Genomic DNA, 55,886 nt, shown 5'->3' with positions numbered 1-55,886 from the left:
TTGATCATCTTGGGGAGGGGGCCACTTCTGCCTCAAAGAATGCTGTATACAAAAAGCCCCGAACAAGTTGTGTTTGTCCACGGCCTCTGCCCAGTGTCGTCACTATTAAAAGACCAACCCTCTTATCAGGAGAAACAAGCTTTAATGGTATTATACAAAAAAAAACTGTTGTACAGACATGAAAAATTAGTTCTTAAAATTAAAAGTTTGTTAAAGGAAAGACATCTTTGAGTAGTAGTTTGAGACCAGAAAATTAGTTCGTAAAGACGGGATTATTAAATTGAAGGTTCATAAAACCAAGTATATCATCTGCATTTGGCCTCAAAAGAGACCATGAAAAAAATTGTGTTTTTTTTTCATGGTCGGTTTTACTGTATTATGTTAATATCTAAAAACAAATGTGTCCACAATTCCAGTTATTATTTGAAGCATTAAACAGCTGTATGTATTTGCATTTATAATATTAAACCATCAAATAAAGGCAATGCATACAGATAAAATTTTCAACGAAACCAAAAAAGAAAAAAAAATTCAAACTGTAAACTAAAAGACTGATTTGACTTGGAACAAAAACTTTTGTTGTAGATGGAACCAGGGATTCCCAAACTTTTTAATATTTACAGCAACTCCAAGGAAAATGTGAGATCAGAAATTTAAATATATCTCACCATCTTTGCTCGATTTCAAGGTACTTTTATGACATTACCCCTAAGTTTCGCAACAGTGGAAAATCATCCTTTCCATCTAATAATGCTCCTGATATAATTTTATCCCAAAAATATTTCGCAGTGCCAAATATTCATGGCACATAGTTTGGGAATCGCTGATCTAGAACAGGACCTCAGGAACATTTTCACTCTGCGCGCCAGATATGCGAGATAGGTACTGCTCACGTCATTGATTGATGACAATGTACTTATGTTGCCTGGATTGACTTTTTTAAGGAACACTTTTTGTAGGCTGGAGTTTGTGCACTCTCTGGTCTAGCATATTTATAATTAACATGTTTGTTTCTATTTTAACGAAGTGCAATACACACAACTTAATTTGTTGTATTTTTCTAGATGTTGATAGTCCATTATTTTCGAACCTGTAATTCAATCATATCGCTTTTGAAGAGAGGTTTATATAAAGAAATGAGTGTTTTATATATCTCTAATTTTAGTCCGTCCAAACATGAAATATCTTATATCCATACATTGCACTTGCTGTTATGAATTGAAATATTTATGTGTAAATATTTATATAAATGTTTGCATTTGTTATCTGTCAAAGATATCAATATATAAATATTCTAGTGAGAAAATGTATTCCATTGATGTTCCGTGAATTAAAATTCATTTACTAATTATATTCTTTCCCTATATTTGTTTCATGGATTGTTTTGTCTCTCAAATTGTCAACAACACAAAAAGGATCCCTCTTTTTCTGTCTGAACACCCAGTACAGATAAATTTGTGTGTGCTACCACCTATGGCATATATATGCAAGATGTTTCTTGAGACATTTGCGTTATTCGTTGGTGTTGTCCTAATGTTCTTGGGCAAAGTTGGTCAACTCTTTCAAGATGTTTCTTGTCACACTAATGTGTTTCACAATATCTTTTTAGATTTTCTATGGTGGTGGTGGTTCTCAAAGTGTGCATTGCAACTCGGGCGTCACAGCAAGCTGGCGATTTGGATGTGTAGCTGTTTGATCTTTGAAACAGTTGTGTTAGGCCGGGATTACACTATAAAAGTTATTCTTCCAATAAGCACATCGGTTACATTTGAGCAAATTTCTTCAATAAGATCCTTCACAAAACAAAGAAAAAAAACACCAATAAATGTATCGGTTACATTTATTGATTTTTTTTTTCTTCGTTTTGTGTGTGTGAAGGATCTTTAAATAAAACTTTTATATTGTGTGTAGTCCTGGCCTTAGACTATTCTAGAGCAGCGGGAAGACAAAATGTTGAGAACTGTTCTATGGTCTTTGTGAGCCCCTCCTCAATACTTGTTGAAATGCATTATACCAGGCCCATAACTAGACAGGGCTCAGAATTGAATGGGAGGCCCCACAAATATGCACACTGATTTTGGAGAATAATAACCCTTTCAAGGGGGCCTCGATAAGGCACACTACGGTCCTGCTGTATACTTATCGAAATATGAGAGGGAAAGAGTTGAGATACAATATTTTTCTGTTCATTTGAACATACCAACTGAATAGACCATGGCGACTGAAAAACTGGTACTTGTATCTATAATTATCTACATGTACTTACTAACATAGGCATGATGCTTGGCTCCTAAAACATCTGGTTGGTGCCTAGATTTTTTTTTTTCGATTTTTCAAGCGCTGTTGTAGGCCAATTCTAAATGGAAATGCTTATTATCCTGCGAGCATTTGTGCTAACCCCCAAAACCAAATATATGCCAAAATCTGTGACGTACATCCCAGAACAATTTTAAGAAAAATGTAGAAAATACAATTATGGGAACTGCAGAACATTTCCAGTAAGCCGAGGGCTCATTGCAGGGCAATGTAAAAAATTCTGCTTTAGGGGTGCTAACATGTTTAACACCGGCACTTATGCCAGGCTCATTCAACTTTTCTTCAGCTATATACAGATTATAGGTAGCAGCCCACAGAGATAACGAACAGCTTATATAGGTTAACAAAGATTCTTGATTTTTCCAACTTTGGCTAACAAAGATTTTAGTTAATACTAGCTATAATACCCGGCGTTGCCCGGGTTTTCTTCAATGAGGATTTTTTGGATCACGTGATATCTCCCTTTCTTTGAGGGACATGCTAACCGTGTCTAAGTTCACCAATATAGTGACTTCCTGCGCGACTCATGAAAGAAACAAATCTAGATTTAAAGAAACGTAAAAAGAGAAGAAAAAAAAAATTTAGTTTTAAAGGGTGCTAGGTATTTTGATTACCCTCTTTGAACTTCAAGTTATCTATCGCTGCTTCAAAAATGCTTAATTAAAGCTGTGGAATGTACTTTTTATGGGCCCATAATTAATTTTAAAGCAACCTAAACTATATGAGAGAATTTATGAAGTTCAATATTCAAAGACAATATGGAGACATTAATTTTCATGCTTGAGAAGATATAAATAAAAAGTTGAAATCAATGTTATTGTATGGATATCCAACTCGAAAGTAGGTCCGGCTAATTACATCATATCTAATTTTCTGGGCTTCTCGTATATTTCTAAGCGAACTCAATATTTCAAAAATGGAATATTGAATACAATTTTTAAAATTATTGATGTGACAGAAAACCCCACCAAATTTCCGCATTTCTACATTAAAATCGGCAATTTTAGAACTGATTTCTATGAGGATCACCCTTTTCTTGACACTCAAAACAATGATTTTATACAATTTTATGCAAAATGTGAAAGGTTAAGAGAAAATGCATTGAATATTTTCAGTGCATATATGTTCTTTCGGTATGATTCCCAACATCAAACTGAATGGTAAGGTAAAAGCTTATCCTTTTGCTCTACATGTACAAGATACAAATTACAAATGGACGGGAGACACCTACGAACCTGACTAAATCGAATAGGCCTACAGTGTGAAGTAAAAAAGATCTTCAGTATCTCATTTTACAGTAAATTCCTATTTATTCAATTTGTCCCAACCTGTTCATTTTAGCCTTTCGTTAATTTTTCATCCCACCTGCAAGACCAAATTTACACTAGACCAATGCATACTATGATACAATCTGTAATATCGACACAGATTGGTGAAAAAAATCCCCATTAAATTCAGGTTTTCAATCAATGTGTGTCAATGTTGCAGTTGTATTACTTATCGCATCGGTGTGAACCTGGCCTTGGTGTTTTAAAAAACATCTTCGAATTTAGGGCAATACCTGGAAAACAAATTAATTTTTTCATAGAAACCTATAGGAAATGTTTCGGCTAACAAATGTTACTCTTGAACTAATTACCTTCATTAGCCGAAGTATCACTATCTTGGCACAGATAAAACTAAAAAAAAATCCTTACTTCTGGCATGACTTAACGTTGGCTTGAAATTTCAAACACATTTTCTTGATACTTTTTAATGACACTCATAAGATCTTATGCCAGGAAATAAAATCAAAACCTCAAATGAAAAGATCATTGCACTACATACTTACTTGATGATATTGCAAAAGGAAACAATTGGTGACTCAAGTTCCTTATGGCCATGTTTCTCAATATATATCACAGCTCCTACAAGATTCACAAACTTTTTTTCAGGGACGTCGCAATGAGCTGGGATACTGATTTGTGACTATTTATGCTTCTAATATACAGGTTGTACTGTATATTAGAATAATTCCTAATATACAGTAAAACCTTTACAAAATATGGTACCTTCTTGTCAGCAAGTTTCAAATGCCAAAACAGTGATGTGTCATCATCCTCACACCTGGTGTTAAAACATCGATGTTTAGGACGTTCCTAAACATTTCATACCTTCCTGTAATCATATTTAATGATTAATTATATTATTAATCATTAAATATCGTGATACCAGGTCTGGCGAAGAAACAAGTTCCCAAACAACATAAATGGTTATACAGTAAACTCCTTAACTATCATCCACTCTTTAAATTTTTTTGTCCTGCTGGTATCTGAAAAACGGGAGAAGGGGGATTAATACACACATTGGGAATTTACCAAGGAAATGAGAAGCCAAAGAAAGAAAAAAAAAAAAAACAAGGGCAATAAAAAAATTATACTGTACCTTTTCTAACTTTATAAATCTATTGTGAATTTCAACCAGCCCATTATATGAAAAAAAGGCTTTAGATAATTCAGAACTTTTAATAAAAAGTTTAAGAAAAAATAAAATCGCTGAGAGCACACAGAACTGACAGATACACCTGGCCATAGACAAATTTCCAGTAAACAAAAATATTTAATGATATATCTGGCATCAAAAAAGTATGTATAACAATATAATGTGTTCACATATTCCAGCTAGATACAGCAGACAAAAAAAAAAAGCAAAAACAAATGTTACAGCTAAATGGCCTATATATGTGTTTGATTTATATTGTCAACGAAGCCAGTCACAAATGTTTCATTCATGAAATAGTGAGGAAAGAAGAAAAAAAACAGAGAAAGACTAGGCTTACAGAACTTAATGGATCGCAATTAGTCCACATTCTACAAGCTTCTGAATCTTTGCTGCTATATCTGGGTTCTTCAAGTGCTCTTGCAAGGCCCGAGGATCATTTTGCATTTGATCGAGAATCAAACGCATAGCAGGATCCGCAAATATCTTCTGCACTTCAGGATCCGACATGGCTTGCCTTCTTATCTCCTCAGGGTTGTTGCTGTTAGCGAGAAGACACTTCTTGTAGCCATCCAACGCATCTTGGTTATTCGGTTCGAGCTCCATCGCTTTTTGGAAGGCGACGGCTGATTTTGCGTGCTCCTTCAGCGCCATGAGAGCCATGCCCTTTCTGACATGACCCCGAACAAAAGAAGGGTCTATCTTGATGCACATCTCACAATCCTTCAGGGCAAGTTGAAATTCTGCTAGCTTCTGATAACACGCTGCCCTGTTGCTGTACAGGACTGCATCGTCAGGATTTCTCTTGATCGCCTCCGAGTAATGCTTCATGGCACCTGGATAATCACCTTTCTGGAAGCATTCTTTTCCTTTATTTTTTTCCTCTAATGACTTCTCTGGGTCGATATAGGCTTTACGCTCTTGATCTTTGATAGTTTTCTCGATTTCTTGCAGCTTTTTAACAATTTCTTGATTTCGATGTTCTGTCAAAGATTTTTCATAGAAGAATTTTGCCTTCGGCAGGTTGTTCATTTTGTGATACGCTCCAGCCATTCTAGCATATGCCTTGGCTAGCTTTTTAAAATCTGCACGATTCTCTCGACCAACTTCGACCGCCTTTTCACACACCTCAACACACTTTTCAAAATCTTTTGTTTCAAAGTATACAGCCGCCTTGTTTGTAAGCAACATCATTTCTTCAGGGTTAAGTTCAATGGCTTTATTATAATGCGCTAAAGCGGCCTCAAAATTCTTCTTCTTGTACTCTTCGTTCCCCTTATCTTTCTCTTCAATCGCCATCTTCATTTCCTTGGAAAGTTCAATATCCATTGGTTCTTCCTTAGTCGATGATGCTTGAGGCTTTGATTCGGACGACTTTGTTTCGGCATCCATATCCTCACTGAACTGGGATTTCTCAGCATCCAGATCGATACCAAGAAGTACACTAAGAGTAGTCATGAGTTTGGGATCACTTAACTTGAAAGGCAAGCTGCTGGGATTTTGCTGCAAGTCCATCAACGTCGCCAAGTAGCTGGGATCCTTGAGGAACTCGCGCGTGCGAGGATCATTCTGTAACTTTCTCATAACATCAGCGCCAGCGAATGGATTCGGGAGGCTCCTTTCGTGACCCTTCTGGATCCTGGCTTCCATATCAGCTGCACCCTCTTTCAACTGCTGGTTATTCGGATCGAATTTGAGGCCATCCTTGTAGGCTTCCAGGGCATCCGAATGTCTCCCCAGGAACTGGAGCGCCGCACCTTTCCTTGAATATCCTTTGCTCCAATCGCTCTTCAACTGGATTGTTGCCTCAGCGTCATCCAACGCCTCTTTGTACTGTCCAGTCTTGCAGTACGCTGCACTGCGGTTGCTGAACAACACGTGGTTGCTCGGATCACACTTTATCCCTTCCGTATAGAAGCCGATGGCTTCCACGAATTTGCCACCGTTCAACGCCACATTGCCTTTCTCTTTCAACTCATTCGCTTTCATTTTAATATCTGCCATCGCTCACGGGGAAAAAATCCGACGCAGCCTCAATTGACGGAGTACACGAAATTTATGACCGACCTAGTAAACAACTCACGCCACTCTCACAATGTTTCTAGAAAATTCTAGCAAAATCCTATCAAAGTACAAGCTGCGTTGCTTCTCAAACTGAACTTTCAATCGAATCAAAGAATCATCTACGATTTCGCTCGTGAAAATCAGATTCTTGTGGTAAAACACAGGAAAGTTCCGATAAAGTTCGGAAAACTAAGACAAAATAGCAGTGATTGAAGTTTTTTTTCCTCACACCCATTTTGTCATTTACACTTTATTGAACTTTTATTTGGTTTTATATTAGATATAATAATTCTGTCATTTTAAAAAGTTATTTTTAGCGATATCGCTGATATTTATAGTTAAACCTTATTTTCCTAGGAACTGCGCCGCGTAGAATGTGCGTCACCCAGCGTGACACGCCGTCCACTCACCTTGAAGCCGGGTTTTCCTAGGAGCAGGGTTCTACAGCGCGCGCAGCGTGAAAATGCTGATTGGTTAAAAAAAACTTGAATTTCAGGTTTTTAACCAATCAGCATTAAGCCTGGTTTTCCTAGGAATAGGTTTGTTGCGCAGCGTGAACCGAATTAGACTATTTCGCGCCGACAGAAACGAGTTACATAATCACGCTATGCGTTTGTGTTTTCCTAGCGAGGCGCATCAGATCAGACGTGCGTCTACAGCCTGCGGTAGACCTAGAACTCCTTAATACACGTATATGAAGGCGTCTTAGGTAGACCCAAAACCAGCAACCAATCAAAAAGCAGCATTTTACGACGTCAGTAAATAGGGAGTGGAGAAGGTTTTTTCCTCTCATCTTCACTAGAGCTTTATCGCAGGATATGATCTTGGTTATTTGGCACGATTGTTGATTGACGCCAACATACTTGGCGACGTTTAATGATAGATATGCTTAATTTTACAGGTGTTTTATAACCGCAATTAGTACAGTGGTTAGAGCGTAAGGCCGGCGTTACACTATAAAAGTTTGATAAATTTTCTTTTATAAAACTGGGCAAAGATCTTTTATAAATTTTGTATTCAATTTTTTTTTTTTAATTTATTTTATAAAGGAAATGGACCATATTACACTATATAAAAGATTTATATGAAATTGTTTTTGCAAAAGTTTTCGTCCGTTTGTCAGTCTTCGTTAGGCTGGTATTACACTATAAAACTTTGATAAAAATTCTTTCATAAAACTTGAGAAATGTAACCAATAAACACATCTGTTACATTCGAGCGAACTTAACTGATCCCCCTATTGGTTGCATTTTTGAAGTTTTATAAACGAACTTTTATCAAACTTTTATTGTATAATTCCGTTGCTGGTAGTAGTTATGTATGAAGAAATTTTTTTACCATTTGCTATAGGAAATTTATCATTTGCAACCTCTGTAATGGCCTCGGTTTTAAGAAACATGAAACTTACGTGGATGATTGTGTTGGATGGAGTAATTTGCGGAAGAAGCTAATTATTTTGATGCATTACATCTTTAGCTAGGAACGCAACTTAATGAATATGTCAGTTTATGAAGAAGTTGAGGAATGCAACGCTCAGCGACTAAATTGCCCGTGTTTCATCATATTAATATTGCGTCTTATATGTAACGGTAAAATCCCGAAGACTCGGGTTTTATCAAAGCAAGTTGGTGAAAGTCCAAAAAACGCTTGTAAACGTTTTCATTTCGGATTTTTACCAAGTCAAAGTCCGTTTTAAATGAATCAGTTGATCATCACGGACTTATTAGTTCCTGATGATGATTAGTTTATGAATAATAGTTCATTAATTATAAAAAAATAATGAATTAACAAACGAAATAACCACCATGATGAATTTTGGATGCTATTTAAGTAATTGATGCTTATAATTAATTTACTCCTACCAGTAAAAGCCCGTTTTAATTGATTTAACATCATTAACTCAATCGTTCCCTCAACCATCTTGATTAATTAATAATTGTTTAATAATTATAATTACTAGTGTGAACGATACTTATTGATGAATTAATAGTAATAAGTATTTAAGTAAAACTTATTTCGTCATGAGATGGCGCGCGGGGGTGCCGAGCATGGGGGAGATACGGGGGGGGGCATTGCCCCCCAGCATCAAAGATGAAGTGGACTGATCTAATCCATATATGTATAGATGAATTGACACATCATCATCATCGTGCCCCCCAGACTTCCAAGTCTATCTCCGCCTATGATGCCGAGTGCGCCTCCACGCATTGAGCGCATGATGACCTCGCACCCCTCTGGAAATGTCGGGACCCTAACTAATGGCCTTGAATACAAGTGAACCTAAACCTGTATGAAATTAGTAATTTTGTGGGAAGCGAAATAATCTAGTTGCTCTATAGCAAAAGAAATGAAATTTCAAATTTATGGATTCATTATTTTTTATTTCGTGAAGGGTTCGTTTTTCGGATACGGAATTTTGTGAAGGGTCCGGAAAGCGGACCCAAATTTTGGATGAACAGACCCCTAGTAAGTGTAAATTTTTGTGCGCCACATTCGGCTCGGAGCCCTGGGACAGTGCCCCGATTGCCTCAGCCTAGTTATAGATTCTTGCGGGGTTTTTTTTCAACAATAAATATGATAGAAAATAAAAAAGTTTTTTTTTAATCCAAGAAATACACACGAAAAAGAATCTTTTTTTCTCCCCAGAGAAGGGAGTGTCAAGTGAGAGGAGAAGGTAACGTAGCAACAGGGGAGCAGGCGGGTCTGGTGCCCCGGGTGCTGAACCAGAAGGGGGTGCAGAATTCACCCTTTAACTGCTTCTACATTACAAGGGGTGCCAAAATATCTAGTTGCGGCCCTGCGTAGAAATAACAGGTTTTTGAAGAGTTAATACGTCACAGTGCAGGATAGGAAGTGCATCAGCATAACTCTTTTATCAAACATTGATGAGGAGGCAATATTTGATAAAAGAATTCCCACCTGATATTGGTTTACTGTCAACTATCTCAGATGTGTGCTAATGAAATAAATGTATCATCAATATAAACCAACAAATCCAGTGATGTGTCAGTCGAGCCCGGATATAGCGAAGTGGCACGTGAAAAAAATTCGACAGATCCGATATTCGTGAAAACCGATGCAACGTAAATATTCGAGTTTAATGAAGAAAACTGAGTCCTGAAGAAAACTGAATTATTTACTTATGTATCACAAACATTAAAGATGTTCACGTAGCTTTTGAATAAAATATTAATACCCGAGTACTGCAAGTCAGTTGTTCTCAAAGTGTGAGTCGCAGCTTCTATGGGTGAGTCACCAGCCTTTATCAGAGCCAAGCTATCTATATTGATGTGTAACTGTTCAGTGATTTGAAGTAGTACTTCAAGTATTAAGAGAGCCAGGGGCGTAGCCAGAAATTTCGTTCGGGGGGGGGGGACCAAAGTGACAGAACAATAGATTTGGCCATCTTTTTCCCTTTTTTCGGTCATTTTCTCACATTTCGGGGGGGGGGGAACCAGACCCCCAAGTCCCCCCCGGCTACGCCCTTGAAGGGAGCCGTGGGTAAACCGTTGACTGAGACAAGGGAGCCATGAAATCATGGCTGTAAGTGGTCCATTGAATTGTTATCAATATTTCAATGGTTCTAACGTTTACAAAGACTTTCTTTCAAACCTAGCAAAACTCCGGTCTATCGTCATGGGCAAGTTACTACCGAATGAGTTGTGTCGGAAATGTCGGAGTGTACCTAACAGTCTGAGTGCCTATCTAGTGTTGTCTGATTTTCCAGTGCTGCCATCGATATTTTAAATTGTGAGTGAAGCGTAATAATTTAATATTTGTACTGTTGTAGGACTGTTGCTCTCAGTGGCGTGACTTTTTCAGCCTTCAGGGCTGAAAGTTGAAAATCAACCAACGCTGTGGCGCATTGGCTTACGAAGAGTGAGGAACTCTGACACAAATCTGTAGTTATGTCGATCCTTCTTTGAATGGTTATATGGGAATGAACAGAATCAGAGCGTTATCTAAAGCTAGAGATCGCCATCTAGCTATCGCGTTGACAAAACACACCCGACGTCGATTCTCGCAATAGTACGGTAGTGCTTCAGAGACATATTCGGGCTTTTTTCTTGAAATACAACTTTCGATTTTATGGAACTTAATCCATTGAAAAAAAATCGATCCACCAGTGTGGCTCCCCAAAGAAAAACTTGGAAACAACCCCGCCTCCTAAAATTTGCGGACTCGTAGATTGTCACCCACGACATGTAACCTTCATTGACCCATCCAACCCCAATCTTGCTATAACCCATGCCTGTAAAACTTAAGAGCATCATAAGGCTCCGGGCATGACCCCCATATCCTGAAGCAGGGCCCCCTAGGCTGGGATCTTTCACGTTCCCCTTTATGATGAATTTATAGTTGAAAAAACAAAAAAATGATGAAAATCATCCCGGGCCCCAGGGCTGGAGCCTTGTCAGCCCACCCCTTGTGGAGGCCACGGCCCCAGACCGAGTGATGTTATAGGACTCCCACTACCTGATTGCAAGTACCAGAAGTATAGGGCCTAATTTACATAAATACTTTACTTTCGGAAATAATATACCATTTCATATGTACCAACCAAATACCATAACCCAATTTCATATTTTCTTACCCCTGTATTTCTCAAACAATCATCACTCAAACTGCCCCTCCCCCACCACCACCACGAGTGGTGACGTATTACTTGAAGATATGAGACCCCCCTTGTAATTGTATCCCATATGTATAAATATTACCATTCGTTATAACGATATATTCAACATTAATTTAGTATTGCATTGCAGGTTCTTTAGGACGGAATTGAATTCGTTATAACCGATAAGCATCCAACTGTTTGTTTCTGTTTTTGTAGGCTGATGTTCAAATATACGGCATTAAGATATTTGTGGCTCCCACTGACTACCTTACAACTCATTTTCTCATTTCTTTATGAAATCATAAAGTATAGCCTATACGTAAACTTCAGCAATTGAAACTGCAGTGTAGAAAGCATCAGCATTAATCTTTTTTCAAATATAGGACGAGGAGGCTAACTTTGATAAAATAAACTTGATAAAGAGCGACTTTTATCGAAGTTGCCCATTACACTATGAAATTTTTTGTCAAACGTATTTTATAAATGATCTTTGACAAAGAACTTTCATAGCGTAATACCGGCCTAAGACACGCATTGCGAAGGTTGTGGGTTCGAATCCCACTAACTCGACTGAGGTTTTTCGTTTTTCTCATTACTATCTTCGTTTTTTTAATGTATGATTAAATGATTAAACGTGATTCATTCATATCCCCAGTATCCAATCAAAATAAGCATGCTTTTATAAATAAATGTTCTATTTATATTATATCTGACATGATAGAATCAAAACAGGATGAATCTTCCTTGTTTTTTTTAAAATCATATCAAGTTATTGTCAATAGTACACAGCCCAAGAAATTTTAAGGATCAAACCCCTGCTAAAGCAGAAAAAATACAAATAGAAAAAACATAAAACTTAATTGTTTCAATATTTTAATTGCAAAGGTGATTAATAAACTAAAAAAAGTAAGGTTTTTAACGCAGATTTCGCATGAATAGCGAGTATGAAATGACTTATAAAATTTATTTTTTTGTTTCATAGATTTTTTTTAATTATAAAAAAATCCATGTTTATAATTTTTCTGAAAGAAAACTCATTTGTTCTTGATGTATTATATCCTCGTAACAGCAATTTTATGTTAAGTTTACGTAACAGAATGCACGTCTTTCATATGTTCTCTGTAATCACAAAATGTTCTAAACTTTGCAGAACAGTTCTCTTCAAAGCAAGAAATGAAACCTTCACATAAAATTTTGTGCACATTTCTCACGTGTTTCCGTAATAAGGGGATTTACTTTTGGAATAATTTTTTACAGACGTCACAAATTTCTCTCGCCAACATGACTTATAAGTCTTTTATATATTCTAGAAACCTTGATACAAGTCGCCAAGCAGGACAAGTCACCGCTAAGCGAGGAAGGGAGGGGCATCTCCCTTTTTGGTGACGTCAAAATGAAACTTTTTGATTGGTTGCTGGTTTTGGGTCTACCGCAAGCTGCAGACGCACGTTCAGATCAGGGCGGCTATATAAAGTATATGGCTTTGGCACCAGCTACTCTGTCGTCTGCATGCTCCGGTTTGAAGGAAAGGGAAAGAAAACACACAAGAGTGAAAAGAATATCGGCAAAACCGCGGCGCACGACGCATTTGACTCCTCCAGAAGCAGTCTGCCAATCACGCACGATCTATAGTGCTGTCGTCAGGCGTATTGCGCTCTGTAGGAAAACAGTCATGCTACTTTTCTTACTAGTGAGACGGTGTGTCGCGCTGGGCGAATCACGTTGCGCGCGGCACAGGAAACCTGCTCCTAGGAAAACCAGGCAACCAATCAGCGTTTTCACGTTGAACACGGCGCAGAAATTCTACTGCTTTAAACCTGGTTTTCCTAGGAGCAGGTTTCCTGTGCCTCGCGCAACGTGATTCACCAAGCACAACACGCCGTCCACTCACCAATAACAAAAGCAGCATGACTGTTTTCCTACAGAACGCATTACGCCTCACAACAGCGCTTTACGTCGGGCGTGATTGGCCGACTGCTACTGGACGAGTCAATGAGTCGTGCGCCGCGGTTTTGCCGATTTCCTCTTCAGCCGGGTTTTCCTAGGAGTAGAATTTCTGCGTCGTGTGCAGCGCGAAAACGCTGATTGGTTGCAAACCTGAAATTCAGGTTTTTTTTTTTAGGTATTTTGACCAATCACTGTTTTCACGCTGCACGCGCTGTAGAAACCTGCTTCTAAGCCGGGTTTCCCTAAGAAAAGTTTTTCCACGGTGCGGTCAGCGTGAAATCGCTGATTGGTTAAAAACCTGAAATTTACGTTTTTTAATTAATCAGCGTTTTTACGCTGCACACGGTGCAGGTAACCTGCTCCTAGGAAAACCTGGCTGTAGCGTGATGAAATCACACGTTTCTGCTGAGGTGAAATGGCCCTATCCTGTTCATGCGGCGCAAAAAATCTGCTCTCAGTACCACACCACTTCAAGTCGTTGTAGAGGCTGTAAATGTTCGATTGTGCGAGAATTGACGTAACCACCGACCATTGCGTTACGTGCATTACAAAGCGAATTTCTTGTTAGGCGTAAGGTTTTTTTTTCAGTCGGAATAGAGCGAAGACACTTTTATAAAATTCGGTGCGCACGTTGGTACATAAGTCAGTTATGAGCTGCGTTAGGTAAATATCATGTTGTGTAGCATTGAAATGATACCATATATTATTTAAATTTTTCAAGGATATTTCATGCTTTGTAACGCCGATCGCTATATTTCGAATACATAAATTATCGCGTAGTATTTAAAATTCAGTGTTGTGTTTATCATTTATATCCTGAATCTAGGCTGTAAATGAATCGATCATTCTAAATTTAACATTTGTTATTTCTCGTATACTATTTCTATTGCGATTAATCGGTAAAGGTTTGGATTGAATAGAGGTGAAAAGACTTATCCAGCTCAAATAATATTAATATTGTCTTTGATGAATCATACTTTAAATCGGGTTTCCAGTCTGTATACAGAGTGTTACTGTTCCCTCGAGTGCCTTTCCCTTTTTATAGATGGGGTAATCCACTACTACTTCACCAAATGCCAACTCCTGCTGTAACGCTATACTCCAGTTGTCGTTAACAAGGTGCGTTGGAAACGAAAGCGCCACCTGTCGGGGGCTAAGGTCCTCAAGCTCATTAGAGAAAATATCTTGTTATCTAGGCTATATTCTTCCCCTTGGTTCGAACTTGCGATCTCACGGTGATAGACGAGCATCTTAACCACCATGCCACTTGGAGTAATCGGCTGGAATTTGAACACCACTGTGCTGAAATCGTGTAGTCATTAAGCCAAAGTTCACTTGGAGTCAAGAGAGACATTTAGTTACAGATGTTGTTAAGGACTGAACAACACTGGTTGACAAAGCATGTTTCATTCACGCTGTTAAGACCTGTTGGAACAGTTATAATATATAATCTATTTTCGGTGATGTGTTGGGGATTTTTTTCTTTGCTGTGAAAGTGTCCAAAAAAGCATGATAATAAATCACTAAGTGGGAAATTAAGTTGTGCTTTCTGATGTTTTTCTTATGAAAGTAGAAAAATCTTCAACAAAGGAAATGAAAAAATTACAATAATAAACAGAACATTATCAAACTTAATAAATAATCTAAATTAAAAATAAAACGTCCTAGACCAGATACAGGATCAAGATTGAAAAACAAGCAACATATAAAATGAAGTAAACTGGTTATAGATAAAAATATTGTTTTTGGAGTAAAAACTTTGAGTTATATATAAATATTCTCTGGGTTATAAATGAAAACTGGGACTCTTTTTCAAATAATGCATGTCAGGTCAAAAAAAATATCAACCTGACAAGGAAGTATTCCGAAAGAAAACAAAGGATGTACGTGGAATTCCAGTAACGAAGCATTTGCCACAGTAGCAGGAAACTGAAAAAAAATGGGATAAAGAAAGTGTTTTAATGCCGTATCAAATGCGCGCTCAAATGCTGTATTATTACCAGTGACACTTTACGATAACAAAAGAGAGGTCAACAGTATAATGGGAAGCCATATTCTCCCTCACTTTTTATCAATTGTAGCAATTTGGCTAATCAGATGGAAAAGTTACAGCCAAATGAGAGAGAACCTAAGACAAATTGACGTGTCATAAAATGTGAATTCCAAAACAACTGCGCCAAATAACCAATTCGACCTTCAAGAGGCCGAATGGACACTCACGATTTGGCGATCTTTTATTAATTTGCCCAATGAAATATTTTACCACAATTTGGTGCAATGGTGGTCGGCAGTGCGAACCTTGATGGGAAAGAAGTGTGAAATCTACAAGCCGGAGGAGATAGCTAAAACTGGAAAAAAATGCCAATGGAAAAAAAGTACCCAAAGAAAAAAGGTTATACTGTAGCTGTTTCAAAACTGGCCTGTTCTTATTCTACTTGTAAAGTCTACTTAACCACAAATTATGTTAAATCTGTTTAAACAGCCATTAACATCTGAATATTACATTTTAAGTACTTGATGACCTAAAAGTTAACAAATTACTACCCCTCCTGTGTAAACACAGCTATAGGTACAGTGCACACTGAAGAAACTTAGACACCCAGACTACGTTGCAAGAAGCAATGTAAGCTTTTTGGTCTCAGGGGAGGGGAACAGAAGCAATATGACTGCAACATAGACGCAGATTGGTTTAAAACCTGAAATTTCAATATCAGCTTCATGTTTTCAAGATTTCGACCAATCAGTGTCGATATTCTGCTTCAGTGTGCACTGTGCCTTAACCTTACAATGCATGATTTTTTATTTTGAGCTGATAATTTTTCCATATTAATTAAGCCTATAGAAATCCGGGGGGAAAAGTGTTTTAAAAAAATTTATTCCAAATTGTACTCCTTAAACAGGGTCTTAAAGAGAATGTAAAATCGTATAACAAAAATTAATGTATTGAAGTATTATTACTTTCCAAATACGTAACTACCTTCTTTGTGATTCAAATTGTAGAAAGGAAGAAAAATTTGGTCGCAAACTTCAACGTTAAAAAAAAATAAATTGAAATAGATCATTTCGACCCTGCAGTGCATGATTTTTTTTGACAGGTTACAGAAGATTTACAGTTCTTTTTTTAATGTTATGAGTTTTACTGCCATCTATCAATGGCTTATGAATGAAAATGAAAAATGGGAATAATGAATGTCACAAACATGAAGTTGCCAATTGGCAGCAGGAAAAGAAACATTTAAAATTGAAGTTGCCAATCTGCAACAGTATGCAATGTAGGGTTAATGAGCTTTAATATCTCTGTAATTGGAAGTACTCTGTGACATTCTTAACAGAGTACTCTGGTTTCTGGTGGGGGGGGGGGGGAATGGAAGTGAAAATAAATGAACTTTTCTTTTTCATCATTCACAAACTGGTTGCGGCGATCCACTGAAAAAATTCGAAAGATGTTGTGCATGTCTCTTTGATGCCAATCAGATAATCACGATCTCCATGTTTGTTAGCTGCTTGTCTTGTGATGAATTATATCAGGGTTTGACAAATAAAAAAAAAACTAGGTGCGAGTCGAATTTTACAGTTCTCGTGATATTTTTTATTTTTTGAGAGAAAAACAGCTAAACTAATTTTTTTAGACCTTTATGGGACTTGGTGACCTTTCATGTGTTGGAACAACTACATAAATTCTGCAGCGTGTAGACAAGCCTTAAGACAACAAGACCATATACAGGTCTTGAAAAATCCTTTGTCCTCGTGGCTAATAAAGAATTAGTATTGGCACTTAAAATTTTTTAATGTGAGATTATTAATTGCAGTTTAAGAGCAGCTAAATTTGTTAAATTTATCGCAACACAGGGAGGGGTCCAGGAAAAATTCAAAAAATCATTGCATATTTCCTGTTTAATACTTCACTTTTCAAAGAATTTGTCTAGTCCTCAATTTTTATTTTTTTCATTTGTCAAGTTTTGAATTGAAGTATAGCCTGTCCCGTTTAATTGGATATTAACGATTCCAGCACACAAGAACCAATTAAGTGGTGTATCTGATAATGTGGAGAGCAGTTCAATTGCCATTTTGCAATGTTAGTATAGTTTGTAATATTGATAACTGATGAAAAAGATCAATATTAATAAAGCTTCTCAAATAAAGTAAGACATCAAAAATTAAATGAAAATTATATTTAATTATAATGATCACATCACCTAATATGGGAATTTTCCACAAGACTTCGAGATTGCAGAACAAGAAGCGGTTCGACAGACAAACACAGATTTATTTACAGAACAGCAATTTACACGTATTTACAACCAAATCAGAAAGCTAACAGCTTTCTTGCAAAGTTAAATCACAACTGACTTTTCATCCTATTATCTCTCTTCTCGAATCTGCCATCCCTCTTGCGATCGCCTCATATTTATAGCTCCAGTCGAAACTTTCTGTCCAACCCTCCACCAGTTCTTCGCCAATCGCATGCCTTTGTGCTATACCGAAACCAGTATCAGCAGATTTTGATATTTCTGAGAGCCATCGAACAAATCACCAATGGGAAGTCTTGCCACAGAGAGCAACAGACCTTCAAACGGTACAAATGTAATTCAATCGTAACACATCACTCACTTCACTTCTGAAATATAAATAGATGGATGACACTGAAAAATCAAACACAGCACTACATACGCACTCGGACTGTTAGGTCTGAGTGCGCACGCAGTTACATTTCCGGCACAACTCGCTAAGTAGTAAATCTTAGATTTAGGCCTATCACCATAGATGGTGATAGGCCTGAGTTGTGCTCGGTTTGAAAGAAATAAAGAGACGTACAAGCCCCCCTTCCTTGCTACGGCTTTGCTAGCCCCCTCTATTGGCTCAACAGAGAACAAGAAATAATTAAATGTATGCATTCAAGACAACTTACTTAAACACTAAAGAGGTAATAACCACTCTCAAATGTATTTATCTTAATTTAGTAACATCAATTTTCATCAATTCTGAATGTTTCATGAAATAACATTTATGTTTATTAATTATTAACAGTGTTGACGTGTGAAGCGTAATATTCAAAGAAGCAGGGAACTTCAGTATTGTCCCTGTGGGAGAAATTTTTGTGCCGTAAGTATTTTATTCGTTTGAGTGGGGTGTCTTATCCAATTAAGCAGGGTCAACTGTATTTCCTTAAGGCACTTGGTATATTGAAGGCTTGGAATCAATGCTCTAAATCATAGTTTCCCAACCTTTTTTGTCCCATCGTCCCCTTCAGAATTTTTTTTCTCCCATCAAACACAATCTTACCCATAGAATCCTATGCTATACTCGTGGCTTCTACCGTCCCCTGGATGGAACATTCCATCACCCCCCCCCCCAGGGGGCATTAATGATTAATGCCCATGTTGGGAATCACTTGCTCTAAATGCTTATTTCAAGTTTGCTGTCTTGGTAGCTAGTTTGTGTCATGCTATCATACTTGTCTCTTTTTTTCAAATTTCAGTTAAGACGTTGAATTTCAAGAAAATTTTCAGACGGCCAAATTAGATCTAATTTAAAAGAGCTTGGTCATGTTCGTTCGTAGTAAATGAAGTCAACAAAAAGATTTTTGACTACTAAACCATACATGCACTTCTAAACATTCCTCTAGGCATTCCTGAAGCATTGGTGCATGCCAGAAAGTGTTGTGTGTGTGTATATATATATATTTGTGTGTGACCTGAATGTATTTATGATGTCAGAGTTATGCATGTTTTGTGTTTGAGAAGTGCTGCCATTTTCTATATTAGAAGTTCAAGGGGCAAATGCGTTAATTTTTTGGTTGAGATACACTAGATGAATATCAAATTGTAGCCTTCTCTTATTTCATGACAATTTCTTGCTCTTCATGGCATTTCATGACTTTTCCATGTTGGTAAACATTCTTGCACGAATTCAGAAAATTTTATGTGGAGTTCACATTCCAATGCAGCAATCGCTTATGATAAAATTTCCAGCAATATAAAATTACTGAGAAGACCTGATTTTGGATGTTTAGAAGAAGGAAGATTTTGTATTGGATAAATATGCTTATCTTTTAGACTTATAAAAAGGTGGCAACCTTATATAGTACATTGTGGTTTGTTTAGTTTATATTTGTAGACTAAAAACCAGTGGAAATCAATGTTTTCTCTACAAATATGAAGTTAACAAATAACATGATAAAACCCTAGATTAGGGGTCTTCAACGTTTTACGCTCGAGGGCCACGTAAAGTATTCGTTGCGTTCCGTGGCCACTCATTAATACGTAGGGGTGTGTGTGTCCCTTACCCCTCAGATACGGTGATCAAAGACAATCACATACTAAATATATTTCAAAATATTTTCAAAAATTGTAACATTCAATTAATTTTAACAAATATTCATTTTGAATGATTTAAAAAAAAAAGCATTTCAAATTATAGTGTCAAAAAATGTTTTTTTTGCTATATTAATACATTAGTTACTTGAAAATGCTTTTGTAAGTTTGTGAATCTAAATTTTTCTCAGAGATTTCTTGTGCCTCCAATCAATCTCAGTGTATCCCACCCCACCCTTCCAAAGGTTGATCCTACGTACGCTCAGATACGACAAATTAAAATGTGAGGCGTACTACGTATTTTATGGTTCCATTGTGTAGCATTTTCGTTTTAAAAAATTAAATTGAATTGGGGTAAGACCAATTATTTTTAGGTATTTTTTATATTTTATGAAACAGAATGAAAATGGATGATTTTTGTTCATACATGTATATGTTGAATTAATTACGTACCAAATAAAAAAAAAAAAAGAGTCTTTGGTTACTTACATTACGAATGCGAGTGGATATAATTCCTAAATTAATGCGAAACTTGACATTGTTTTTGCTTGACTAAAGCTTCAATGTTAGGTAAAATTTGTGTTGTTGCTATTCGTAAAGTATCTTCCAAATGCCGATTAGTCAGACGTGTTCTAGTTTTTGATTTTGTATTCTTCATTCGACTGTTCACATATGTAAGTGCTGCCAAATATAGAAGACATGAACATTGCATGTTTGCTTATTCCTGGATACTTTTCTTCGGACACATACTTAGAATAAAATCAATTAATGAAGGAATTTCGAAAAAACTTGCATTCAACTGCAGAGTCACATTGCAAATCTGCAAATTCTAATTGTAGCTCTGGTGGAACACTTTCGATATCGACTGAGAATGGTGAGGAAAACATTTTCATAGAAATTTTGTTCTCGCAGAAGTTGGAAAATCTGCTTCTGAATTCCATTCTCAGATATGAAATGCACTGTACATAATTGTCTGGTTTCCAAGTTGTAGATCTATTTACCAATTCCAATAATTTAGGAAAATGTATAATAAATAACATTGCCATGCTCAGCTTCCAAATCCTCTAAGAATTTTTGAAACTGTCTATGGTTAAGTCCTTGGGATCGAATGAAGTTGACCGCTTTCACTACAACAGACATGTTCAAAGTTGGAGAAAAACTTTTTGCACAAGTTTTCCTGGTGTATGATGCAGTGGAAAGCCATCATCTTCTTGAGATTCTCCATCAACGAAGGGCTTTCCATGTTTCACAATTTTTTCTGATATTATATAACTAACACGAACACAATTTTCAGACTGTTCATTTCTTCCAAAGAATAATGACTGCTGACAGTTCATTGACTTTTTCACTTCAAAAATGTCCCTCCAATCTACAATACTTCGCACTATGCTTGGTATCGTAATGTCTCTTAATATTATATTCTTTCATTGTGGCTACGCTCTCATTGCAAATGAGACAAACTGCTTTAGCCTTGTGTTCGACGAAAAAATAAAGGGATGACCACTTTTCTTGAAAAAATATCACTTTTTCCTCAACTTTCCTTTTTTTGCTGTCACGGTTCGCCATCATGCACTCATTTTAAGACTAAAAGGCTTCTGATCAAAGGCTTCAAAGACCAAAAACAGAAGTAAACTAACTGTGCCAATGTTGTACAAATCCCCTTCCAACCATTCAAGATGCATACATCCATCTGTTCCTTTCGCAACCATGCACCCGAGAAATACGATGCCTTGGAAATTCCGTTTATTTCTGCTTTCTCCCACTCAAGGAGGATGGGATGTACTCAAAGTTATTTATGGTGAAAAGTGTACGGTGGCCTTATTAAGAAGCTAAATACTGTACACAGATCAGCCTGTCCTTGTTATAAGTCTATATGAAGCTGGGTGACTTTTTTTTGTCGAAATCTTTGTTTTACCCTATTTTTGAATGATATTTTGTCAATCGATCGAAATGTTTCGGCGGGCCACGGGTTGAAAACCCCTACCCTAGATCCTTTAAAAACGTGAATTCTGTTCTGAAAGCAGGATTCTCAAACTGTACACCTCCCTGGCAAAGGTTTTTCGAACAGATTCTTTGTTAAACTGCTCTGGGGAGTCGTGGACAAGTGCTGATTAGGAAAATGGGGTGTCGCGAGTGTAAAAAGTAAAAACAAGAGAACCCTTGTCTTAAACAAAACGATAAAAACAAATGAAATGGTCTGGAACAGAAAGGACCATAAACGCTGCTGTCTTGACTGATGCCAACAAAAGATTGAAAAGACAGCAAGTGCTTAGTTGATAGTGATATTTCTTTCATTTGCGAAATTTTCTGATAGGTTTATGAATTGATTTCTTGTATTGAAATATGTTCCAATTGTATGGAGAAGGAATCAATTGTTTCAATTTCTCCTATTCAGGGGTGGGAACTTTGTGCCGCACTGCGGCAAAATTAACATCTTGCGCCATTCTGCTCCAATAGGGTATTTTCGTATTTTTCTGCGCCAAATAGTGAATTTTGCCTCAGTATGCCCGGAATTTCAGAAAGGACGTCAAAAAAATTTTGTTTCTGCTTGCTGTGAAATGATTCTTTCCAAAAAGAGCGTTTTTTATTCCACTGTACTTCAACTATCGCCGTATTTAAACTATTGGTCCATCATCAGGCTTTCCATCGCGAAACCCCAATAATATCCGTGATCGTGCAACTGAGGATGGTTTGCAATGGTCTTTCAGCTTTAAAGCGGGAATGCGAGTCAGTTTCCGTTTTCAAAAAAAAAAGTCGCCACTGGAAGCAGCAGAAATTACTGTAGTCAATCGTCATTGCGTCAAATCCTGATATTTCGTGAAAAAAAATATTCCGGGAGTGAAAAGAGCATGTCCGCGGAATTATGATTGCTAATTTAGAAACTGCCAAATAACGAGTGTCAGATTGCCAATTTTGCCAAATAATGAGTGCTGAATCGCCAACCATCGTGTTGATACTTCCGAAATTCTCTCCCATTTTGCAAACAATTTATTTCTGAGTATAAACAAATTGAAAACTTGATATAGAAAATTTATAATATCTATAAAGACTAGAAAATGTTTAGCCCATTTGAAGGTCTGCTGTTCCAGACAGCAAATAGTGCCCTCAGTAAGAAAAATCATCTTATATAGACTGGTGCGAAAAATTTTATGACAACTGCTCTTTCAAACAAGGTGTCAAAAGCCTGAAACACCAAAAACAAAAAACAAGCTGATGAAAAGATGTTTGATAACAAAAGACAGTGCAGTTGTTTTATTTTGAAAAGGGGTGAGGGTTAACGAAAATATTGTTAATTTCGCTGCTCTTGTTTATAAATATCTGCTCCGAATCCTATATTTTGTTGTTCCAAAACTGCTACGAATCCTGAAATTTGCTGCTCCAAAGCTGCTCCGAAATAGACTTTGTCACTTCCCACCCCTGCCTATTTTTAACTAAATGTTTTGTGTATGTTTTAATATAGCTTCTTTTGTAGGAGTCTAAATATGCTTGCGGTTTTACTTTTTGAATGATCCTATCTTTGGAGAAATTAAAAATGCATGGTTTTCTTTCCATCAATGAGACGTGATAGCAGATTTTCCTGATTCTTAACTCTGTTTTCTTTAATCTTTCAAAATCTTTCCCATGGGTTTTTTATCTGATCTATGTATCTTCAGGAACATTCAACTCACGTAATAAAATGAATGACCCCATTTTTTTTTTTTTATATCCTTTGAGAACAGAACTCATAGAGTTTCGAAAGGATCTAGGGCTTATCATATCACTTGGATTTTAATTTCATATTTGTCAAGAAAATGTTGATTTAGTTTTGTGGCAAAGATAGCTGTTCTTGTGAAAATCACTAGACTGATCTCTGCACAGGCTATGCTATAGGAAGAAAAAGAAAATTTTGAGTTTGCATAACTTGATACTTGCAAGAGTATCACACTATGACATACAAGAACTTTCTTGAAGAAAACATCTTTACATACACTGTGATTCCACACCAAAAGCTATGTGAAAATTTCCTGTCCCTAAGGGGGCTTCAAAATTTCTCCCCACTTTTTTAATAAGATGTCCCTAATGTTTCAGTTTTTGATGGGTAGTTAAGACTAGACAACTTAGAACACTTTTAATTTCAGACACCCTGTGCTTCCAATTTAGATCTTTAATATAAGTGACATTCTATTTTGTAAGTTTTTCAGTGGCGTTTGAACATTTTTAATTGATTGTTATAGGTAATATATTGTACTTAGAGCAACTACAGACATGAATTGGTTTGACGGGTCTATTCCTGACGCGATTAACGAGGTGAAAAGTCGGCAAAAAATACTGTTGGTCTTTGTTGTTGGTGAGTTTCCTATATTTTTTAGTTAGTATGTTTCGTTTATTATGTATTTTTGGATTGAAAATTTATTTAGATTTCTTTTTTGATTATAAATGTTTTGAATGCTTTTTAAAACAATTTATGTTTATCCTCTGATTGATAGGCATGATTTATAATGCTTTAACTGATTTATAATGTTTTAACACAACCACAATATAACGATACTCTGTTGACCAAAAAAATGGTAGTTATAGAGAGATTATCGCTATATCAAGAGGCAGTAGTTCAATATTAGAGTAGGCCTATAGATATTTCAAACAATACTTGAAAAAATATCATTGTAAAGGGATTTATCGATATGTCAAGTATTATTGTAGGAAGATTTCACTGCATGTATGAATGTGTGAAGTAGTAATCTTTCTGATGCTTGGCATTTTGATGCCAAGCATCAGAACTTGGCAAACTAAATTTTAAGTTGCCAAGTACGTTACATTGTATGCCGACGATAAGGGCCATTTACACTGCTTTTGTTGGTAAGTGGCAAGTGATTTAGTGAAATAAAAACTGTTCTATTTTTTCCGGTTGAGTAGACGCATGCGCCAGTGGGAGTGGCCTGCCACTCAGAGGGGTCTTTTCGCTCTCTCTTGGGAGTTTATTTTGATTTCAAGCATGAACTTGTGTTTATGCTCCGTAGTCTCCTACCGTGTCGCTAGAATTCCGCGGAAATACAAGATGGTGAAGTGGCCAGAGGGGGACAGCCTTTAAGTTTGTTGAAGAATATCTTTGCCATGAATGTTTGTTGAACTATAGAAATGAAAATTACCTTAACAAACGAACTAAAAATTATTCGATATTGGAAAAAGCTATGGAATATTCTGTCGCCATGATGTCAGGAGTTGAAAAAAAATTGAAGATTCAAAAATATATCGGCTGCTGGTGTGGAGGACTTATTATATATTAAAAACTGGATGAGGGAGGGAGGTTTCAAATATTTCTCTCATCCAGAACGAATTTGTGCCGTCTGTTGTAAAAATACAGAATCAAATATTTAACATAAAGATAGCATCTAGATTAAATTTAAAAAATAATGATTTCAAAAATTTGGAAATAATTTGTTTAATGAATTTTTATTATTTCATTTTTAACTATTAGAATTTCCTACGAATGCCAAGAATCTTCTCCCATATTTTCGGCTTACATAATTCATAATTTATCTCGTCTTTAACTTTGATTAAAATATCATATAATCAATATTTACATCTTTGAGGAGAAATAGAGAAATCTTATATTACACTTCTCGGTGATTTACATAAGTTTATAATATGTTGTGTATTCTTTTTTCCCCCACTCTTGTGTAAATGAAAAAGTGAATAAATTTATATTCTTTTAAAAAAATATCGTATAATGTAGCTCTGATCACAGTATTCGTAAGTTCTACAGGATCATCTTCATCCATTGTTACGAAAGCTATAGGCATTAAAAAAACACCTCTGAATGCCAGATAAATAAAAAATTATTATTATTCTTCCCGCGTTGCGTCTCTCTCCCTCCGTAGATTTGAGTAAACTGAAGCGCACATGTGCTAGTTCCTCTTGGCCTCCATAAAAATTATCCAATGAGCGTCTACTCACTTATTGCGTGTAAACAGGCCTTTAGTCATGTGATCATAGTAGCAAAGGAGGTTGGTTACACATGACTTCCCCCTTTTTGAACCCATTCTGGTTTTTGGGCTTCACATTTTTGCCTATCCACTTCACCAATTGTCCTTTGATGATAATTTCCAAAATTTTCTAGAGAAAGCTTGTCTAATTTACTGGATGATAATTTGAATTGACATGGTTTCTCTATTACCCTTTTTAAATATCAGAACAACAATAGCAAGCTTCCAAATTGGAAGTTCCAATCCCTTGGGACGATACCCTCAGCAACACTACTCCTGTAAATCTGTGCAACTGGCTTCAGCAATTACTCGTATCAATTTGTAACTATCAATATCTTACCAGTGTGTTAAATATATACATATTTTTACCACGTAAAGTTGAGGCTTGAATTTCATTTGTTTTGAACTTATGGCAAGTTATTTTCTTTTAGGTGAGGATGAATTGTCAAAGAATATGGCCGTGACATATGATGACCCATCAGTCGCAGAGAAACTCAAGTCAAAGAATTGTGTTGCACTCAAGTTGGTTGTCAACAGGTCAGTTGAAAATTTTGATTTACGCTGTTCATGTGCTAAAAATTAAATTCAAGTGAAAAAAAATTAGAACCTTTTTTCTTTTATATTTGCAGTGTTTCATATCAGCAGTTCAGCCAGATTTGTATCCTTTTTCAATTATCAATCAGTTTTTTTTAAGCATTTCCAGTTTTGTCAATAGATGTATTTTTTATATGTTCTGTTTGAATAAAAATGATTTCTGTTGGGTAACTTTCATTGAAATAAAAATTTCTAAAAGTAATATATTTTTTATGAAATCATAAAATTTTTATTAATCTCTTCTAGGATGGCATATACATGATACAGTTAAATCTCAATAACATGAATGTGTAGCGGCAGACAAAAAACTTTAAGTTATCGTTAGTTTGACTTATCGAAAATGTCAATTCTGGGAAGTAAAAAAAAAAAGTTTTTTTTAATAATAGTGTCATTTACGAATATCTTAGTAGTAAAAAGTGTCAAAATATTGGACATATATATGAAGATATTAGCAAGGAAGGAGGATTTATTCCAGTGCCTAACTATTGAATGAGAATATGGAAAAAAAACAAAATATATGAACTTTCATGAGCCATTCATTAAAACATTTCATAAGTTATTCATGCTGCTTCAACAGTGTAATCAATGAGTTTCTCCTTATCCTTTCACCTGCTCGACCAAGACCATATATATTCTGTTCAGCAGCCTAGTTCTATGCAAAAATAATTATCCAAAAAATGTTTTAAAGGAAGCCATTGAAATTCATGAGCACTATATTGCTATTAAAGAAAAGAAGGAAAAATAAAAAGGTTTGTGCAAACAAAAATGATGTCCCAGCTCAATGAACAACTCAGGCAGTAACCATTTGGAAAACAGCAGTTATTTGGACTGATTGTGTGAAAGAGCAGTGTATGCCAAATAGGAAAAGATGTGCAAATACAGACTTTGCACTTCATTGAGTGAAGCATAATGGACAACTTGTCTGTCTTAACAGCATGAATAACTTTTATAACATCAAGTTATTTCAAGTACTTTGTTATCTAGTGTATTGAGTAGTAATTTAGTATAAATTTTTATGGCTTTATATCATGTCAGAATGAACAAACAAAAATTAGGTCTTTGAATATCTTTTAAATAACGATATCAAACTTGTCCAGTGGAAGAATTTTTTTTGCACCATACAAGAAAAACTTTAGTCTGCATTGAATAAAGTGGGTTTTAGGATTATTATGGGACGGGAAAGTAGACCAATTTTTTATCAATATTTAGTCATCAAGCTTACTGCCATTTTGATTTTGCTCAAATTTATCATATGTAAATTACATTAACTTCTGAAATTCTGGTTTTATTTAGATCTCATTTTGTGTCCTATTGTATGTTGTTGATTTTTTTCTTTTTATTGTGTTGTTTACCATAATGGGGGAAGGTCCCAAAATGAGAAAAGGGTCATGGAAGTCAAGAAAAAACATGAAATAAGAGAGAAGGCCACAGATGGTTAATGATTTTTGGGTTCCTCTGACAACATCCTGCCCTTGATTTTATCATTTACAATCATGATCCCTTATCAGGTTTCCCATCGCAAAAGCCCTATAGATACCATGTGATTGATCATGCAGTAGTGATCGATCGGCTGAAGAGGGTTTTTTTTTTGTTTTGTGCAAAGACGAGTTGGTTTTCATTTCAAAAAACTATAAAAAAAATCACTACACTGAACACTGAGCAACAGAAGCAACCAGGATCTCTACTGTCGATAGTTTTTGCACTAACAAAATGTTCCATTTTGCGAGTGAAAGAGAGCTATTTTTTTTAAATAATGAGTGCTTAATTGCTGAACATAACATCGAATTTCCCCAACTTTTTCTCCCATTCTGTAATAGTTTTTTTTTGAGCAGCCAAATTTCTATAAAGAACAATTCAGCAGAATCCATACTTACAAAATTGAGGAAAATATTAATCAAATATTCATCCGTCATCACTTTTGATTTGCAACATAAATGGCAGTACTTCCTGAGTGCATAACACTGCTTGATGCATCAAGGAACATTTAAAGGTTTTATGGTTACAAAGGCTGTCTTTCTTAAAATATTTTTGACAATCTTTGTGTGTGCCTAGAACTGTGCGTGTAATTTCTTGCCAGGCTGGTAGCCGTAAAGATCCAAATCTCATTGCTAAATACTTCTAAAGTCACAGAATTTTCCTTTGGGTATGTGGTAGATACTCTGTTTGAAGTCTGATGTTTTTTATAATTCTGCATTTTTTATATTTACATCTCTACTAAATTATGCGTATTTCATCTGGACTAAGTTGTGCATTTTATACAATTTCATGGGACCTTTAAATTTGAATAGAAAATGATGGGAGGTCTTTTTGTTGAGTTACATCAATTCAGCAAGAAGCGATAGGTTAATCTATAATCATTTAAAAAAAAAAAAATTCTTTAACATTTGTTTATAGATCCTGTTGTTGTAATTCCTTCATCTTTTTTTATTGGAAAAAATGGACTGCCCATAGAAATCATCACTGGCCATATGGAGCCTCAAAGTTTTATCGAGAAGATTGAGAAAATATTCCAGGTAACTAGACTTATAATAAGTTATTAAAATAAACCTTAAAATATCAATATTTTTCCACTCTCATACCGGGTGTAAATTAAGCTATAAAGGTGTTGATGTATCATTTTGTTGCAGTTGAATGAGGAGAGTAATGGTCCAAGACCTGCTACAGATTCAAAAGCGTCTTGTTCGAGTCAGAGTGAGTCGGCATCGCAAAATGCTGTTGAACCAATGGATTCTGCAGGACTCGAAAGCAGTTCAATTGAGTCATCGAAAGGAGAGCATTTAGTATCTTCTTCAGAAGCAACTTTGAAAGCAGAGCCAGACTCTTCACAAGTATGTCATCTCCTTTTAATCAGCATTTTAATTTTTACTATTTGGTTTCCACTTAAAATTTAAAAATTATAGTTCAGTTTTGTTATGTTTGCATTTTTTTTTTTAGATTTCATGTTTGAATGCTCAACTACAGGTCTGTATGACATTCTAGGGTTTAATTCATATCTTTGTGTGTGTTTGAGTTTGATTGTTATGATGTCTTGAAAACTTTATGAACAATAATGCGATTAATTAATTTTTTTGAGAAGTTTTGTGCATGGGAAACATGGTGGTTCTTGGATACAGAGACACGTTTCAAACATTTTTCATTCGTGGGGTTTTAAATCCTTTAGAATTTAGGCATGTCAATGGTAAACTTCAATTGATAAAACGTCATCAACGATGCTATATGGTTTTTTTTAATGTGTAGTCTTAAGTCAGAAGATAACAATGTTTTCAGCAGTGTTTTAATTTTTGTATGCATCGTCAACTACTTCAAATTTTCATACAAGTTTTTTGTTCAATAATTTCAGGCTGGCGGCTCAACTGAATCACTTGATGACAAGGTTGAAAGGTATGGGTGAAGTAGTTAGACAGATCTCGTATAGAAAAATCTTCATTTTATTCATTTATTTATTTTATTCATTTTTTGTTCAATGTAAAGACAGTGTTGAAAATTTAAAAAATATAGTGAAAGTCACTTAATAAAATATACAGAGGTTCGTAATTAACATTAGATAGACTAATCATTCTTCCCAAAAGGATCAATGCCGGTCGAAATGACCATAGATTAATTTTTACGACATACTCTCAATGTTCATGTTTCAATATGTTTGAATGTACATTTGAGTGTGTGTGTATTTTTGTATAATATTCTCTTCACAAGATTGAATTTTTACTCATATAGTCAATATCATAAGATGTTAATTGTGGGTATAGACTTTTTTGCTGAGTGATTTGTTAATTTTCTTTCAAATTTTTTGAGGCACACCAGTTAAAAACCCCTGATCTAAGGTGTCTTTCAATATCTACTTTTCTTTCAGTTGAGAAACATCATCTATTTCTCCACCCATATTTCAGCTGCAGCCACTTCTCCCACATTGTAAATGGACATGAATAGTGTGTGATCTTGTTTGTCATGCATTTTTTAATGTATGCAATATTCTAATATAGAAAATTTTGTTCCAGGGCCAAGAGTTTGATCGAGACCAGGCGCCAAAACAAGGCTGTTGAAGAGGAAGAGGTAATTCAGATGTTCTTGGATTATCCTCCTATGTGTGCAAGTCAATGCTATAATTGTTCTTCTTTCAGTTGTTGACGTCTAGGGTTTTTTCTAGAGCACTGTCTGTGTTTCCCCCACAGGATAGTGACTCTTCTGAAAGTAGTTCTCATTCTACGACTGAATCTGGAAGCAAGCGGATGAGACTCGTGGAAGCTGAGGAAGTCGTTGTAATGATCTTTCTTTACGGGAATACATTTTAAAGATATATTGGGAGGGAGAACGGTTTATCAAGTTTTAAATCAGTGGTTTCCAACCTAAGTATTGAACCAACTCTTTTCGGCAGCTGTGTAAACAAATTATTTATAAACTTGTATACATATTTATGATGGCTCAATGTTTGTAGATTTGGTGGCGAAATTGAAGAGGCGGATAAAATAGCATCCAAGATACTACAGCACAAGGTTGGGAACCACTGTTATGAACTGCTTGCGTTATCTTTCAATGTATATTTTTTCTTGCTCTGAAGTTTCTATAAAAGTGTAGGAGTTTCTCAGATTTTCATTCGATATCAAGTAAAGTTTGCTGCCATTCAGATGTATATTCAGGGATGGGGGAATTTTAGTCAGTAACAGTATATATAGAAAAGGAGGTTTTTTGTAGAAATTCGCTAGCATGTTTCTGGTTTTGACAGTTATAACTCTAATTTAATTCTATCTTTCATGCTATATTTCTTTTTAACTATATTAAAAATTTAAGGCTTTTGTTATGTTTATGGTTGATTTTGGTGATATTGCTTGAAAAAAGTATGTTCTTTATATATTTCTAAAAGATTGCATACTTTTCTTCAAAATGTTTGGAATTATTTCTATTAGGGTATTTTAAGTTTGTAAAAAATCTCAGTGGTGGGAAATTTTGTAAATCTTTTCAATATAATGATTGATTCTTTTATCACCTTGGTGATAAAGTTTGTTTTGAGGAAGGGAAATTTATTTAGATACGAGAGCAAATGGCGCAACTTGGCTCTTTGGAAAAATTCACTAAATAGTATGCAGAATCTATCTTATGCTCTGGAATTTTTTCTTTTACTTAATAAAATTAGTCTTGTGCTTGGGTTATGATTTCTGAAATGGGGAAAAAAGACTACAGATTTTGAAAGGAGGTTTTTTTTTACATTTAATTTGGAATTTATCTAATTCTAACATAGATATCAATTCTTGGTTACAGGAATTTTCTAATGAGCATTTGTTGTACAAAGCTGTATGTGGTGATATTGTTTTCTGTATAATGTGTGTTGAACTATACAGTGTAGCTTCAGTTTACGAGCAAAATTTTGAGCAAATTTTGATTTGGTTAACGAGCAATATATCGCATTATGAGCAAAAATTTTGATTCCCTTAACAAGCGATGTTATGAGCAAAAATTATGTGCTTTGTTTATTTAGTTTCACGTTATTACAACTGAGCCAGTGATTTTTGGCTTTTGTCTACACGCGTACTGTAGAATTTCTGGTAATATTTTCCCCTACAATCTCTGGTAAGTTTGCCTCACTCGGAAAATGAACACACCTGTGAGCATGACTGTTTACGATACAAAACTAGATGTAACATTTTAACCACACTTACGTGCACTTGAAGTTTTTTAAAAATTATGCTTGGAAAAAATTGTGGGCTGATTGCATTATTGAATGTGACTTTGAAGGGCTATCTCATGAACAGGACCCTGCCACCAGTTGTGGATGAGATTGTGTCCTTGGGGAAGACCGTGGGACTGGAAGTGAATGAAGACGACATTCAAGAACTAGTGGAGGGGCATGGCTAGGAGTTGATTGCAGACAAACTGATGGATCTTCACTACATGCAACAGCAAGAGTTTATGGATGGTGTTTCGTCTGAGGAAGAGAAGAGAGAAATGAGGAATCCCTCTCTTCAAATGGGTATTACAAAGATGTGTTAAATGTGCAAAGCCAAGCAAAATTTTGTAGGAAAGAACCACCCTGATAAAGTTACAGGATTGTGTGAGCACTGAAGGGCGCGGTAGCCCGGTCGATAAGATGCTCGCCTAAAGTACCAAAGGATGTTTAGAGGTGTCGCGAGTTCGATACCCAGTTCGTCCTTGTCAGAAAACTTTCCTGACACAGGGGTACAACAAAAAACGGCGACTTGACCGCAGCAAAAATTGCTACCGCAGGGAGTCCCCCATCGAGGGGTTAGCGCACCAACCTCTCGATGAGTATGAAAAACAAGCCTGCCGTTCGGAATCGGCAATAAATTGTAGGTCCCGGTCTAATTAGCCCTCGTGTGCAGAAAATGACAGTGGTGCGACAAAAATGATCAAAGTGAGCACTGAATCGGTACAACGACAATGCAATTTCTAATTTCCAAGGAATCGAAAAAAAGGAGGCAAGAGCAAGTGTCATTGGATAAGTTGTTTTTCAAAGTCACACAAAAGAATAAGTTTGCAGACAACAGTGAGTCCGTAAATCATCCTGAATGATAGTGCTCTCTCTATTCATTCAGAGCAAGTTAATTTGTGAACATTATTGTATTATTTTATTATAAGATTATTGTACTATGTGTGTGTCATTATTTATCATATTATGTTGTACTGATTGAAGCTGGTTTTTATTAGTCATTTTTATGTGAATAAATAATTGTGGAACAAATTATTCTAGTTTCAATTATTTCCTATGGGGATGTTTAATTCAAAATACAGGCGATTCACATAACAAGCATGTTCACGGAACAAATTAAGCTCATTAACCAAAGTTCCACTGTACTTTTTTAATAATGTCTGTAGTGTTATGTATGTGAAATTTATATATATATATATATATATATATTTATTTTTTTTTTCCTGTGAGAAGTATGCATTAAATTATAAACATTCACATGTAACTAAGATTATAAATGACTATTTTAGCGAAAATCTTTTATGTTGATTGAGAACTGCATTCAATACAGAGGTTGATTAGCCCTCACGTGAATAAACTTTGAAGGTTGTCATTAAAAGATGCTTGGGAGCCAAGTGGAAGTTTTTGAATGTGTGGAGTGAGGACATTCTTTTTTCAAACTGCTTTTTTTGAATGCGAAGTTATGGCACCTAAAATAAATTCATTTTGGAAACGTTACGTTGTATCACTTTTCCACGCGAAGTTCAGTTTCAGTGCAATCATAAAACAGTGCAAGGATCACAGACTTTCCATAAGTAAAGGTGGAATTAACATCATTCGACGGATAAGTGATTCGGACATTTCATGTAAGAAATCTCCCACAAAAGCTGTTCCAAAGTGAACTGGTCCTAAGGTCACATCAGCCGTAGAACAAGCTGTCAGGCGTTTGGAACTACAGGAAAACTCACCAACACAAAGAACTAGAAGTTCAACTAATAAAACTAGAAACAAGAACTAGAGGTTCAACTAAAATAACGCGAGAAAGGTAAGAGCAAGCCAGGCAACCATATCCCAACTCATTAAAGGCAAATTGCAATTATGGAAGGTGAGGAAAGCTCAGGGACACCTGCTAACCCATAGGCATAAAGAAAAACTGAAAAGGAATGCATGAAAGTTGTATGAAAATTATCTGGCAGGCAACAAGAGTGGAAATTTGTGGCTTCCCTAGATGAAGCTTGGGCCTACATTTCTGACAGCAATAAAATAAAAGCCCTCACGATAATGTAAGGAAGCATTTCTGAAGGGATTCATGGTGATAGCAGGTTACTCGTACAGAGGGAAGCTCATGATCTGGAAAATCAGAAAAAATACAAAAGTTAATGCAGCCTACTTCCAGCAATCGGTAATGACACTAATTTTCACCAAATGCATACCCGTCTTGTATGGAACTGATGTGAACCAGGTTCACATCCACATGGACAAGGCATCCAGTCACACAGCTAAAAGCTCCCATGCTTCTTATGAACAGATGGCAAAATCCACTGGAATCAGTTATCCCATTCGACCATGCCCCCATCAAGTCTCCAGATGCAAGTCCGATGGACTTTTGTGGCTTTTGACTACTTAAAAGGGCACTTGCAAACTGTCGTCCGAGCACAATCAGTGGTCTATGGAAAATATGCAAGGAGGAGTGGGACAGAATTCCCCTGCCACAGCTTCAGAGGTCTCCTTCAATGAAAATTACGATGTCGTGCCGTTGTTCGAGAACAGGGTAGACACAGAGCACCAGCGCGGGTGGAGACATGGATTTTTCGAGGTGAATTTTATTTTCAAAATCATTCACATGGAGACTAATCAACCTCTGTATGCACAGCATGCACACAAAATAAGTAAAATGAATTTCTTGAGAACAATGAATGAATAGAATGAATTGAGATAATTTTACAATCGGGACGAAATATAGTTGGCATACACTGATATATATGAAAGCAGCAGAAAACTTATACTCAGGGATAATACAAATATTTAAAGCACTTTGAATGGTGCGAGATTGCAACCTGAAATTTACATTGGATGAGCATGAATGGCAGCAATGAAGCACATTAATAAGGTTTTTTTATCCTAATGTAGCAGATTTTATTGCTAGTGATGTGTGTTATTTTCTTGATAATTTATTTGCCTTAAGGGGTCTCGTCTCATCCAGTTTCTATTATTGTTGAATCTATTTCAAAGGTTCTTTTTCCAACTGTGGCACCCTTTCCCCCTAATTACCTCTTATACATAGCTCGCCAGAACATTTTAACAAATCTCTTCGAAAAGGGAATCTTCTGATAACATATAATTTGAGAACCTCTGGTCTAGTTTATTACATTGGCAGGCTGATACTTCCTTTCACTGTACACTAACTGCTGATTTTTTTTTTGAAGTGGCATGGTATTTGTTTTGTTTAAAAGTTATATTTTAGGATATGTGACATGTATGCTAAGCTTTATTCTTTGCAAAAGTGTTCCAAATTTTTTAGCAATAAATGCTATGTTTTACTAATTTATGGTATCTGCATGCAACTTACTGTAAAGTAAATAATAAAAAAAAAATTAAGGACTCTTACATTATCAAAAAGAAAGCCTTGACACTAAATTTACTAATTTCAAATTTTATCAGGAAATCTTTCATATGTGTGATGCTTACATGCAATGTGGCATTCCTGATCATTTTTCAAATATTAGGCAATCTTTTGCAAGTACACCATGTACGATGATGTGGGATTTCTTCAAATTATACGGTACTACTAATTGTCTTTGGTCAGAATTTTTTCTCTGTAGAGAAAGTATTACAGGTTAAACTTTAGTGCTGTTGGTACTTATGTGCAGGCACCATGCATATTGCTTACCTCAGGAATAGGAATGCCTTTCAGGCATATCACTTAACAGTGTGGCCTCTAAAACTAGCCCTACTTCTTTGGTCTGTCTTTTCTCCCACTTATTGCAACAGTTATTTTTAACCACATTTGTTTTTTTAAATCTCGTAGAGAAAAAGCTCAGTAATGTCCATTCTAATCCCCTTCTAATTTCAATTTACAGAAAGAAAAAGAGGAAGAGGTAAAGCGCCGAGAGGTAGGAAAGGCAATACAACAAGCAAAGCAGACTCGAGAAGAAGCAGAAATGAAACAGTGGGCTGAAAGCCGTGCTAAAGTAAAGGAGGAGGAAAGGCTTGCAAGGGAGCGAGTGCGAGCTCAGATTGCTCAAGACAGGTTTGTTGAGTATCAAATATTTCTAGATCAGGAGTGGGAGGCACAGTATCCCATACTGATGATTGCTTACTGTATCAAAGGGTGTTTAGGGGGTGTCTTGAGTTTGATACCAGGTTAGTTCATATCCAAATCATTCCTGACATGGAGGTATAACAGAAATAGGGGGCAACAACACATTGGTTATGTAGAAAGTTTCTCCACTGAGGAGTTAACTCACCAACTTCTCAACTACTAAACCAGACATGTACCTCGTCCATATTCCTCTGCGGAACCTCTAACGAATTGGTACATGTTGGAATATGCACCAACTTCTTTGCAAGTCATGTGGAAAAACTTGTGCAGAGCAAATGATAGGGGTGAATAAACTGCTACTTGCATTTGGCTCTGAATTAAAATTGAAAACAAGACTTATGACGAACAAAGCAAAGACTTAATGGAGTTCAAACGTTGTTAGTTTTGGTACTAGAAAGCTCTCAATGATTTTAAAATATGTGGAAATATATAGTTTTTCAGGCTCTTGTCATTAGTTGAAAAAATGTCCATCTTTGTACTTATATATTTATGGTACCAATCATTTTCTAACCTGAATTTCATTAAATGTGAATTCTCGGGAGCAAAATTACTGTTGCCAACTTTGAATCATGTCTTAAATTAAATACTGTTAGTTATAAACCAGACATTCATAAATTTTCTAAAGAAATGTAAGCTCATTGCTTACACTGATTGAAATCAATGAGAAAAATTTTTGTGATTTACTTTTTATTTGATAAAGATATAATTATTATTACAACTTTTTATAATAAAAATATAATTAACAGATTTTAAATTTTCATTATTTGTAAAAATATACTAAATATACTAATTTGTAAAATATACTCAAATTTGCAAGTTTTTGTGATGGACAGGTTAGGGGTTCTTTTAATTTGAAAGTTCACCAACTCTTGGTTTAAACCAGTGTTTCTCGAAATGGGTGGTAGAAGCTATGGATATAATATAGGATTCTACGGGTTGACTTGAGTTAATGGGCGGTGGGGTAAAAATTGAAACTTTTGGGTAACTTTGGCCCTGATAGTTATTTTTTAGGAGAAATTGAACTTTTTTGAGTTTAGAAACCAATCTGAACATTTTGTAGATTTTTTGTCGATATATAACTTTTGATAGGGCATAATATATATTATGTAATTGTCATAAACTTGTATTGGCACCCTCCTCAATACTGTTAGGGTCATTGTAATTTTATGTCACGCCAAGGAATTTTTTCAAGTAATTTCCTTCTCCTTTGAAGATTTATTTTTTTGAGAGTTTTTTTTTTCAGTGTGTGTGTGTGTGTGTGTTTTCTATATATTGACATATGTATATTAAAGGGCGGAAAGAGCAGCAAGATATCAGCAAGTTAAAGCAGAAGAGTCAACTGCACAAAAAGAACAACAAATGGCTCGCCACAAGGAAGAGCAGGAGAAGGCTGCTAAAGAAGCTGCCATGAGAAGGTATCATTTGCCATCATGTGCATTCTTTTTTCTGGGCTCAGTATTGAAATGAATAGTTTGCTTTTCTTGATCATGTCTAAAAATGAAACATTTTGGTACAAATTTAATTTTAAAAACTGTTTCCAGGGGTTTGCTATTTAGGTTTTTTTTTTATTACACAGGAGCCTTAACAGATGATCACTTTCAGTTGAAATGTATATATTTATTCAATTTCGGCTAGCACATGAGTGTTTGTGCTCTACATTATGTACATATCTCACATTATAACTGGCATTGTGTGCTGGTTTTCATTAGCCTGAATTCATTGGTTCTGGAGCAAAATTTTGAAGAAATTCGAAACCAGGATATATCAAATGTAATTCCTGGTTCTCCATGACAATAGTTACAGGATCTTGATAGCTATTGAAGTTTATAGTAGTTGAAATGCAGCTTCTTTTTCTGTAGGCTTTATATGTGTTTCATTTCTTTTACAATAGATTATGTGCTTAGTAAGCTGCTGAATCACTTATTCACAATTCCTGATGCGGGGGGGGGGGGGGATAAATATTTCTGTTTCACAAAGAAAGGTATATTTCTAACTATTCACAGTTTCAAAGGCTTTTCTTTTCTTAATTATTACCATTTTCTCCGGCATGCTGTAAAAATAAGGATACACCAGCTTTTTGATTGTTAGTCTGGTCCTTTCTGAAAGGAAAAAAATACTGCGAGAAGCAAGGTTTAATAAGGTTCTCTTGATACATTCACAAGAGCAATATCAATCTATATTAAATACTGATTAAATATACAAATTAATATAAAATTAGTTTTCACTAGTAAATGTGTTTTGTGCAGGAATTTGATAGCAATGATAAAAATTAAGCATTTATATATTGCTTTCCAATGATTAGCAGCGTAATATGAACTACAGATATTGTGTTTTGCATGTTTGTTTGAAGAAGAGAACAAGAGATTGAAGAAATATGCTGTTGCTTTTGTTATAACAATATATTTTATAGTGCAATTCTTTAATTTTTTGCTCTGCTTATTCCTCTTTCACGTACATGGTCAAGGAATGTAAAAGTATAATTGCAGTTTACTAATTTTTCCCATTTGGCTCATCTTGTCTGTGACAACAAATGTATTGAGTATCCAGCATTTGCAATAAATGAAGATATGAAGAATCAGTAAACAAAGAACGAAGACAATAAATGGAGATTTATTGTAGTAAAGCAAGTGTGAAATTTGGATCTCTGAATTCTATGAACGTAGTTTGTAAAACAAGGATGTTAACATAGATGGACTTCAATCAATTCTTTGAGTTTAGATATTTAAGAATTTTCCTGAATCTGTGACTTGAATTTCCTGACATGCCGGAAAATACGGATATTCCTAGCATGTCTTTTAATGCAGGGGAATATGGTGAAAATAATTTCTTATCTTAGATTTTCTAAATCATTTGTACAGTGATTTTTCAATTTTTCAGATTTCTATAAAAATGAACTCTCTTATATTGTGTTATTGTTTCTTGAAATCTGATGATTGAGTATCAAGTTTAATTGTAAATATTTATTTGAAGCTTTTTTTTGTCGACTGTGAATGGTAATATTTTTCTTTTTTTTATGGCATCACTATTTGATTTTATATATATATATTCTCCATACTAATTATATTATGAATTGTGTATTTATTTGCTTCATATTGTCTTCTTTTTTTTAAAGTACAATGGCTCGTTTGCAGTTCCGTCTTCCAGATGGCTCTTCTTTTACTAACCAGTTTTCTGCAGACTCAAAACTGGAAGAAGCAAGGGACTATGTCATAAATGTAAGTTGTGCTTCATCTTTCATTTTAAATTTACGTCAGAAAAAGTCATTTGTTGATGTTAAAAGTTTCCACATGTTTTTGTTGTTATTCACTGATTAATTTTTGCCCTGTATGCAATAAACTTTAATTACTTTGAACATCCAAGGGACATTGATTTTCGTCTGCACAATCCAAAGTCCACACTAAATGAAGTACATATTTTAATGGTTCTAAAAAATTGTAACTGTAAAAAGTGAAAAAAGCTGTTGAAATATGAGTCGATTGAATATTCTTGATATAAATTTAGAACATTATATACACCATTTATTCTGTAATGTTAAAATCCATCATTAGAGAGTGGATGTACTTTTCCCACACAGTTTTCCTAATCTTAAGAGAAGAACCGGATTCACATTATTGGTTGTACAGAAAGAAACATTACACCATTCTTTGAACCAACAAAGCCATTCCTTAATTCAAGAGAATCAGTGTTTTCCCAGTGAAAAGTTGTACAGGTGATAATGAGTATGCACACAAAGACAGAATGGCAAATATAACCACAGAAATATCAAATTAAAGGATTTATAAAATTTCTCAGAATAAACACTTTATGGTGAATTCATCACAAATAATTCATTATATCAGGGTAATATTATCTGTCATATATGACCTTTTTATCTGAGCTTCAAAAATTATTAAAATCGAGAAAATGGTTGAATCTAGGTTTCAGTGTCCGACTGTATATACAATTCAACTCTTGTTGATAGAAAAGGGAATGGGGAAAAAATCTAGCATTTGCTCATATTAACTGGTGCTCTTTAAAAATCTGTGAAATACTGGTGAACTATGTAACAAAATTTGAAAGAATATAGGATGAAACAGATTAGGAGGAGGCAAATACAAACACATACCTATCCTATTCATTCTTTTTTAATAGGAATTTCGATAAATAATTACTATTGGCCGACTGTCAAAAATGTGCATTTTTAACCAGCTTGTAGAATGCCAAAATCAAAACATGATGCTGAATTAGGATTTAACACCCACCAGAGGATTCCCATTGGACAAAAAATAATTCTTTATTTAGCATGCTTAGTTGCTTTTTAACATACAGTTTGGAAATGATTTAGTTCTAGTTTTCTAAAAAAAAATAGCACAAAAATTGTTTATAATTATGGAACCTTTTACACTCGTGTCCATAAATTAAGGATAATTCAGAATCACACGGAAATTGAAATCTAAAGTAAAAATTTCACCTGTAGAATTATCACACACATCTGCAAGAATGATATGCAAATTTCAGGAAGCCACCAGATGATGTCGATAGTACGTCACAATGACGAGAGTGTAAGAGGGGGGTATATAAGGAATGGTGGCAAAGAAGTGAAATTGTTCACAAGAGTTCTGTAAGGCGCTCAGTGCCATAAACGAATAGTTATGACACAGAGGACGCATGTGGATGATTTTTTACGTGGTAGAATTATCAGCCGCCTGGAATGTGGGCGTGAAAGTATCCGAGGAACTTGGAATTGCCCAAAGTGTCATCTCTAGGCTTTGGCAACGATTCCAAGATAACGGAAATGTCAGTAGACGTTACAGTACAGGTCGCCCCCGAGTTACAACGCCGCATGAAGACTGGTATTTGGCAGTAACTGCCAAAAGAAGCAGACGAAGCACAGCATCCGACCTGTCTCGTCAGCTATCTGCAGCCACGGGTACCACAGTTTCAAGGCAAACCGTGTACAGTCGTTTGAAAGATATTGGTCTATATGCTCGCAGGCCTGTCAGATGTGTTCCGTTCACGGCAACTCACTGTCAGCAGCGATTAGCCTGGAGTAGAGAACATGCAATGTGGACATCGTCACAGTTTTCCGACGAGTCCAGGTTTAGCTTGCAGTCTGATTCACGTCAGACTTTCATATGGAGAACGCCAGGTACCCGTTACCACCAAGACAACATCATTGAACTACACCGTTACGGGGGTGCAGCATTGCTCGTTTGGGGTGGAATTATACTCGGTTCCAGAACAGATCTGCATGTTCAAACCGGAACCATGAAAGCCCAAATTTATCGGGACATCATTCTGGAACAACATGTAGGTTAGTTTAGGGGTGCAATGGGCGTAGAATTTGTGTTTATGGATGACAACGCCCGTCCTCACCGAGCAAACATCGTAAACGAATGCCTTGAATCCGAGGATATAACCCGTATGGAATGGCCAGCATTCTCACCTGACTTGAATCCGATAGAGCATGTGTGGGACATGCTTGGCCGACGAGTTGCAGCCCGTCAACCACCTCCTACATGTGTACCGGAACTTCGGAGAGCATTGCTTGCTGAGTGGAGTGATCTTCCCCAAGATCAGATCGATAATTTGATACTCAGCATGCCTAGGCGTTGTACGAACTGTATTTCATCGTATGGGAGACATACAATGTATTAACCATCATACCAACCATGTAATAGTAAGTTTTTGTAAAGGAGAACGTTTGTTTTGTTTCTGAACCTTTATTTGCCGGAGCTGGCATTATCCTTAATTTATGGACATGAGTGTATTTGAGTGCTTTTATAAAGCATAAAATTTCAAGCAAATAACGAACTGTAGTTATGAAGTTAATGTTAATTAACTGAAAATTACATTTATTATGCGCTCATATTAATGATTTGATTTTAATCAAGTTCAGTTATAGTATTCTTTGTTTTATGTCTTAAAAATTAATTTTTTGGGACAATAAATACTGATCAAATATATAATTATATTTGTCATGTTTATTAGACTATTCGTCCATCGTTCCCTGACTTCAACCTGTGTACTACTTTCCCGAGGCGCCAGTTCGCCGCATCAGATTACAGTCAGACACTGAGGGACCTGCAACTAGCGCCGTCAGCAGCTCTCCTTGTTCTGCCAGTAAGTAATGGACCAAATTCTAGAAAATGCAAAATTTGGTACATTGATATTGACATATTCTTTGAAGAAATTGATATGCTGTAATAAATAATTGAACATAGAAAATTTGTAGAATAAGCTGATCAAATTTCCAATTATCTCCCATGAGTTCTTCTGATATTAATATCAGGATAATTGATAAATTAATTAATTCTTTGTTTGAGAGTTACTTCTGATATATATGTGTATCAAAGTTTCCATTGTGAAACTGAGATCAGATTAAATTCTATGATTAATGAATGGTGGAGATGCAAAGGTCATGCCCATAAGAAGATAATGTTGTGCATCATCCAACAGGCCAGTAGAAATGGTCTGCTTCAAAAGAAATATTTGAGGCAGTTAACAATATGTTCAAAAAAGATGTTTTGTGTAATCTCTTAATGTCATATTTATAAGGTTTTCTTTTTTTGGTAAAATTTGAGTACATTTAAATGAAATTTCATCACGTGTGATTGTACACAAGGAATTTTGTTATTTATCAACTGCTCTGATAATTTATTTGTGGCTTCATGAACATTGCATTTATTTATTCCACCATTGAAAGATATTTCAAGTATTCCTATTTCTATGCTATTTCTTTATTCTGTTTGCATTGTTTGTTTAGACACGAGCTTCTTCATTTTCTTAAATTGCTGGAGGCTGGTGTTAATGAATTTTTAATGACTATAAATTTTCATTTAGTAATTCTTGTACAAATAATTTGCGACCGTTAATCTATATATGTTTCAAATACATATGAAGATGTTGATACAATGTCGAAAAGAACTTTTTTCTTACAACATTTAATGATAAAGAAGTCACTACCTGGATCTGGAAAGTAGTTTCACTACAAATTTAAAGTGTGGTGATCTTCAATATATTTTTTTCTGTCTTTTGTTGCAAAATTATTTTATTTTAAATCATTTTTTTTAATGAGAAACAAAGTTATATTCTAAATGTCCTGTGACAACTTTGATTGGTCATGAACAGTAATAAGTGATGCTCTCTGGGAGCTCTTACCAGCCTGTGATAATTTACATCAACAGTAAAGCAATATTGTCACTGGGCTTCTGGACTTGATAGTTCACCCTTTTTGTTGAGACAGAACTGGATTGTATAGTTAATTGTAAGTGACTGTTCACATGCACAACATACTACGATCAGGAAGAATGTTTATAATGACTGCATGCATGTTGAATGAATGAATGTTCGAGTATTCATTCAGTCGATGTAAAATCAATATTATAGCATTAGCTCTATGCATGAAGTGATTCAGCAGTCAATGAACATATGCCAGCATTTTGACCATGATGCATTTCATCCTGCAATTTTCATTGAAAATTAGATGCAATATAATTTTTTTATGATTGAGATAAAAGTTTATGCAGTATTTACATAAGTAGAACCTCTGAATTACCTGCGCTCATGTAAGTCAATGTAATGTATTTTTGGGTATCCTACTTCGGATTCCCAAAAACGTGGATAATTTCTGACTTAGCAAACTCCCTATTATATTAGGTAAAATGAAGACTTGAATGATGAAAATGTGTTTTCACAAAGATTACTTTTAATTACTATACAACACAATAAAAATGCGAAATGGATTCAGTATGACACTGCTAAATTTCAAATGTTACTGTGGGTACTTTTTAAACTGTACTTTCACATTAAACATGAAGCTCTTGCTATACATTTCAGTTATGGTTGAACCAGCTTGTATTATTCCTATTCCAGTTATAATGAAAAATGTTTTTTTCTATCCATCATTTTACTCTCTGCACATACTTTTCAAAACAATTATATGAAAAGCACTCGGATAATTGAGGTACTAACTACTAGGTTCAGTAATATGGGATGAGAAGAGCTCTAAAAAAGTTGTTTAAACGTATCAATTATAAATCTTTCTTTTCATAAGACCAACTGAAAAAAATTTGATTTTGTTTATTAGAGATTGCACATTTTTAAGGAAACATAAATTGGTGCTTCATGATCTTGATCTACATCCCCATTATCTTGAAAACTGCCTTCTCTATAAATGATAATTACCATTTGCTAAATTTCAAGAGAATGGATTTATTGCATGCTATTACTGTTTGCCTGAATGTTCATTAGATGGCCTTTTTATTTCTATGTTTTATTTTCATTTTTCCGAAAAAATTCGTGGTCTTGCATTGAAATCTGCATGTTGAGGTTTTTCTTTTTTTCTTCTGTAATTTCTTTGTTTGCCTCGCTTCAGGGCTCCTCACGGATGGTAGCCATCTCCAGTGGTGGAGGTGGTTTCTTCAATTATATATTCTGGATGCTTGTCTCTCCCTTGTTGGACATGTGGAGGGCAATCATGTCAGTGTTCCGCAGAGATGCCTCCTCGCAGGAAAATGAGGCCCAGCAGGAACCTACTGCTGCTCCTGAACCTGGACCCAGTGGTATCCAGGGCACACCTGCGCCCTCACAGTCATCTTCGAAGAAAAGTACCGATGGGTACGTAGACAAGTGAGAGTTTATTTCAGTTCAGTTGTGTCATGAAGCCACAAATCAGTTATCTTCACTAGTGTGTAGTTCAAACACAGGCAAGAGTTTTTCTTTTTCCTATTAAGTGTCTTTTGTCTGTTCAGTCCTGTTTTCATTGCTGCAGTGTGCTTGAAGGGTGGGGGATATTGCAATTCTGTGTTCTGCATGTAACGCCTATGTGTTGTTTTACTGTGTGTTTTGTCTGGAAGTTTCATCATTTATTTTCATGGTATACATCTTTAATTTATTTATCTTTTAAATTGAGAGGAAAGTTTTTTGGTTTAGATGAAAATCAATTTTTAAAATTCAAATTAATCCAGAAAAAAATGAACCATCTAATTTGAAATTAACCATCAAAAACATTTTTGGTTTGGTGGGAGTAACCATTTGCTCAGTTTAGTTACTTTTTTGCTTCACACGACAGTTCTTACAGTATAAAGTGCATATTAAACTGATTAAGAATGAAAATGTGTGGTGTCCACATCTTATAAATGAATGAACAAATAAAACAAACGAATTGGGTGACAATTTCGATTGGTGGGTACTTGTATTTTTTTCCCACCACTAAGAAGTATAGTCAATGTCTTAGTAGAAAAATATGGTAAAACCTTAGTATTTATTTGAAAAAAGGCTTATGTGTGTCTTTAATTGCTACGACCATTGTCTCCTGTGGATGATGCACACAAGTCAGTTCTACCAAAACAAGATTTCAATTACATAACTTAGATTAAAACTAATTAAAAATTTTGATGGAACTACAGATGGGGTACTTTTTTTAGTCAATGGCAAGTTATTGGTATGATATCCAGTATAGAGATGGGACGAATATATTTGGCCCTTTTGTCAAATATTCGGTTCGGCCTTAGGTATTCGGCTGAATATCTGTGCAAATCGTATTTTGTATAAATTGAAAATTTACTGATATTTTATTATGGTATATATCCCCTCTGTAAAAGAGGTTATGTCGGGGGGGGGGGGAGATTTCTTGGACACAAAAATACAAAACTGACAATAGAATCCCACATCAATAAGGTGAAAATGAGCATGTGAATTACATAAGTCAAGTTCACTATTGAAGAATGTATCTAGACAAGATACTGTTATACCTCGGCTAATCAATGTCTCAGCTTATGAATTTTTTTATAACAAAGATTTTTCTCACCTTTTTTCTGCCTCGGCTAACAAACATTTTATTTGATATAGGTGCATCAGCTCTCATGAAACAGCTGTGTTGCAAGCTAAATTTTCGTACCAATCAAAATTAATCCTAGTGAGTAACTGCCACTTGAGCCAGATTAATATTTTTCCACCTCAGAATTGCTTCCAAGATACCCTCTTCTTTCAAAAAGATTTTGAGCCATTTGATGTTAAGCTGAGAGAAAATGCATTTTAAAAAAGTCTTAGACTTAAATGGTTTTAGTGCATACAGCAATTCTTTATACCAAACTGGAGTCTGGACATTCTAAGAACTTATTTTTTCCATCTGCATGTTTATGAGAGAGAAATTAGCTGTTTGTATTTCATAGCACACCACCTCTCCCACATCTTTTTTTTTTTTATTCACTGTCCCACAAACCTGACTGCATAGCTTATATTAGTGTAATAAAAAAGATGTTCAGTTTTTCATCTTCCTTTATTCAATCGTGAAGTTGTTCATCCTTCTGTCATTATTTGTCTTTTTTACAGTGCTTCTTAGTGTTTTATGAAAGTTGCTTTGAAATTTTGGGCAATTCCTAGAACGAGTTAAACTATTTTCTATAGAAACCTATGGAAAATCAGTTTTTGACTAATGAATGTTATTCTGGAATGAATTATCTTGTTATAATATTAGCTGAGCCGAATATTAGCCAAAGTATCTCTGACAACTTTATTAAGCTACTGAAAAAGGCGAAAGGAAAAAACATGTAAGGAAGAAAAACAAGGAAATGAGTCACAAATTTTATTATTCATTACTAGTTGAAAGTAAATAATGGTTAACATTTTCTTAATTACGAGTAGATGCAAAATTGTAAGAAGTGTTAAAAAAAATAGATTCTCTTTATAAAATTCAATATTAATATATTATCGTTAAATTTGATTGTCAGTATCATGGCAATAAAAATCAATTTCAATCATTTGAAATTTTCATTAATTTTATTTTCAATTTAAAACGTCAATTTTATTTATAATTGTAATGAATTTCAGGCAAATTGATATTCAGTATTCAGCCGAATCACTATTCGCCCCATCCCTAATTCAGTACTGTAGGGGTTTTCCCTCACAAATGCGTGATTGGAAAAGCTTGACGGATATCTGACTGTTCTATATCACTTTACCATCAGGCACTTGCGACCGATGTAGCACTATGGTTGTTCTAGAAGGCAGGACTGTGGGCCGAATTTGACATTAATATTATTAATGGTTGGAGGGGAGAAAAAAACCATAATAGTTCCTTTGCTCAATTCACAAGGGGTTTCAAATTAGTTTAGGGTATACATATCATTCTTATTATATTCAGATAGTCACCCAACAAGAAGTGTAGAATCCCACTGCTATGTATGATAATGTAGTCAAAACTTTTTTGGTGACCAAATTGCTTTTGAAAATATAGTATACAGTAAAACCTTGATTATCCTCTACCTAGAACTTTGTTAACCGATGCCTTCGCAATATATAACTTATTTTTCTCCCCTTTCCCCTAGAGGCAATCGAGTATTAGATATTTGAATCATCATATTCCCTTTGTTCTTGAATTTAGTTCTTCCTCTACTCACAAAATGAATATTTGCATGGCCTAAGCTACTTTGAACACTGGTGGCACATCTGAATGTGTATTTTCTAATTACCTTATTGTTCTAATTAATGACAGTCGTATCAAACACATTCAAAGTGAGTTGATGCTGTTGAATTCCACAGGGTTGCTTATTTGGGTTTTTCTTTTTTTTTGTCTGTATCCACAACAGCTCCAGTTGTCCGTCAGGCTTTGGATCAGGAAGCATTGATCATAAAAAAAGGGTCAATGAGCATGAAGCAATGGCTCTGCTTCATTCTCATGACTTGAGGGGTTTGAGATAGACCTCTTTGATGTACAGACAACATGCAGATGCTCTGGAACTACCAGCTCATCTGGTGAAAATTGCCTATTTCGTAATCACAATTTCTTTCTTAATCGCTCTATATATCTCTCATTGATTGTTATCACAGACTTGAAATCTTAGGCCGAATTCAATAGACTCAGCACTAAAAGTGATAGTAACAAATCTAAAGTATACGTTATGCATATATTTTATTGTAATTAGTTTAGATGGTAATGGGTCTCTATATAAATTTATTCACTTCCACATACACATATAATTTTAATTTACTGGCGAAGGTTCAGTTCCCAATCATTAAGGATAATTGAGGTTTTGCCGTTTCTTTTTATAATCAAAACAATGTGAGTGTGAGTAGAATGGTAGCAGCAGCCGATGAATTTTAAAGAAAAGAAATGTTTATATAGCTGAGACATCTTTTCCACCAACAGATAGATGCCGAGAAAAACGTGGAAACAAATGGATCGACTCCTGGAACCAAACCAAAAAACTCACTTCCCAATAATATCCAAACTTTATCGCAGTCTAACGCAGCTCAGTGAGTTTTTATTTTGTCGCTTTCTCTCTGTCTTAATTTTTCGTCTACAAAATGGATGTTCATTATGATATTCTTTTTTGCAACTCTTATTTTTTTTTTTTTACCAGTTCAATGTTTCTCTTCATTCTGCATGTCAAATTTATTTTTTAATTGGTTGTGTTTAATTTTTTTCCCTTGTATTTGTTTGTGGGTGGAGGAGGTAACAACAGGAAAATAATCTACAAATGTCCTTGTAAAAGCATATGTTATACAATTTCATTATGCTAAATCAAGAGACGGAAAGTTTTTTGGGTTTCTATCTTTAAACTTGTACTTATAATGGGCTGGGGAAGGGACATTTTTATCTGAAAGGTGAGAATATTGTTTTCACCTGATTCCTGAATGTTTTTTTAGGCCACCATTATTGGAAAGGGGGAAGCTTGTGCTGAAGATGTATTTTTTTTACTTTATGGTAGTTTTATCCTTGGCAAGATAACTTCTGGCGAGCATTCTATCACAGTGATTCTCAACCTTTGGAAGCCTGTGGCCTGGTAAGTCTCTTTTGCGTAAGCGAAAGGCCCGGTCATGCACACAACTAATGAGAAATTAATGGGAAAAATGAAACTGAATCACTCATGGCCCAGTGTGACTAGTGTTAGGGGCCGGCGGTTGAGAAACACTGTTCTATCATAACACCCCGAAACTAATTTTGAAAGCTCAGAATGCTTGTGTTTGAACAGTTTTATTAATTTAATGTACATTTCAATAAACTGTTTATCTTTTTGATTTATCTATTTTTCAATATCCACAAATGCATATTTCCTTGAATCCAAGTCCTGAGTGTAACGCAGTGATTACCAACGTGGGCGTTAACGCCCCCCTGGGGGGGCGATGGAATGTTCCTAGGGGGCGGTAGAAGCTACGAGTTTAACATAGGATCCTATGGGTTAGATTGCGTTGGGGGCGATGGGAGAAAAAAATTTCTGAAGAAGGGGACAGTTCGACAAAAAAGGTTGGGAAACTATGGTGTAACGTATGACTTATCCCTAAGCTGCAAAGATGCGTATTGCTTGTTTACATGTGCAAAATTGGGGGTTGTTTTGTTGATTTATACCTGCATGGCAACTTTTTTTTCTTGTAGGGGAAAAAGGGCAGGGATAGGGAGTGGATCCTTCAAAAGAAGCCCATGTTTTTTGGAGAGGAATGGTTGGTGACTCCGACCTCTTCTCCCATAATCCTTTGTGCCGTGAAAACTACTGTTGGCTCGTTTTGTCAACCATCTTGAGCCAACGACTTCCATTCAACCCACATGACCAGTGACAACTTTTGTACGGGGGGGGGGGGAAATACAGCATAAACTGAACTTCATGTAGATGGGTTGTTGCAAAGAAAAAACTGATACCAGTAACTTCATGGTTTTTTAAATTTCCTATGTAAAAATGGAGTTAATGCACATATGTATAAGTATAAGGTTCCATTTTTCTGGGGGGGGGGGTTGCATTAAAAGATTTAAGTAAATTAATATAGTATTGATTTGTGATAGATAGAGGGAGATATAGGATAGAGATTTCAACTTATAAAAATTACTGTTGCAGAGTTCCCAGTGACCTGAAAGTCATTAAAATAGAAGATGGCCAGAGAAAATCTAAAATATTTGATAAAGGTTAGGGAAAAGTGTTAAGGGGAGAGGGGGAAACAAACTTGAAAATTAGAAATTTGAAGATTTTCAATTATATTTTTTTCTTCTGAGCTTTTAGCCAGAGAAAGTCAGAAATTTTTGAGTTTTGGTCAGGGAAATGATCAAGCAGATTTTGCTGGGAGCTCTGTTGGTATGTTTTGAAATTTGCTGCTTGATATACCTTGGTGTATAAGAAGCATCTGTATATAGTGATGTCAGCTGCAAAGGAGCATTTGGTATGAGGTTAAATTTTGACTCGTGATGTTTTGGTGGTCAAATTCTGTAATGTGGAGAAGCATGTGCAGATCTGCATTGATACCGTTTTTGACACCTTTCAAAACTTGCCGAGACATTATCTCAAGAAGCATGGCAAAGTCTAGAATTTAGATAGAATAGAATAGTCCATCACATTGTGACCAGTGATTTGGTTTTTTATGAGCGAAAAAATAAGGAGCAATGAGTGAGTGTAGAACATCCAGGCATGTTGTAAAAAATAGTGTATAGCTGATTTGCTCTGTGGTATAAACTAGTGATGGGCAAACTACTGCCCGCGAAAGGTGTTCTGGTAGAAAAGTATCAATTCACACAACACAATAAATCCCTACTAGGTTGACAATATTTCCTTCATAAAAATGCAAGAAACAGAAAATTTGGGTCCATACATGCACACAAATTATGGCCAAAAAATTTTCAGCTGCAAGTTAGCACTAGAACCGCGGAGTGTATCAATTTTACACCCAAATCAAACTTCGTTTCCATTTATCTCGAAAACTTGAGTGCAGATTATTAAAAAATTTTCGTGATATCATATGTATATTCACGAAAATTTTATTCTCTTCACATCTCGTTTCAGAGCTCTAAGCACTTATACCTAGAACCACGGTTTGAGTCATTTTGACCCAATATACTATTTTATAGAAAAAAGTGGTAGGGGGGGGGGGGTGTAGTATTTTCTTGGAAGTGGTTACCCCTTCTAAAGAAGTATTTCTAAATAAAGATAGTTAAGAATAAAGGTCTTTCAAGGTTAAGGTCAATTTATTGTCCAAGGAGATTATCTTTTTTTAATGAAGGAACGGCAAGTAGAGCTAAGTATTCTTTCCTTTGTAGACTTGAATACCTGGTATTCTGATGGGATTCAAGAAAGGTTTAGGGACGGTAAAAGCTTAACCCTAGAAAAAACATGTAGTTGAAATCTCTGCAGGCAAACAATGTCTCAGAAAAAAAAAAAAAATTCTGGCTTACACCAAATGCATTTTGAACGAATTTCCAAACTTTGGGAAGAATCAGCAAACCACGAATCTCTCTTTCGAAGCACATAGTGGTGCAACTGATCTAGAAATTTGAGAACAAGGGCAGAAATGCATCAACCGACACCTTTTTTCACTACACTGAAGCTGGCTCAAATGCTAAAGGCCTAAAAATACAAGTTTAGTAGGGAGGGTGCGACGAAATCGAACAGTGATATTATCTGACACAATGAATATAATGAAACTAAATTTGCATGAAACATCGCTACGGGAAACAAATGATGTCACAATGAAAATTTATTTTAAAAAAAAGGATACAAATATTTTATTACTTAGCACGCTTCATCTGACAATCGATATCGGCAGTGGAAGCCCCAAAAAGCTTCCAGACACTAGTTCACATTACAATACAACAAAGTTTGTCATAGTTGTAACCGATCAAATGGCCAGAAAATATTCAGCGAAGGTAGCATCACGGGGATGGCCCGTCCATGTTTTCTATAGCATCCTAGATTTCACTATAAAAAATTCCTGTATTTTGTATAGAGCAGTACAAAAGGCCAGAACTATTTTTGGAACTGAGTTTCTCAAAAATCTTATTGAAGAGCTGCGTTCACAATACATGTTGCTCTTGCACAAAAGGAAACGTTCGTGCACTATTGATCATGTAACTGTTCATGGTCCATCAAAAATAAATAGTCTGATGCCAGGTAACATCAAAATGTGAAAACAAAACTTGATTTTTTCATGTGTTGTGCAACATTAACATGCGGTGAATGTGCAAGAATAATGAAAAAACATTTGCTCCAAACTACTCATCATAAATTCCACTTATCAGTAAGAAATCAATACTTATTTGACAGAATCATATTATAGATTTTCTCATACTTAATTTGACACGCTTATTTTACATCTTTGTCATATTATGAGGTTACTGAAACAGTTTTTGTACTGAACAATGTAAAAAATGTATATTAAATCTTCAGGCCCGTCATTTGGGAAGGGGGCCTTCCTAGCTTTTGAAAATACACTAAAAATATATATATACAAACATTGAGTACATGTCTTTGTTTCCCCCCCCCCCCCCCCCCGGCTGGAAAAAGTTGGAATGAGGAAAAATTTTGACCCTGTAAATCTTATTTTTACTGAAAATTGCATAATTTTTTAGCTAATTTGAAGCCTATTTTATATTCATCAGGAAATATAGTTTCCCATTGTGAATACACAATTAAACAACATTGAATGAAAGTAGGAGAAATCCCAGGAACCAAAAAGAAATTCCTATTTTCGCTATGAAACACCACCAGTTTTTTCATCATTTGGGTCAATTTGACCCAGTTAGCAGTTCTAGGTATACCGAAAGTGCTGCGGTTCTAATGTTAAGTTGTTAATTATAGCCAAAAAATTTTCAAAGGCAAGTAAAGTTGCTGATTACATCCAAATAATTGTCAAAGGCAAGCAAATTTGCCAGCTATTGCTGAAATTGCTGAGCAATTGCTAGTGGTGTGAAGTGGGGAGCTTCCACAAGACGCAAAGGGTGAAAGTTTGTATAATTCACCAAACAAAACATATATGTTTAACAAATATGTGAGGTAAATATGTTTATGTAGTAGCTAAAAAATTATGATATGCTATGATGATTACGACTAAAAGTCATGAAAGAAAAATTTTTAATTCTTGATTTCAAAAGTTCTCTCTCAAGTGAGCCTTATTGAAAATGAGAAATTTTGTAAAAATACTAGAAAAAATGCCCCCAAAATTACGGACATGTCCTATACAATACATAAATGTCCATAAAATACATGTCATATGGTCACAATATACATAAAAGTTCCTGGCCATCGAGGTACAGAAATACTGCATATCTCGCCTGCGGACTGAAAAGTTTGCATATTTCTGTTTAAACTATGCACAGAATAGAAACCCAGTGAACATGATGGCTAAATCATAAACAATGATGAGTGAAATAGTAAACTGTTGTGTTCAAGGAATGTATGAAGTTCTGAGAAACATTTTTTTGAGACGACAGATCTGTTTGTGGAAAATTAAAGGGTCTGGTTTCCTTTTTTTGTGGCTTGCTGTGTCTGAGAACATAGAACCGTTGGCATCAGAAACAAGAAATGATGAACCCATTTTAGATATGAGTAAATATCTCTGTGTAGCGATAAAAGTTCTGAAATGGGGGGGGGGGGTGCTTCAAAGGCAAATTACAGACTAAGCATTTCAGAAATTTGCACATATTTATAAAATTATCATTTGTATTATTTCCTCTGTCATTTGATATCTGCATTCAATCTGAAAATTGAAAAGTAACCTATTACATTACTTTTTTATGAGGAATTAAATGAATTTCCTGCGAAGAACTTCTTCGAGTAAAAAACTACACAAATAGGGTGTTCCTAAACTGTTTAAAAAAAAATCAGAGGAGTAATAGTACCTATCAAAACAACCAATATTTACAGTGGAACCTATGGTTGCAATCCACTCAGTGCCAGAAAAGCATAAAGTAAATTATCCCCATTGAAGTTTCAACAGTGACAAAAAGTGACACAACGAAATCATAAATTGCACAATCCCATGCAGATTATCAAAAAACTCAAAGTATTGCTCAAAGTAACAGCGTAGGGTGCCACTGCGCAAGTTCACATCTGCGAATGAAAGCCTGGCGCACCCTCTCATAGGCTCCTGGAATCATATTAATTTTTTCTGCTGAAACAATATCCGCAGAGTGTAAACTAATGCTTTCATGTACCGCAAGAAGTTGTTCAGTGGATTTATATATGTCTTGTGGACAGAAATGGTGTCAGAAGTGAGGATTTGTGCTTGTTGGACTGGTTTCTAAGTTTTGCTTTCCCGACACACTGATTGGATTGCGACCGTAGGTTGCGTTGTAAACATTGTTAATCTTGATGAGCATTATCACCCCTCTAATTTTTTCTAAAAAGTTTACAAACACCCTTCTATATATCAGTGTACTATTAAGTAATTGCTGTTGTATAATCTCTAAAATTAATGTTCATTTTTCAGAATGTCCATTTTTTTTAAGCTTTCCCGATAATTTTACATTTATGTCATAAAAGTATTTTCACCGTGTATGCTAACATGATTCTAAAGAACATGATTTAAATTTATCCATAGCCCAGAGGAAGGAGTTCGCAGGAGAGATCCACAGAGAGTGTACAGGGAAGGCAATGTGTTCCGGATCAACAACCGACCAACAGATGACGATGATAACAATACCTGGAATGGTAATTCGACACAGCAAATGTAGTGTTGATCAAGAGACACACGCGAACCTTCTGAGATATATTTGGTTGGGTTTATTTTATATGCAGTTGTACTCGTGCATGAAACAAAAATATTGTATGTATATGTGTGTTTTGAAATGATTTATTTGAAATCTATGGAGAAAAGAATTTATAAAGGCTTAAGTGAAGGTGCCAGAACGAGACAAAATGTAGAACGTTTTGAATATTTCAGTTTTTTGTTTTTCATTTGTAAGACACTTTTTGAATGTAAATTATTTTCTCTGTAAGAGGATGAAAAAAATTCAAGACGTTTCTGTTGTTGAATAAAATTTTGATGAACTGTAATATGATGCCTGTGAAAATAGTTTTTGTGTCTTCACTGAATAGTCTTATCTACAGATTCTCTCTTGCATTTTCTAATTATTTTCCCATACTTCTGAAATCTTTCAACATTATTGTAAAAAAACCACTTATTTTTGAAGAAAAAAAGGTGTAGTTTATAATGCTAAGTTGTTGCCAAATCACTACGATATGTTTTACTTTGGCAAGAAAAAGATTGAAGTTTTCTTCTAGAAAACCAGTATCAATTTGGTGTTTTGACTGTTGAATTGAAGCGATGTTTTTGAAAGGTCTCCTATTTTCGGTCCTGGTGATTTTTCGATGCATGATTTTCGAGTGTATTATTGACAGAATCGAGAATTTTAAATTTTCCTTACAAGGAATGTCTGCATTTTATCCAGTTGTATGAATTGCAGAGAGCGATGTCATCTCTCTGCAAGCACAACTTCATGCGATTTGAAATTTCTGTGTTCAGGCTAACAAAACCTTCAACCGTCAGCAAAATCGCAACAGAATCTTTGTAAATTGCTTTTTAATCAGTAATTACTGAACAACATATCTGCAAAATTGGATGACGGGAACACCCTTCAAAAACGGATTTCAAAATAGTGGACAGTGGTTTTTTTAATACTGTTGTGATTTTATTTCATTTCTTGTGTATTTATAGTATTGTAGCAAATGGTTATTCATTTTATTTGGCATCATTGATATGGCAACTGATGACTTTTTGACACTAACGTATCTTAAAGTAGTACATGATCAAAATGCTCCCATTCTTAGTTACTTTTGATCAGCGTTAGTAGAGATTTTTGACACTTGACGGTTCAAACTGTCATATCAAAAACCTCAAATGTTGCATTTTCAATACAAAATTTCTATTGAAAATAAATACAGGGCTTCCACACACTCATCCTACTTTTTGGTAAAATGTCCTACTTTCTAGTTTTTGCCCTACTTTTTTACCAAAACTAATCAACAAAATTTATATTATTGAGGAGGGAATCATCGATATAATGCCAAATAATACATATGTAATAGATTGCAATTAATGATTCTGTCAAAGCAGAAATTGTATTAAAAGATGGTATTTTTTCGGCCCGAAATATACTGAGAAATTGAATTTT

At 35.3% G+C, this 55,886-nt stretch overlaps 2 protein-coding genes across 25 annotated transcripts; one reads left to right on the top strand and one right to left on the bottom strand.

The window, feature by feature from the left end:
• Positions 1 to 4,894: 4,894 nt before the first annotated feature.
• On the bottom strand, positions 4,895 to 6,934 carry Stip1 (Stress-induced phosphoprotein 1). The gene has a single exon (XM_089238265.1). It carries the CDS (start codon positions 6,796 to 6,798, stop codon positions 5,140 to 5,142), a length of 1,659 nt encoding a protein of 552 aa, XP_089094391.1. The 5' UTR covers positions 6,799 to 6,934; the 3' UTR covers positions 4,895 to 5,139.
• A 7,012-nt stretch (positions 6,935 to 13,946) lies between these two features.
• On the top strand, positions 13,947 to 54,768 carry LOC149081418 (UBX domain-containing protein 4-like). Of its 24 annotated transcripts, none has more exons than XR_016193455.1 (17): positions 13,947 to 14,086; positions 23,952 to 24,064; positions 26,132 to 26,237; positions 26,330 to 26,358; positions 28,689 to 28,807; positions 28,922 to 29,122; positions 29,229 to 29,255; positions 29,635 to 29,675; positions 30,290 to 30,344; positions 30,464 to 30,550; positions 35,793 to 35,962; positions 37,327 to 37,449; positions 39,147 to 39,249; positions 42,005 to 42,136; positions 44,391 to 44,632; positions 48,165 to 48,271; positions 54,314 to 54,768. XR_016193455.1 is itself a non-coding variant. In XM_089238244.1 (17 exons), the coding sequence occupies exons 3-17, from the start codon at positions 23,983 to 23,985 to the stop codon at positions 54,444 to 54,446; spliced, it is 1,650 nt and encodes a 549-aa protein (XP_089094370.1). In that variant the 5' UTR covers positions 13,947 to 14,086; positions 18,452 to 18,526; positions 23,952 to 23,982; the 3' UTR covers positions 54,447 to 54,768. The 24 variants fall into 24 exon arrangements, 19 of the variants coding, with proteins under 19 accessions (XP_089094370.1, XP_089094378.1, XP_089094369.1 ...); XR_016193457.1 differs by lacking the exon at positions 29,229 to 29,255 and adding an exon at positions 18,452 to 18,526; XM_089238244.1 differs by lacking the exon at positions 48,165 to 48,271 and adding an exon at positions 18,452 to 18,526.
• The last annotated feature ends 1,118 nt before the right edge of the window (positions 54,769 to 55,886 follow it).

This window comes from Pholcus phalangioides, unplaced genomic scaffold, assembly GCF_987345545.1.
Source record: "Pholcus phalangioides strain wild (caught in Gottingen) unplaced genomic scaffold, Ppha-v1.0 ptg000010l_1, whole genome shotgun sequence".
In the NCBI taxonomy this organism is placed as follows: domain Eukaryota; kingdom Metazoa; phylum Arthropoda; class Arachnida; order Araneae; family Pholcidae; genus Pholcus; species Pholcus phalangioides.
This window is presented reverse-complemented; position numbering and strand designations above follow the sequence as displayed.

Coding starts and splice junctions, on each gene's coding strand:
- Stip1 (XM_089238265.1), bottom strand. CDS start 6,798: ATGGCAGATATTAAAATGAAAGCGAATGAGTTGAAAGAGAAAGGCAAT.
- LOC149081418 (XM_089238243.1), top strand. CDS start 23,983: ATGAATTGGTTTGACGGGTCTATTCCTGACGCGATTAACGAGGTGAAA. Junction 29,256..29,634: donor GTTTGAATGCTCAACTACAG/GTCTGTATGACA, acceptor CAATAATTTCAG/GCTGGCGGCTCAACTGAATC. Junction 37,450..39,146: donor AAAGAAGCTGCCATGAGAAG/GTATCATTTGCC, acceptor TTTTTTTTAAAG/TACAATGGCTCGTTTGCAGT.